The following is a 67,696-nucleotide window of genomic DNA, read 5'->3' on the forward strand; positions in this document are numbered from 1 at the left end:
CCGACCCGGCCACAAATCTGAACTAGACGTCTGACAAAGCTTTGACTGATACTGCGACGTCGAGGCCCATAAGTATTCTCGCATGGTGGTTAGTGCGTAAAGGCCAGAGGCCAACTCAGAACAAATACCCAAACCTGTTAGTGCATTGGGGGCTCACGGAAACAAGCAGAGACTCACGATAAGGTGACCCCGTCGCCCTGTCTCATGGACTTACGACAAGGGCCCACACCGCCCGGCCGTGCCACGTGGAAAACTCGTGGGGTGCTCAACGGGCCCGCCCAACTTTCACATCAACTAGCGGGTACCCCTCAGGGCCGACCCGACTTCAACAATGGTCTCAAGTAAGGTCAAGGTAACCGTGTGTCTAAATATCAAGGGGAAAACCCGAGGAATCACCCATGGAGGATTCCACTCAATGTAATCATCAAGGTGAACGTAAGAGGGACCACCCTCGAGGTTCACACTTGAGGTGTTGAACGACAGAGCCATATCGAGAATGGTGAAAGAGGAAATCACCCTCGATGACCACGACCGAATAGCTACACTACAGAATTATCATCAAGAGTGCGTTATGAGGGATCACCCTCGGCACTCGATGGTAGCTCTGCAGAGTCGAGCAACAAAAGGGGCATGATGTGATGTGAGGTGTCGGGCTCTGGTCATCGATCACATCGATCGAGGTGTCAATGATGAAACAGGGGCAACAAGGACAAGTGGGGGTCACTGATGGATCACTAGCCAACCTATACTAAGCAGTTTAGGCTAAGAAGGTAGGTAACAATAAGCAGGTACAAAAGCAGGCTATGCATCAGAATAGGAGCAAACAATAACAGTAGCAAAATCTAATGCAAGCATGAGAGTATAGAATGGGCGATTGTCAGGACCCCGACTCAATGCCACATCGATCTAGCATGTAACACCTCATATCACTTTGCGGCCTCACGCACGGTATCCCCACGGGTGTCGCCTTACCTTTGCCCGGGACCGTTTGCGCCTTTTGGCACACGTATATGATGGTGTCGCTAGCATCCATATGATAAAGAGCCCGGGCTGAAATGGCTAGTCGTAAACCCAAAGTGGCACTAACTTACAGGGACAGGCATCCATGACCCAGCATCGAACGTGTCGGTCATCAGCGAGTGAATCCAGGCTGTAGCACTGGGCTAACAGGACTCCGGTGAACCGGGCTGTAGCGGGCTAGCAGGACTCCGGTATTCATCGCGTGACATTTCCCCGAAGGGACAGACACATGATCGAAGAAGGACACATGCCGGCCAGCCTAAGTGTTCCGGAGCAGTAGCAAGCTACCAGGGCTCAGTGGAAGCACTAGGAGACATTTCCCGGTAAGAGAGACTACTAAGGATAAACAACTAGATAGTCAGATCCCACACATAGCAATACACATTACACGTACGCATAACATGCAAGTATGTGTTGTACAACATGGCATCACAGCATAACTCAACAACTCATATAGATAAGGGCTCAGAAGAGCCATCATAGCATTTATTACAAACAGGGGTCACATGACACAACATTCAGAGCAATCAAGCAACAAACGGAAGCATTACATGTCTGAGTACAGACATCTATAAATGAAAAAGGCTGAAAGCCTGACTATCTACAACGTCCGATCAAGATCGTAGCTGAGGTACAAGCTACTCGTCGAAGTCCACGAGAACACTAATAAGACCGAAGTCTCCGCTGCAAAAACATAAATAAAGCAACATGAGTACAAAGGTACTCAGCAAGACTTACATCAGATCCTATCATACATGCATTTGTATCAAGAGAGTAATGTGGGGTTTAGTTGCAGCAAGCCAGCTTTGACTCTGTGGCTATCCTGTTCTACGACTACCAGAGACTCTTGAGGTGACATGGCGCACACGAGTCCACTAATCACCACACAATACACTACTATGGATTCATCCCCGTCTCCCTACGAGAAGGCCATCCATAGCACTCACACTTGTCTTGAGCATTTTAGAGTATCCACTTCAAGTTGTCTATGTACCATGTAAGCATCCAAGAAGTCCATAACCGCGGACCCGGCTATTCGAATAGATCATGTTAACCCTGCAGGGGTGTACTTCTTCACACACGCTCTCGCCACTTACCGCCATGTACACGTCATGCATCTCGGCAACCTTCAAGCGGAAGCCTGGCGAGGGTGTCGGCCACGACCTGACTAACCACAGAAGACTCTAATCCAGGTTTATCGCCTATTCGGGTTCCATCCGCAAGGAGATCCGGCCGGGGTGTCGCTCATGGCCCCAAACGATGTGAGCAGGGTTCCCAAGCCCACCATCCGGGTGCCACTTGGTACACCGTGCCACCTGTGCCTAGTTTGTCCCAAGCCCACCCTGCCGGGTGCCACTTGGTAGAAAAATAGCACTACCTACAAACACCAGAAACTAGTTGCGACTCCTGGACAGAGATCAAGTTGGTTAATAAGCCGAGAGGGGTCGAGTTACCGGAACCCAATGTGTGGTAGTATCGAGTCATTGGACAACATACACCGAACTCAGTGCTTAAGGACGGTTCCAGTGAGACAACCCACCATGTACTCCTACATGGCCTCTCACCGCTACCTTTACCAAATCGTGTTCACACACTTCACTCTCAGCATCAGAACATATCGTAACACTCCAATTCATTCCCAATGAACCAGACCTGACACAACTCTAAGCAATAGCAGGCATAGCATGGTAGGAACACAACATGGCTCAATCAACTCCTACACATGCTAGTGGGTTTCAACTATTTACTGTGGCAATGACAGGTCATGCAGAGGAATGGGTTCAACTACCGCAGCACAAAGTAGCAGATGAATCGTTGTTGTCCTAATGCAATAACTGAGAGCAGGAGCGAGAGAGTAGGGTTTTATCGAAATGAACAAGGGGGTTTGCTTGCCTGGTAAATCAACAAGGGAGGCACTGCTTCATAGACAGGTACTCTGGAACAGCTCCGGAGCAGGACCTATCGAGAAGGAACGGTGCCGGCAATCAATACACAAACATATGCAACAATATGATGCATGAACATGGCATGAAGATGTGATGTTGTTTGAGCTAATGCAACTAGTAATCATTTGGTGTGAAGTCCATTTGAACCATAAGCTCAAATGCATCTCCAAAGTAAGCTCTTATATATGCCATAATGTGTTTTCTCATATTCAGCATGTATAAGTTGGTTTGTCATGCATGAAACTAGTACAGATGGATAGATTACATTTTTCTGATAATTTTTCATATATAAATTATTTTAATCTGAGCTACGGTTGAATTGATATGAATTTTTGAAGTTTAAATCAATTTCTGGAATTTCCTGATTTAATTTAAATCCAGAAATCATATTATTGCGCCAGCATGACGTCAGCACGACGTCAGCAGTCAACTGCGGCTGACTGGGGTCAAACCTGACGTGTGGGGTCCACACGTCAGTGACAGGGGGTTAAACAGGGTTAGATTAACTTAATTAAAGGATTAGGGGGGCACCGGGGCCCACATGTCAGTCTCAGGGGGGTTAATTAAGTGGTGATTAGCACTAAGCTAATCACCTGACGGGCCGGGCCCACATGGCGGGGCTCAGGCGACGGGGCTCGCCGCCGGCGACCTCTGGACGCGGCGGAGTCCGCGCCTCAGGCCACGGGGACGGCGTCTGAGAGCACCGGGGCGTAGCCCGGGCTCGTCCGCATCCAGGGGAGCAGACGGGAAGCCGCGGGGACGCCGGAGCTCGCCGGAGCAAAGCTCGCGGCGGCGGCCGGAGCTCGACTTCAAGCGGAAACGGGCTGCGGGGCACGGGGAGGCCACCTGAGGGGCTCGGCGGCACCCTCGTGGCACCGGGAGCACGATAGGGTGCTTGGTTTGGGCGGAGGCGGGCCGAGACGACGACGGCGACATGGACGGCGGCGAGAAGCTTCGGCCGTGGTGGGGAGGAGGGCTACGGCGAGCGGGCAGCGAAATGGAGAGAGGGGAACGGTGGCGGAGCTCACCGCGGTTGCAGCGGGCGTCGAAGCGGGCTCGGGGACGTCCTGCGTGCGGCGAATCGACGGCGGTGGTGGTCGGAGCCCGAGGTGGAAGACGACGGCGACGGCGGCTCCACAGGGCGTCCGGCGTCTTGTGGCTTGACGGAGAGCTTCAGGGCGAGGGGGCGGAGCTCCTGCGCGTGTCGGACAGGCGAGGGGGAGGCTGTGGCGGCGGCTATGGCGAACGGCGGCGACCGGCGCGTTCGGACACGAGAGAGAGAGAGAGCGAGGGAGAGGAGAGGAAGAATCGGGGGAGAGTGAGAGGGTACGGGGGGGGGGGGCGTGGAGACGTCCGGGCGTTCCAGGGCGACGAGCAGGGCGCCAGGCAGGCAGGGAGGCTGGTGGCGTGGAGCGGTGGCGCGCGCGCGCGCCGGGCACGCTCCCATCCCTCTGTCAAGGACGAAGACGACAGAGGAGGGCCAGTGGGCTGGGCCGGCGCTGGCTGCTGGGCCGGCCAGGCCGCACAGGAACTGGGCCGCAGGTAAGTTTCTCCTCTTTTTCTGTTTTCTAATTTTCTGACATATGTTTTGATTTAGTAATAATACTAAATCAATTTATTTCCTTATGCCCATTTTTGCAGGAGCTAACTATATTATTCCAAAGCTCCTCAGCAAATGGCATAATTTTTGGACCACATTTTATATACAACAATATATATCCAAGGCAAATAATTATCGGATTAATCCAAATGGCCAAAATTAAATATCCATGAGCTCCTAAAATATTTGTTTGAATTTTTTCCTCTGACCAATATTTTCAGAGAGCAACATGAACATTTCCTTAGACCCTTTTGGAGCAATTTTTATTTAGGTCAATTTCAGAGATGATTCTGAGGGTTCCACCAATCCTCATTTCAAATTTAAATGGAATATAAACATGATGCACAAATGACTAGCTAGTCTAGGTCATACCAGACTAGGGATGTGACAACTCGCCCCCACTTGAAAGAATCTCGTCCCGAGATTCAGGCGTCGACGGAAAGAAAGCGGGGTACTCCAGTCGAAGACGATCTTCTCGCTCCCAAGTAGCTTCTCTCTCGGAATGATGAGACCACTGAACTTTGAGAAACTTGATGTTCTGACGTCGGGTAACACGCTCTGCTTGATCAAGAATGCGAACCGGGTACTCTCGGTATGTGAGGTTATCTTGAAGATCAAGTGTTTCGTGGTCCACTCCGCGGATGGGATCCGAGAAGCAACGCCTGAGTTGAGAGACGTGGAAGACATCATGAACTCGAGAAAGATGTGGGGGTAGTTCCAATTGATAGGCAACCTCTCCTCGTTTAGCGAGAATACAAAAAGGACCAATGTAACGAGGAGCCAACTTGCCCTTGATACCGAAACGATGGGTACCCTTCAAAGGAGTAACTCGAAGGTAAGCCTTGTCGCCAATTTCATAAGTCATATCCTTATGATGACGATCATACTGACTCTTTTGACGAGAGTGGGCTGTTTTCAAATTCTCACGGATGATGCGAACTTGCTCTTCTGCCTCCTGGATCATGTCCGGTCCAAAGAATTGTCTTTCACCGGTTTCTGACCAGTTCAAAGGTGTTCGACATCTTCGTCCATAGAGAACTTCAAAAGGAGCTTTCTTGAGGCTGGATTGATAGCTATTGTTATAAGCAAACTCAGCAAAAGGAAGAGATTTCTCCCAATCCATACCGAATGAGATAACGCAAGCTCTGAGCATGTCTTCGAGAATTTGATTGACCCGTTCCACCTGACCACTCGACTGAGGGTGGAAAGCGGTACTAAAGGAAAGATGGGTTCCCATGGCAGTTTGGAAACTCTCCCAGAAATGAGAAGTGAAAAGACTGCCACGATCTGAATTGATCTCTAGTGGAACACCATGAAGTGATACTATTTGAGAAATATATAAGTCAGCGAGCTGACTAGCAGTGATACTCTCTCGAACAGGTAGGAAGTGAGCCACTTTGGAAAGACGATCAACGACTATGAAGATAGCGTTATTCCCCTTCTTGGTCCTGGGAAAACCGGTGATGAAGTCCATACCAACTTTATCCCATTTCCATTCAGGAATAGCTAAAGGCTGAAGGGTGCCAGCAGGTCTTTGATGCTCTGCCTTAACGCGACGACAAACGTCACAGTTAGCAATAAACTGAGCGATTTCTCTCTTCATCCTAGTCCACCAGAACCTCTGGCGTAGGTCCTGATACATCTTAGTACTACCGGGATGAATCATGAGAGGAGATTCATGCGCCTCCTTAAGAATCAATTGTCGCAGATGTTGCTTCTTGGGGACCACCAGGCGGTTCCCAAAGAAAACAACACCTCGATCATCTATAGAGAAACTACCAGCAATACCCTTGGCAATGTTTCTCTTGATCCGGGTAATCCCCGTATCATGCTTCTGGGCTTCTATGATAATATCCACAAGGGTAGGTTTCGCCACCAAGGTAGAAAGAAATCCGCGAGGAGCTATGTGAAGATTAAGCTTACAGAATTCCTCATGGAGAAGTGGTTGGCCTTGCTACAACACGAGATTGTTGCAATAGGATTTACGGCTTAACGCATCAGCCATGACATTGGCTTTGCCTGGGGTGTAGGTAATCCCTAGATCATAATCTGTGATTAACTCCAACCAACGTCGTTGCCTAAGGTTCAGATCCGGTTGGGTGAAGATATACTTGAGACTCTGGTGATCGGTGTAGATCTCGCAACGTTTACCAAGGAGGTAATGTCCCCAGGTCTTGAGTGCATAGACTACGGCTGCAAGCTCTAGATCATGTGTAGGATAATTCTCCTCATGTGGATGCAACTATCGAGATGCATAGGCAATCACATGACGATGCTGCATAAGAATGCAACCTAGTCCCTATCGTGAGGCGTCGCAGTAGATAATAAAGTCTTTAGTGAAATCCGGTGGCACAAGTATGGGAGCAGAAGTCAGGCGTCTTTCCAGTTCCTGAAAACTGTACTCACACTGTGGGGACCACTCGAACTTTTTATCCTTCTTGAGAAGTTCCGTGAGGGGTTTGGCTACTTTGGAGAAGTTTTCAACAAAGCGGCGACAATAGCTGGCTAGACCAAGGAAGCTCCTAACTTGTTTAACGGTTTCAGGTGGAGTCCAATCGAGAACGGCCTTAACTCTCTCGGGGTTGACAGCAATGCCCTTGCCAGAGATTACGTGGCCTAGGTAGGTCACTTCTGGCAACCAAAATTCACACTTGGAGAACTTGGCATAAAGGCGGTGCTCTCTGAGTTTTTCTAACACAAGTCTAAGATGTTCGGCATGCTCTTCCTCGTTCTTCGAGTAAATAAGAATATCATCGAGGTAAACCACGACGAACTTATCTAAGTACTCCATGAAGATTGAGTTCATCAAGCGGGAGAATGTAGCTAGAGCGTTGGTTAGACCAAAGGACATGACGGTGTACTCGTACTGACCATAACGAGTAACAAAGGCTGTCTTGGGAATGTCCCCGTTTCTGATCTTAATTTGGTGGTATCCTAACCTTAAATCCATCTTGGAGAAGACTGAGGATCCAGCGAGCTGATCATACAGATCGTTGATCCTGGGGAGCGGATATTTGTTCTTTATCGTGACCAAATTAACGGGACGATAATCTACAACCATCCGGTCCGTACCGTCTTTCTTCTTGACAAAGAGGACGGGGCAAGCCCAAGGAGAAGAACTAGGACGGATGAAACCTTTTTGCAAGGACTCATCGAGTTGTTTCTTAAGCTCGGCTAGTTCTAAGGGTGCCATCTTGTAAGGTCTCCTAGAGATTGGAGTTGTTCCTGGGATAAGATCTATGACAAACTCTACATCTCTGTCAGGTGGAACACCTGGTAGTTCCTCTGGAAAGACATCCGAAAAGTCACGGACTACCGGGATATCTTCAAGGTCTGGAAGAGGGCTGGCATTAAGAGAATAGAGCTGACCTTTGCAACTCTAGTGGAGACAGTGACTATCTTGCCAGATGGGTGGGTAAGCTGGACGGACCTGGTGTAACAATCAATCTTGGCATGATGAGCTATCATCCAGTCCATACCCAATATGATGTTAATATCTGAGGACTGGAGGGCTACAAGTGAGGCAAGGAATACAAGTCTGCCAACAAGGATTTCGTTACCATGGCTTACACTAGAGGTTTGCCATTTGGATCCAGGAGTTTGGATGACTAGCGGAGAGGGCATACCACAAAATGACATGTCATGCAAACGAGCATAGTCTTCAGAAATGAAGGAGTGAGATGCTCCAGTATCGAATAGAACTGATGTTGGGTGACAATTGACAAGGAGTGTACCAAGAACGACATCCGGATCATCATGAGCGTCTTTAGCTGAGACGTGATGCACACGTCCACGTTCAGTGGGGGCTGACTTGACACTGATCATCTTGCATGATGGCTTAACACAGCCAACAGTCTTCTCGGGCTGGGGTGGAGCATAACTAGTCTGAGAGCAGTCACGAGCATAGTGTCCTGGCTTCCCGCATGTGAAGCAAGTCCCTGAGGTTGGACGTGGACCCGCACTGACAAGCGGTCTACCAGTAGGCCTGGGTGGAACATATGGCTGAACTGGGGGAGGCACCACATGGGGAGGCCTCGGTGCATATCCGGAAGGAAGAGCGGAGTTTGGAACCCAAATCCGGCGCTTTTGAGAACTAGAACCGGAAGAAGATCCCAAGTCACGGGTGTGCTTACGAGACTCCTCGTAAGTGAGTTGAGCTGTCTCTGCATTGATGGCCTTGTTCACAAGGGCTTGGAATGTATCACAATGATGTAGGTGGAGATCACGATGCAACTTGGGGTTGAGACCCTTCCGGAACCTAGCCTGCTTCTTGGCGTCTGTGGACACTTCTTCTGTGGCATAGCGAGCGAGGTTCTCAAACTCTCTACTATAAGCATCAACAGCCATCTTACTCTGGGTGAAACTACAGAACTCTTCTCTCTTGCGATCGATGAGGGCTTCAGCAATGTGATGCTCGCGAAAAGCCTCAGTGAAATCTCTCCAGGTAGGAATCTGGCCAGCTGGAAGCATAGCCTCATAGTTATGCCACCAAAGACTAGCAGGACCTTCCAGGTGGTATGCAGCATAGGTGACCTTGTCACTTTCAGCTACGCTCGGGGAATGCAGCTTATGAGTGATGCTACGGAGCCAGTCATCTGCATCGAGTGGCTCGATGGAATGATGAAAGGTAGGTGGGTGCAAGCGAATGAAGTCATGAATGGTAGCAGATCGTTTGAACTGATGTGCGGTGTTCTCCTCGATGCGTGCCAACAAACGGTTAGACTCACGCTTGTTCCTCTCCATTTCTAACATGAACTCTGTCAACGAAGGCGGGTCGGGAGGATCCTCATCCCTACCATCTTCATGGTTCTGGCTACAAATAATAGAACTTGATGACATCCTGAGAAACGAAACCAGGGACGGAGTCAGCATCAACTATAGACTGTAGAATGTAGGACAAGGAATTGGTATCTCTCGAACTCCTAGGGAAATTCCGGCAGCATAACGGCAGTAAAATGCTCAGAATGAGACATCCTACTAAAAATGGGGTGGTAACATACTCATCAGCATTACTCAAGATTCTGAGATCATACTAAACAGACTACACCGGAAATACTCAAAACTGGGGTATGACTCTGATCAACCAATCCTATGGGACTACGGAGTAGTAACACGTGATCCTGATAGACAGAAGAGAAAGCCTGGTTCCTTAACCCCGTAGGAAAGATAGGATGACTCAGATCAGAAGGCCATGAGGTATAAGGAGTAAAAAGAGCCTTACGTTCCTTCCCACAATCAATTCCCTTACATAACTAAAGAATTTCTAGACTCAACTTCGACCAGTTTGGCTTGGTAATCCTACAGGCAGTCAGGCTCTGATACCAACGCTATCAGGACCCCGACTCAATGCCACATCGATCTAGCATGTAACACCTCATATCACTTTGCGGCCTCACGCACGGTATCCCCACGGGTGTCGCCTTACCTTTGCCTGGGACCGTTTGCGCCTTTTGGCACACGTATATGATGGTGTCGCTAGCATCCATATGATAAAGAGCCCGGGCTGACATGGCTAGTCGTAAACCCAAAGTGGCACTAACTTACAGGGACAGGCATCCATGACCCAGCATCGAACGTGTCGGTCATCAGCGAGTGAATCCAGGCTGTAGCACTGGGCTAACAGGACTCCGGTGAACCGGGCTGTAGCGGGCTAGCAGGACTCCGGTATTCATCGCGTGACATTTCCCCGAAGGGACAGACATAGGATCGAAGAAGGACACATGCCGGCCAGCCTAAGTGTTCCGGAGCAGTAGCAAGCTACCAGGGCTCAATGGAAGCACTAGGAGACATTTCTCGGTAAGAGAGACTACTAAGGATAAACAACTAGATAGTCAGATCCCACACATAGCAATACACATTACACGTACGCATAACATGCAAGTATGTGTTGTACAACATGGCATCACAGCATAACTCAACAACTCATATAGATAAGGGCTCAGAAGAGCCATCATAGCATTTATTACAAACAGGGGTCACATGACCCAACATTCAGAGCAATCAAGCAACAAACGGAAGCATTACATGTCCGAGTACAGAAGTCTATAAATGAAAAAGGCTGAAAGCCTGACTATCTACAACGTCCGATCAAGATCGTAGCTGAGGTACAAGCTACTCGTCGAAGTCCATGAGAACACTAATAAGACCGAAGTCTCCGCTGCAAAAACATAAATAAAGCAACATGAGTACAAAGGTACTCAGCAAGACTTACATCAGATCCTATCATACATGCATTTGTATCAAGAGAGTAATGTGGGTTTAGTTGCAGCAAGCCAGCTTTGACTCTGTGGCTATCCTGTTCTACGACTACCAGAGACTCTTGAGGTGATATGGCGCACACGAGTCCACTAATCACCACACAATACACTACTATGGATTCATCCCCGTCTCCCTACGAGAAGGCCATCCATAGCACTCACACTTGTCTTGAGCATTTTAGAGTATCCACTTCAAGTTGTCTATGTACCATGTAAGCATCCAAGAAGTCCATAACCGCGGACCCGGCTATTCGAATAGATCATGTTAACCCTGCAGGGGTGTACTTCTTCACACACGCTCTCGCCACTTACCGCCATGTACACGTCATGTATCTCGGCAACCTTCAAGCGGAAGCCTGGCGAGGGTGTCGGCCACGACCTGACTAACCACACAAGACTCTAATCCAGGTTTATCGCCTATTCGGGTTCCATCCGCAAGGAGATCCGGCCGGGGTGTCGCTCACGGCCCCAAACGATGTGAGCAGGGTTCCCAAGCCCACCATCCGGGTGCCACTTGGTACACCGTACCACCTGTGCCTAGTCTGTCCCAAGCCCACCCTGCCGGGTGCCACTTGGTAGAAAAATAGCACTACCTACAAACACCAGAAACTAGTTGCGACTCCTGGACAGAGATCAAGTTGGTTAATAAGCCGAGAGGGGTCGAGTTACCGGAACCCAATGTGTGGTAGTATCGAGTCATTGGACAACATACACCGAACTCAGTGCTTAAGGACGGTTCCAGTGAGACAACCCACCATGTACTCCTACATGGCCTCTCACCGCTACCTTTACCAAATCGTGTTCACACACTTCACTCTCAGCATCAGAACATATCGTAACACTCCAGTTCATTCCCAATGAACCAGACCTGACACAACTCTAAGCAATAGCAGGCATAGCATGGTAGGAACACAACAGTGGCTTCAATCAACTCCTACACATGCTAGTGGGTTTCAACTATTTACTGTGGCAATGACAGGTCATGCAGAGGAATGGGTTCAACTACCGCAGCACAAAGTAGCAGATGAATCGCTGTTGTCCTAATGCAATAACTGAGAGCAGGAGCGAGAGAGTAGGGTTTTATCGAAATGAACAAGGGGGTTTGCTTGCCTGGTAAATCAACAGAGGAGGCACTGCTTCACAGACAGGTACTCTGGAACAGACTCCGGAGCAGGACCTATCGAGAAGGAACAGTGTCGGCAATCAATACCAAACATATGCAACAATATGATGCATGAACATGGCATGAAGATGTGATGCTGTTTGAGCTAATGCAACTAGTAATCATTTGGTTTGAAGTCCATTTGAACCATAAGCTCATATGCATCTCCAAAGTAAGCTCTTATATATGCCATAATGTTTTTTCACCTATACAGCAAGTATAAGTTGGTTTGTCATGCATGAAACTAGTACAGATGGAAAGATTGCATTTTTCTGGTAATTTTTCATATATAAATTATTTTAATCTGAGCTACGGTTGAATTGATATGAATTTTTGAAGTTTAAATCAATTTCTGGAATTTCCTGAATTATTTTAATTCCAGAAAATATATATTGCGTCAGCATTGAGTAAGCATGACGTCAGCAAGTCAACTGCGGCTGACTGGGTCAAACCTGATGTGTGGGGTCCACACGTCAGTGACAGGGGGTTAAACAGGGGGTTAGATTAACTTAATTAAAAGATTAGGGGGCACCGGGGCCCACATGTCAGCCTCAGGGGGTTAATTTAAGCGGTGATTAGCACTAAGCTAATCACCTGACGGGCCGGGCCCACATGGCGGGGCTTAGGCGACGGGGCTCGCCGCCGGCGACCTCTGAATGCGGCGGAGTCCGCGCCACAGGCCACGGGGACGGCGTCTGAGAGCACCGGGGCGTAGCCCGGGCTCGTCCGCATCCAGGGGAGCAGACGGGAAGCCGCGGGGACGCCGGAGCTCGCCGGAGCAAAGCTCGCGGCGGCAGCCGGAGCTCGGCTTCGATCGGGAACGGGCTGCGGGGCACGGGGAGACCACCTGAGGGGCTCGGTGGCACCCTCATGGCACCGGGAGCACGATGGGGTGCTCGGTTGCAAGCTGCGGTGGCCAGGGTGACGGCGGCGACATGAACGGCGGGAGGAAGCTTCGGCCATGGTGGGGAGGAGGGCTACGGCGGGCGGGCAGCTAAATGGAGAGAGGGGAACGGTGGCGGAGCTCACCACGGTTGCAGCGGGCGTCGAAGCGGGCTCGGGGACGCACTGGAGACGGCGAATCGACGGTGATTGCGATCTGCGGCGGCCGGAGGTGATGAAGGCGACGGCGACGTTCCAGGGCGTCCAGCGCCTTGTGGCTTGACGGAGGAGACGAGGAAGTCGTGGCGGAGCTTCTGCGCGTGTCGGAGAGGCGAGGGGGAGGCTGTGGCGGCGGCTATGGCGAACTGCGGCGACCGGCGCGTTCGGACACGAGAGAGAGAGAGCGAGGGAGAGGAGAGGAAGAATCGGGGGAGAGTGAGAGGGTACGGGGGGGCGTGGAGACGTCCGGGCATTCCAGGGCGACGAGCAGGGCGCCAGGCAGGCAGGGAGGCTGGTGGCGTGCCGCGGTGGCGCGCGCGCGCGCCGGGCACGCTCCCATCCCTCTGTCGAGGACGAAGACGACAGAGGAGGGCCAGTGGGCTGGGCCGGCGCTGGCTGCTGGGCCGGCCAGGCCGCACAGGAGCTGGGCCGCAGGTAAGTTTCTCCTCTTTTTCTGTTTTCTAATTTTCTGACATATGTTTTGATTTAGTAATAATACTAAATCAATTTATTTCCTTATGCCCATTTTTGCAGGATCTAACTATATTATTCCAAAGCTCCTCAGCAAATGGCATAATTTTTGGACCACATTTTATATATAACAATATATATCCAAGGCAAATAATTATCGGATTAATCCAAATGGCCAAAATTAAATATCCATGAGCTCCTAAAATATTTGTTTGAATTTTTTCCTCTGACCAATATTTTCAGAGACATGAACATTTCCTTGGACCCTTTTGGAGCAATTTTTATTTAGGTCATTTTCAGAGATGATTCTGAGGGTTCCACCAATCCTTATTTCAAATTTAAATGGAATATAAACATGATGCACAAATGACTAGCTAGTCTAGGTCATACCAGACTAGGGATGTGACAGCGATACCGGGATGATCAAAGGGGGGGGCTTGCCTGGTTGCTCAGGCGAGAAGGAGGGGTCGTCGTCGACGTATTCGACCACAGGGGCATCAGTAGCGGTCTCGAGGTCTACCGAAGAAGAAGAGGGGGAAGAAATAGTAAATACACACAAACATACAGCATGACATGACACTAAGCGGGTCTAGAAGTGTTCTAACGCAGCGCTAGGCGATACTGGCGAAGGGGGGAACATCCGGGAAAGTTTTCCCAGTTTCGGACGTCTGTCAGACAGATGAACCAGAGGGAAAGGTTGCATGTTTTCTATGCTAGGGATGTGTGGCGGGCGAACAGACCGCGCATTTGAATTCGTCTCCTCGTTCTGAGCAACTTTCATGTAGAAAACCTTTTCATCTGAGTTACGGATTATTTTATATGATTTTCTAAAGTTGTAGTAATAATCTGGAATTAATGGATTTAATTAAAAGGAAAACATGGTTATGACATCAGCATGACATCATTATGACGTCAGCAGTCAACAGAGTTAACCAAAGTCAACCATGACGTGTGGGGCCGGTCAATGCCAGTCAGCAGTACAGTCGGCATTAACTGGGTCAAAGTTGATCAGTCAACAGGGTCAATGGGGCACATGTGTCAGTGTCACATATTTTAAAAGGGGTTTAAATTAAACTAACTAGTGGTGGGGACACATTGTCATAGAGTCCTCTGCCTAACTAATTAGTTAATTAGGCAAAATTAATTAAGTTAGTTAACTGTTTAACTAATCAATTAATTATTTATATTAATATATTTTTTAAAAAAACTTTTTTTATTATTACACAGGGGCGTGGGGCCCCAACATCAGTGGCCCAAGGGGTTAATCGGGCGACGGGTGAGCGCCCGTGCGAGGGCACGGGGCAACAAGGGCGCCGGCGAGGCCATGGCGCCGTCCGGGGAGGGGCGTGGCCAGGCCGGGCGGCGACGACCAGAGTGGGGCGACGGGTGTATGGGCACGGGCGCAGCAGCGAGCACACGGGCTCCGGGCGTGGCGGGGCGCACATGACGCGGGCAAGCACGAGCCGGGGCACGGGACCGCGAGGAGCACAGGCAGGGGAGCAGCGACTGATACGTCCATTTTGCATCATGCTTTTATATCGATATTTATTGCATTATGGGTTGTTATTACACATTATGTCTCACTACTTATGGCTATTCTCTCTTATTTTACAAGGTTTACCATGAAGAGGGGGGATGCCGGCAGCTAGAAATTCTGGCTGGAAAGGAGAAAATATTGGAAACCTATTCTGCACAGCTCCAAAAATCCTAAAACTCCACGAAAGCTATTTTTGGAATTAATAAGAATTACTGAGCGAAGAAAGCACCAGAGGGGGCCCACACCCTGGCCGGGAGGGTGGGGGCGCGCCCCCTGTCTCCTGGGCCCCCTGGTGGCCCTCCGGTGCCCATCTTTTGCTATATGAAGGCTTTTACCCTGGAAAAAATCAGAGGCAAGCTTACGGGTCGAAACTCCGCTGCCACGAGGCGGAACCTTGGCGGAATCAATCTAGGGCTCCGGCGGAGCTGTTCTGCTGAGGAAACTTCCCTTTGGGAGGGGAAAATCATCACTATCGTCATCACCAACGATCCTCTCATCGGGAGGGGGTCAATCTCCATCAACATGTTCACCAACACCATCTCCTCTCAAACCCTAGTTCATCTCTTGTATCCAATCTTGTATCCAAAACCACAAGTTGTTACCTGTGGGTTGCTAGTAGTGTTGATTACTCCTTGTAGTTGATGCTAATTGGTTTATTTGGTGGAAGATCATATGTTCAGATCCTTAATGCATATTATTACTCCTCTGATTATGAACATGAATATGATTTGTGAGTAGTTATGTTTGTTCCTGAGGACATGGGTGAAGTCTTGCTATTAGTAGTCATGTGAATTTGGTATTCGTTTGATATTTTGATGAGATGTATGTTGTATTTCCTCTAGTGGTGTTATGTGAACGTCGACTACATGACACTTCACCATTATTTGGGCCTAGAGGAAGGCATTGGGAAGTAATAAGTAGATGATGGGTTGCTAGAGTGACAGAAGCTTAAACCCTAGTTTATGTGTTGCTTCGTAAGGGGCTGATTTAGATCCATATGTCTAATGTTGTGGTTAGGTTTACCTTAATACTTCTTTTGTAGTTGCGGATGCTTTCACTAGGGGTTAATCATAAGTGGGTTGCTTGTCCAAGTAAGGGCAGTACCCAAGCACCGGTCCACCCACATATCAAATTTTCAAAGTACCGAACGCGAATCATAGGAGCGTGATGAAAACTAGCTTGACAATAATTCCCATGTGTCCTCGGGAGCTCTTTTCTCATTATAAGAAATTGTCCAGGCTTGTCCTTTACTACAAAAAGGATTGGGCCACCTTGCTGCACTTTATTTACTCTCATTGCTTATTACTCGTTACAATTTATCTTATCACAAAACTATCTGTTACTTACAATTTCAATGTTTGCAGAGAAAACCTTACTGAAAACCTCTTGGCATTTCCTTCTGCTCCTCGTTGGGTTCGACACTCTTACTTATCGAAAGGACTACGATAGATCCCGTCTTTTCTGGCGCCGTTGTCGGGGAATGAAGCGCCTTTGGTGAGTGGAACTTGGTAAGGAAACATTTATATAGTGTGCTGAAATTTTCTGTCACTTGTCACTATGGAAACTAATCCTTTGAGGGGCTTGTTCAGGGTATCTTCACCCCGACAAGAAGAGCAAAGAGTTGCTCCTCAACCTACTAAACCTACTGAAAATGTTTACTTTGAGATTCCTTCGGGTATGATAGAGAAACTGCTAGCTAATCCCTTTGCAGGAGATGGAACATTGCATCCCAATTTACACCTTATCTTTGTGGATGAAGTTTGTGGATTATTTAAGCTTGCAGGTTCCCGATGATGTTGTCAAAAGGAAGGTATTCCCTTTATATTTGAAGGGAGATGCATTGACATGGTATAGGCTATGTGATGATATTGGATCTTGGAATTATAAACGATTGAAGTTGGAATTTCACCAGAAGTTCTATCCTATGCATCTTGTTCATCGTGATCGTAATTACATATATAATTTCTGGCCTCGCGAAGGAGAAAGCATCGCTCAAGCTTGGGGGAGGCTTAAGTCAATGTTGTATTCATGCCCCAATCATGAGCTCTCCAGAGAAATGATTATTCAAAAAATTTATGCTCGGCTTTCTCCCAATGATCGCAACATGCTCGATACTTCCTGTGCTGGTTCTTATATGCTGAAGACTATTGAATTCAAATGGGATTTATTGGAAATAATTAAACGCAACTCCGAAGATTGGGGCTCCGACGATGGTAAGGAGTCAGGTATAACATCTAAGTTTGATTGTGTTAAATCTTTTATGGATACCGATGTTTTTCGTGGATTTAGCGCTAAGTATGGACTTGACTCTGAGATAGTAGCTGCTTTTTCTGAATCTTTTGCTACTCACGTTGATCTCCCTAAGGAGAAATGGTTTAAATATAATCCTCCGATTGAAGTAAAAGTAGTTGCACCTATTACAGTTGAAGAAAAGGCTGTCACTTATAATGATCCTATTGTTCCTACTACTTATGTTGAGAAACCTCCTTTTCCTGTTAGGATAAAGGATCATGCTAAAACTTCGACTGTTGTTCGTAAGAGTAATACTAGAACTTTTACACCTCCTGAGAAAATTAAAGTTTAACCTAGTATTTCTATGGTGAAAGATCTCTTGGATGATAATTTAGATGGGCATGTTATTTATTTCTGTGGTGAGACTGCTAATATTGTTAGACCAGATGCTAAGATACATAGACCTGTTGTAGGCATGCCTGTTATTTCTGTTAAAATAGGAGATCATTGTTATCATGGCTTATGTGATATGGGTGCTAGTGCTAGTGCAATACCCTATGACTTATATAAAGAAATTATGCATGATATTGCTCCTGCTGAATTGGAAGGTATTGATGTTACTATCAAGCTTGCCAATAGAGATACTATTTCACCAGTTGGGATTGTTAGAGATGTTGAAGTCTTGTGTGGGAAGGTTAAATATCCTGCTGATTTTCTTATTCTTAGTTCCCCACAAGATGATTTTTGTCCCATTATTTTTGGTAGACCCTTCTTGAATACTGTTAATGCTAGGATTGATTGCGAAAAGGATATTGTTGAAATTGGCTTAGGGGATATGTCTCATGAGTTTAATTTTGCTAAGTTTCATAGACAACCCCATGATAAAGAATCACGTAGTATAGATGAGATTATTGGTCTTGCTTCTATTGCCACGCCTCCTACTGATTCGTTAGAACAATATTTGCTAGACCATGAAAATGATATGTTTATGAATGAAAGAAGGGAAATAGATGAAGTGTTCCTTCAACAGGGTCCTATTCTGAAACACAACTTACCTATTGAAATCCTAGGGGATCCCCCTCCACCCAAGGGTGATCCTGTGTTTGAACTCAAACCATTACCTGATAATCTTAAGTATGCTTATCTTGATGAAAAGAAAATATATCATGTTATTATTAGTTCTAACCTTTCAGAGCAAGAAGAAGAAAGAATATTGAAAACTATGAAGAAGCATCGTGCTGCTATTGGATATACTCTGGATGATCTTAAGGGCATTAGTCCCACTCTATGCCAACACAAAATAAATGTGGAGAAAGACGCCAAACTAGTTAGAGATCCTCAATGACGGTTGAATCCTAAGATGAAAGAAGTGGTAAGAAAGGAGATACTAAAGCTCCTTGAGGCAGGTATAATTTATCCCGTTGCTGATAGTGATTGGTAAGTCATGTCCATTGTGTTCCTAAAAAGGGAGGTATTACTGTTGTTCCTAATGATAAAGATGAATTGATCCCGCAAAGAATCATTACAGGTTATAGGATGGTAATTGATTTTCATAAATTAAATAAAGCTACTAAGAAAGATCATTACCCTTTACCTTTTATTGATCAAATGCTAGAAAGACTATCCAAACACACACATTTATGCTTTCTAGATGGTTATTCTGGTTTCTCTCAAATACCTGTGTCAGCGGAGGATCAATCAAAAACTACTTTTACTTGCCCTTTTGGTACTTTTGCTTATAGATGTATGCCTTTTGGTTTATGTAATGCACCTTCTACCTTTCAAAGATGCATGATGGCTATATTCTCTAACTTTTGTGAAAAGATTTGTGAGGTATTCATGGATGATTTCTCCGTTTATGGATCCTATTTTGATGATTGCTTGAGCAACCTTGATCAAGTTTTGCAGAGATGTGAAGACACTAGTCTCGTGTTGAATTGGGAAAAGTGCCACTTTATGGTTAATGAAGGCATTGTCTTGGGGCATAAGATTTCCGAGAGAGGTATTGAAGTTGATAAAGCTAAAGTTGATGCTATTGAAAAGAAGCCATGTCCCAAGGACATAAAAGGTATAAGAAGTTTCCTTGGTCATGTCGGTTTTTATAGGAGGTTCATTAAGGACTTTTCTAAAATCTCTAGGCCTTTGACTAATTTATTGCAAAAAGATATTCCTTTTGTCTTTGATGATGATTGTGTAGAAGCATTTGAAATACTCAAGAAAGCTTTGAACACTGCACCTATTGTTCAGCCACCTGATTGGAATTTACCTTTTGAAATTATGTGTGATGCTAATGATTATGTTGTAGGTGTTGTTCTAGGGCAAAGAGTTGATAAGAAATTGAATGATCCAGTATGCTAGTAAAACTCTTGATACTGCCCAAAGAAATTATGCCACTACTGAAAAATAGTTCTTAGCATTTGTATTTGCTTGTGATAAGTTTAGACCTTATATTGTTGATTCTAAAGTTACTATTCACACTGATCATGCTGCTTCTTATGGAAAAGAAAGATGCTAAGCCTAGACTTATTAGATGGGTTCTCTTGCTCCAAGAATTTTATTTGCATATTATTGATAGAAAGGGAGCTGAGAACCCCGTTGCAGACAACTTGTCTAGGTTAGAGAATGTTCTTGATGACCCACTACCTATTGATGATAGCTTTCCTGATGAACAATTAGCGGTCATTAATGCTTCTCGTACTACTCCATGGTATGCTGATTATGCTAATTACATTGTTGCTAAATTTATACCACCTAGTTTCACATACCAACAAAAGAAAAAGTTCTTTTATGATTTAAGACATTACTTCTGGGATGACCCACACCTTTATAAAGAAGGAGTAGATGGTGTTATTAGACGTTGTGTACCTGAGCATGAACAGGAACAAATCCTACGCAAGTGTCATTCTGAATCATATGGAGGACACCACGCTGGAGATAGAACTGCACATAAGGTATTGCAATCCGGTTTTTATTGGCCTACTCTCTTCAAAGATGCTCGTAATTTTGTCTTGTCTTGTGATGAATGTCAAAGAATTGGTAATATTAGTAGACGTCAAGAAATTCCTATGAATTATTCTCTTGTTATTGAACCGTTTGATGTTTGGGGATTTGATTATATGGGACCTTTTACTGCCTCTAATGGTTATACACATATTTTAGTTGTTGTTGATTACGTTACTAAGTGGGTAGAAGCTATTCCAACTAGTAGTGATGATCATAACACTTCTATTAAAATGCTTAAAGAAGTTATTTTTCCTGAGGTTTGGAGTCCCTAGATATCTTATGACTGATGGTGGTTCACATTTTATTCCTGGTGCTTTCCGTAAGATGCTTGCTAAGTATGATGTTAATCATAGAATCACATCTCCTTATCACCCGCAGTCTAGTGGTCAAGTAGAGTTGAGCAATAGAGAGCTCAAATTAATTTTGCAAAAGACTGTGAATAGATCTAGAAAGAACTGGTCCAAAAAACTTGATGATGCATTATGTATAGAACTGCATATAAAAATCCTATGGGTATGTCTCCGTATAAGATGGTTTATGGAAAAGCATGTCACTTACCTCTTGAACTTGAACATAAAGCATACTGGGCTATTAAAGAGCTCAATTATGACTTCAAACTTGCCGGTGAGAAGAGGTTATTTGATATTAGCTCACTTGATGAATGGAGAAACCAAGCCTATGAGAATGCCAAGCTATTCAAAGAAAAAGTCAAACACTAGCATGACAAAAGGATACAAAAGAGTGAGTTTAACGTAGGTGATTATGTGTTACTATTCAACTCTCATTTAAGATTTTTTGCAGGAAAACTTCTCTCTAAATGGGAAGGTCCTTATGTTATCGAGGAGGTCTATCGTTTCGGTGCCATAAAAATCAACAACTTCGAAGGCACAAGTCCGAGGGTGGTGAATGGTCAAAGAATTAAACATTATATCTCAGGTAATCCTATCAATGTTGAAACTAATATTATTGAGACCGTAACCCCGGAGGAATACATAAGGGACACTTTCCAGAACGTTTCAGACTCCGAAAAGGAATAGGTATGTGGTACGGTAAGTAAACCGACTCCAAAGCAGTTCTAATGGCAATTTTCCTCCGTTTTTGAATATTTAAGAATTTTGGAAAGAAATAAGTAGTCCGGGAAGGACACGAGGCCTCCACGAGGGTGGAGGGTGCGCCCACCCTTACTAGGCGCTCCCCCCTGTCTCGTGGCCACCTCGTGTGCCTCCCGGACTCCATTTTCTTGCATGTTACGTATTTTTGTCGGTAAAAATTCATTATATAATCTCCTGAAGGTTTTGACTACTGTATCACGCATATATCCTCTGTTTTCGTTTCGAGCTGTTTTTCTGACAGATCTAGAGCACCATGATGTTGCCCCCCTTCAACAATGAAGACAAGGATGCTTGGCTATTGAAGATAGAGCTGAAAACAGAAGAACCTAAAGAGATCAACAAGGATGAAGGGATTAAGAAGGCCATGGAGGTTCAAGCTCCGGCGGTGGAAGAAGAAGACATCCCCCAACCTTTACCTAACATCTTTACTCCAACTGAGATTGAAGCTTTCAAGATGATTGAGTTAGCTCGCATACAGAATAAGTATCTCACACGGGAGAATATTTTGTTGAAGGATCATATCGCCGGACTCAAGGGCATTATCCGCAAGTTGGAGGAGCTTTTACGCTCGATGTGCGATTATCCACCATCATCATCACCACCTCCATCACCTCCGAGGACATAATTACATGGGTATGGGCACTCCCCTTGGCAACTGCCAAGCTTGGGGGAGGTGCCCCGGTATCGTATCACCATCACACTCCTATCTTTACCGTTTTACTTAGTTTGATTATTTTAGTAGTATCTTGATCTAGTAGATTGAAGTTTTGGTGTGAATTAGTTTTAAGTTTTGCTTTGTGATCTCTTTCTGTAATCAAGTCCGTGAGCTATCTATAATAAAGATTAGTGTTGAGTCAAGGGCTTCGCTATCTTGCTATGATCTTGAGAAAGTAGAAAGAACAAAAAGAATAAAAGAGTTCATATTGATCTCATGGATAGTAATGACTTCACACATAAAGAGTATGAGGCATAAAAGTTGTTGAGAGTTGACAAACATAGCTTTGGTCATCGTTGCAATTAATAGGAAGTAATAAGGAAAGAGAGGTTTTCACATATAAATATACTATCTTCGACATCTTTTATGATTGTGAGCACTCATTAAGTATGACATGCTAAAAGAGTTGATGTTGGACAAGGAAGACAACGTAATGGTTTATGTTTCCTCACATCTCATTTAAAGTATATTGTCATTGATCTTCCCAACATGTTGAGCTTGCCTTTCCCCCTCATGCTAGCCAAATTCCTTGCACCAAGTAGAGATACTACTTGTGCTTCCAAATATCCTTATACCCAGTTTTTGCCAGGAGAGTCCACCATACCTACCTATGGATTGAGAAGAGCCTTCAAGTAAGTTGTCATCGGTGCAAGCAATAAAAATTCCTCTCTAAATATGTATGATCTATTAGTGTGAAAAAATAAGCTTTATACGATCTTGTTATGGAAGCAATAAAAGCGACGGACTGCATAATAAAGGTCCATATACAAGTGGCAATATAAAGTGATGTTCTTTTGCATTAAGATTTTGTGCATCCAACCCTAAAAGCGCATGACAGCCTCTGCTTCCCTCTGCGAAGGGCTTGTCTTTTACTTTATGTTTTTACTTTATGCTTGAGTCAAGGTGATCTCCACCTTTCCCTTCTATTTTTATCCTTTGGCAAACTCCTCGTGTTTGAAAGATCCTGGAATATATATCCAATTGGATGTAAGTTAGCATGAACTATTATTGTTGACATCACCCAAAGGTGAATACGTTGGGAGGCAACACAATAAGCCCCTATCTTTCTCAGTGTCCGATTAAAACTCCATAACCACAAGTATTGCGTGAGTGTTAGCAATTGTAGAAGACTATATGATAGTTGAGTATGTGGACCTGCTGAAAAGCTCTATTCTTGACTCTTTCTGATGTTATGATAAATTGCAATTGCTTCAATGACTGAGATTATAGTTTGTTAGTTCTCAATGAAGTTTTTTGAACCATACTTGACATTGTGAATTGATTGTTACTTGAGCATAAGAAATCATATGACAAAATCTATATATGTTGCTATTATAAGAATGATCATGATGCCCTCATGTCCGTATTTTATTTTTATCGACACCTCTATCTCTAAACATGTGGACATATTTTTCGATTTTAGCTTCCGCTTGAGGACAAGCAAGGTCTAAGCTTGGGGGAGTTGATACGTCCATTTTGCATCATGCTTTTATATCGATATTTATTGAATTATGGGCTGTTATTACACATTATGTCTCAATACTTATGGCTATTCTCTCTTATTTTACAAGGTTTACCATGAAGAGGGGGGGTGCCGGCAGCTAGAATTCTGGCTGGAAAAGGAGCAAATACTGGAAACTTATTCTGCACAACTCCAAAAATCCTCAAACTCCACGAAAGCTATTTTTGGAATTAATAAGAATTATTGAGCGAAGAAAGCACCAGAGGGGGCCCACACCCTGGCCAGGAGGGTGGGGGGCGCGCCCACCCCTACTGGGCACGCCCCCTATCTCCTGGCCCCCCTGGTGGCCCTCCGGTGCCCATCTTCTGCTATATGAAGGCTTTTACCCTGGAAAAAAATCAGAGGCAAGCTTACAGGACGAAACTCCGCCGCCACGAGGCAGAACCTTGGTGGAATCAATCTAGGGCTCTGGCGGAGCTGTTCTGTTGGGGAAACTTCCATTTGGGAGGGGGAAATCATCACCATCGTCATCACCAACGATCCTCTCATCGGGAGGGGGTCAATATCCATCAACATCTTCACCAGCACCATCTCCTCTCAAACCCTAGTTCATCTCTTGTATCCAATCTTGTATCCAAAACCATAGATTGGTACATGTGGGTTGCTAGTAGTGTTGATTACTCCTTGTAGTTGATGCTAATTGGTTTATTTGGTGGAAGATCATATGTTCAGATCCTTAATGCATATTAGTACTCCTCTGATCATGAACATGAATATGCTTTGTGAGTAGTTACGTTTGTTCTTGAGGACATGGGTGAAGTCTTGCTATTAGTAGTCATGTGAATTTGATATTCGTTCGATATTTTGATGAGATGTGTGTTGTCTTTCCTCTAGTGGTGTTATGTGAACGTCGACTACATGACACTTCACCATTATTTGGGCCTAGATGAAGGCATTGGGAAGTAATAAGTAGATGATGGGTTGCTAGAGTGACAGAAGCTTAAACCCTAGTTTATGCGTGTCTTCGTAAGGGGCTGATTTGGATCCATATGTCTAATGTTGTGGTTAGGTTTACCTTAATACTTCTTTTGTAGTTGCGGATGCTTGCAATAGGGGTTAATCATAAGTGGGTTGCTTGTCCAAGTAAGGGAAGTACCCAAGCACCGGTCCACCCACATATCAAATTATCAAAGTATTGAACGCAAATCATATGAGCGTGATGAAAACTAGCATGACGATAATTCCCATGTGTCCTCGGGAGCTCTTTTCTCATTATAAGAAATTGTCGAGGATTGTCCTTTGCTACAAAAAGGATTGGGCCACCTTGCTGCACTTTATTTACTTTCATTGCTTGTTACTCGTTACAATTTATCTTATCACAAAACTATGTGTTACTTACAATTTCAGTGCTTGCAGAGAAAACCTTACTGAAAACCGCTTGTCATTTCCTTCTGCTCCTCGTTGGGTTCGACACTCTTACTTATCGAAAGGACTATGATAGATCCCCTATACTTGTGGGTCATCGGCGACACGGGGCTGGATGCGGTCACGGTCATGGTGACCGCCACCACTTGACGAAGACCAGGCAGCGCGAACGACGGCCTACGGCAGCAAAACAAGGAGAGGGAAGAGGACGACGGATGGCCGCTCACATCGGAGCCGTAGGGGAGCGGCAATGGGCTCTGTTCTTTGTGAACTTAATACTCTAGATGTAGGCAGGAGTCTGTCGATGTGTGGAGTAATAGTAGTAGATGCAGGTAGCAGTCGGTCTACTTGTTGCGGACGTGATACCTATATACATGATCATGCCTAGATAATCTCATAATTATTCACTTTTCTATCAATTGCTCGACAGTAATTTGTTCACCCACCGTAATACTTATGCTATCTCGAGAGAAGCCTCTAGTGAAACTTATGGCCCCTGGGTCTATCTCTTATCATATTTGCTTCAAATCTACTTTTATTTGTATTTTTACTTTTTGCATCTATATTATAAAATACCAAAAATATACTTATCTTATCGTACTATCTCTATCAGATCTCACTTTTGCAAGTGGCCATGAAGGGATTGACAACTCCTTTATTGCGTTGGTTGCGAGTTCTTTGTTTGTTTGTGTAGGTGCGTGGGACTTGTTGAGAAGCCTCCTACTGTATTGATACCTTGGTTCTCAAAAACTAAGGTAAATACTTACGCTACTCTGCTGCATCACCCTTTCCTCTTCAAGGAAAACCAACGCAAGCTCAAGACGTAGCAAGAAGGATTTCTAGCACCGTTGCCAGGGAGGTCTTCACTCAAGTCAAGACATACCAAGTACCCATCACAAACTCATCTCCCTCGCATTTACATTATTTGCCATTTGCCTCTCGTTTTCCTCTCCCCCACTTCACCCTTGCCATTTTATTCGCCCTCTCTTTCCCAATCTCCTCTCTTTTCCGTTTTCCATTTTCTGTTTGCTTGTGTGTTGGATTACTTGTTGCCATGGCGCAAGATAATACCAAATTGTGTGATTTCTCGAATACCTATAATAATGATTTCCTTAGTACTCCGATTGCTCCTCTTAATGATGTTGAGTCTTGTGAAATCAATACTGCTTTGCTGAATCTTGTTATGAAAGATCAATTCGCCGGCCTTCCTAGTGAAGATGCCGCTACTCATCTAAACAATTTTGTTGATTTGTGTGATATGCAAAAGAAGAAAGATACGGATAACAATATTGTTAAATTGAAGTTATTTCCGTTTTCACTTAGCGATCGTGCTAAAGTTTGGTTTTCGTCTTTGCCTAAAAATAGTATTGATTATTGGAACAAGTGCAAAGATGCTTTTATCTCTAAGTATTTTCCTCCCGCTAAGATTATCACTCTTAGGAACGATATTATGAATTTTAAACAACTTGATCATGAGCATGTTGCCCAATCTTGGGAAAGAATGAAATTGATGATTCGCAATTGCCCTACTCATGGTTTGAATTTATGGATGATCATACAAAAATTTTATGTCAGTTTGAACTTTGCTTCTATAAATCTCTTAGATTCGGCCGCGGGAGGCACATTTATGGAAATCACGTTAGGAGATGCTACAAAACTTCTTGATAATATTATGGCTAATTATTCTCAATGGCACACCGAAAGATCTTCTAGTAAAAAAGTGCATGCTATAGAAGAAATCAATGTTTTGAGTGGAAAGATGGATGAACTTATGAAGTTGTTTGCTACTAAAAATACTCCTCTTGATCCCAATGATATGCCTTTGTCTACTTTGATTGAGAGTAATAATAAATCTATGGATGTGAATTTTGTTGGTAGGAATAGTTTTGGAAACAATGCTTATAGAGGAAACTTTAATGCTAGACCGTTCCCTAGTAATTCCTCTAATAATTATGGAAATTCCTACGATAATTCTTATGGTAATTATAATCATATGCCCTCTGATTTTGAGAATAGTGTGAAAGAATTTATGATTTCTCAAAATAATTTTAATGCCTTGCTTGAAGAAAAATTGCTCAAAGTTGATGATTTGGCTAGGAACGTTGATAGACTTTCGCTTGATGTTGATTCTCTTAAAATTAGATCTTCTTATCCTAAGCATGATATCAATGAGTCTCTCAAAGCAATGAGAATTTCCATTGATGAGTGTAAGGAAAGAACCGCTAGATTGCATGCTAAAAAAGATAGCTTTATAAAGGCGTGTTCTTCTAATTTCCATGAAAATAATGATGAAGATCTTAAAGTTATTGATGCATCTCCTATTAGATCTATGTTTTGCAATATGAATCTTGATAATTATGGGACTGATGATGAGTCAACTTTACCTAGAAGGTGTCCCAAGAATTTGGAGTCTTTAGATCTTGATGCTAAATTTGGTAACAGTGAGATTGGAGAGGTCATGACTTTAAATAGTATTGAACCCACTATCTCGGATTTCAAGGAATTTGATTATGATAATTGTTCTTTAGAAGGTTGTATTTCCTTGTTGCAATCCGTTGTTAATTCTCCTCATGCTTATAGCCAAAATAAAGCTTTTACCAAACATATTGTTGATGCCTTGATGCAATCTTATGATGAAAAACTTAATTTGGAAGTTTCTATACCTAGAAAACTTAACGATGAGTGGGAACCTACTATAAAGATTAGAATTAAAGATCATGAGTGTTTTGCTTTGTGTGATTTGGGTGCTAGTGTTTCCATGATTCCGAAAAGTTTATGTGATATTCTAGGTTTCCACGATCTTGATGATTGCTCTTTAAATTTACACCTTGTGGATTCCACCATTAAAAAGCCAATGGGAAGGATCAATCATGTTCTCATTGTTGCAAATAGAAATTTGGTGCCCGTGGATTTTATCGTTCTTGATATAGATTGCAATCTTTCTTGCCCTATTATTCTTGGTAGACTTTTCCTTAGAATGATTGTCGCGATTATTGATATGAAGGAAGGGAATATTAGATTCCAATTTCCATTAAAGAAAGGCATGTAGCACTTTCCAAGAAACAAAGTCAAATTACCTTATGAATCTATCATGCGTGCTACTTATGAATCAAGTGCCAAAGATGGCACTACTTAGATCTATCTTCGCATTTATGCCTAGCTAGGGGCGTTAAACGATAGCGCTAGTTGGGAGGCAACCCAATTTTCTTTATGTTTTTTGTTTTTGATCCTGTTTAGTAATAAATTTTGCATCTACTTTCTGTTTAGATGTGTTTTTACCTTTTAATTAGTGTTTGTGCCAAATAGAACCATAGGATAAACTATGATGATAGTTGATTTGATTCTGCTGAAAAACAAAAACATTGTGCTCATGAGAAAAAATTCAATAAATCACAAAAACGTTCTTTTGCATTGATTCTTATTTCTGCTGATCAATAAACAAATTGTCCAGTACGTCCTATTTTGGTAGGATTTTTATAGTTCCAGAACTTTGCATTAGTTACAGATTGCTATAGACTGTTCTGTTTTTGACAGATTCTGTTTTTCATGTATTGTTTGCTTATTTTGATGCATCTATGGCTAGTAAAATAGTTTATAAACCATAGAGAAGTTGGAATACAGTAGGTTTAACACCAAAATAAATAAAGAATGAGTTCATTACAGTACCTTATATGGTGGTTTTGTTTTCTTTCACTAACGGAGCTTATAAGATTTCCTGTTGAGTTTTGTGTTGTGAAGTTTTCCAGTTTTGGGTAAAGCTTTTTATGGACTATGGAATAAGGAGTGGCAAAAGCCTAAGCTTGGGGATGCCCAAGGCACCCCAAGATATTCAAGGATAGCCAAAAGCCTAAGCTTGGGGACGCCCCGGGAAGGCATCCCCTCTTTCGTCTTCGTTCATTGGTAACTTTACTTGGAGCTATATTTTTATTCGCCACATGATATGTGTTTTGCTTGGAGCGTCGTGTATTATATTAGTATTTGCTTTTTAGTTTAACACAATCATCCTTGCTATACACACCTTTTTGGAGAAGCCTATTTGATTAGAATTTGCTAGAATACCCTATGTGCTTCACTTATATTTTTTAGAGCACGGCGGTGGCTTGATTTTATAGAAATTATTAGTCTCTCATGCTTCACTTATATTATTTTGAGAGTCTCTTAGAACAGCATGTATTTGCTATGGTTACAAAGTTGGTCCTAGAATGGTAGGCATCCAAGTTGGGTATAATAAAAACTATCACAGAAAAAGAATTGGATGCTATGATCAATATGATGCTTGATAATTGTTTTGAGATATGGAGGTAGTGATATTAGAGTCATGCTAGTTTAGGTGATTATGAAAAATACTTGTGTTGAGGGTTGTGATTCCCGTAGCATGCACGTATGGTGAACCGCTTTGTGATGAAGTTGGAGCACAATTTTATTTATTGAGTGTCTTCCTTATGAGTGGCGGTCGGGGACGAGTGATGGTCTTTTCCTACCAATCTATCCCCCTAGGAGCATGCGCGTAGTGCTTTGGTTTTTGATGACTTCTAGATTTTTGCAGCAAGTACATGAGTTCTTTTGATTAATGTTGAGTCCATGGATTATACACACCTCATCCTTCCATTATTGCTAGCCTCTCTTGTGTCGCGCAACTTTCGCCGGTACTATACACCCACCATATACCTTCCTCAAAACAGCCACCATACCTACCTATTATGGCATTTCCATAGCCATTCCGAGATATATTGCCATGCAACTTTCCACCGTTCTGTTCATATGACACGCATTACTTTTTGTCATATTGCTCTTTGCATGATCATGTAGTTGACATCGTATTTGTGGCAAGGCCACTTTCATAATTTTCATACATGTCACTAATGATTCATTGCATATCCCGGTACACCGCCGGAGGTATTCATATAGAGTCATATCTTGTTCTAGCTTTGAGTTGTAACTCTTGAGTTGTAAATCCATAAAAGTGTGATGATCTTCATTATTAGAGCATTGTCCTAGTGAGGAAAGGATGATGAAGACTATGATTCCCCCACAAGTCAGGATGAGACTTCGGACTTAAAAAAAGGAGAAAGAAAAAAAGGGGATAAATGCCAAAAAGAAAAAAACGGCCAAAGAAAAAAGAAAACAAAAAGAAAACAAAAAAATATATAATGAGAGAAAAAGAGAGAAGGGACAATGCTACTATCTCTTTTTCCACACTTGTGCTTCAAAGTAGCACCATGATCTTCATGATAGAGAGTCTCTTATGTTGTCACTTTCATATACTAGTGGGAATTTTTCATTACAGAACTTGGCTTGTATATTCCAATGATGGGCTTCCTCAAAAGTGCCCTAGGTCTTCATGAGCAAGCAAGCTGGATGCACACCCACTTAGTTTCTTTTGTTGAGCTTTCATATATTTATAGCTCTAGTGCATCCGTTGCATGGCAATACCTACTCACTCACATTGATATCTATTAATGGGCATCTCCATAGCCCGTTGATACGCCTAGTTGATGTGAGACTATCTTCTCTTTCTTTCTGTCTTCTCCACAACCACCATTCTATTCCACATATAGTGCTATGTCCATGGCTCACGCTCATGTATTGCGTGAAAGTTGAAAGAGTTTGAGATTATTAAAGTATGAAACAATTGCTTGGCTTGTCATCGGGGTTGTGCATGATTAAATACTTTGTGTGATGAAGATAGAGCAACATCCAGACTATATGATTTTGTAGGGATAACTTTCTTTGGCCATGTTATTTTGAGAAGACATGATTACTTTGATTAGTATGCTTGAAGTATCACCATTTTCATGTTAATATGAACTTTCATTTTGTATCATTTGGATCTGAACATTCATGCCACAATAAAGAAAATTACGTTAAGAATTATGCTAGGTAGCATTCTACATCAAAAATTCTCTTTTTATCATTTACCTACTCGAGGACGAGCAGGAATTAAGCTTGGGGATGCCTGATACGTCTCCAACGTATCTATAATTTTTATTGTTCCATGCTATTATATTACCCCTTTTGGATGTTTATGGGCTTTATTTTACACATTTATATCATTTTTGGGACTAACCTACTAACCGGAGGCCTAACCCGTATTGCTGTTTTTTTGCCTATTTCAATATTTCGAAGAAAAGGAATATCAAACGGAGTCCAAACGGAATGAAACCTTTGGGAGCATGATTTTTGGAACGAACGTGATCCAGAGGACTTGGAGTGCAAGTCAAGAAGCAGCCGAAGCTTCCACGAGATAGGAGGCCCCCCCCCTATAGGGTGCGCCCCCCTTTCTCGTGGGCCCCTCGGGCGTCCACCAACGTACTTCTTCCTCCTATATAAGCCTATGTACCCCGAAAACATCCAGGGAACAGGCGAAACACAATTTCCACCACCGTAACCTTCTGTATCCGCGAGATCCCATCTTGGAGCCTTTGCCGGCGTTCTGCCGGAGGGGGAATCGACCATGGAGGGCTTCTACATCAACACCCTTGCCCCTCCGATGAGTTGTGAGTAGTTTACCATAGACCTACGGGTCCATAGTTATTAGCTAGATGGCTTCTTCTCTCTTTTTGGATCTCAATACAATGTTCTCCTCCTCTCTTGTGGAGATCTATTTGATGTAGTCATGTGAATTTGGTATTCGTTCGATATTTTGATGAGATGTGTGTTGTCTTTCCTCTAGTGGTGTTATGTGAACGTCGACTACATGACACTTCACCATTATTTGGGCCTAGAGGAAGGCATTGGGAAGTAATAAGTAGATGATGGGTTGCTAGAGTGACAGAAGCTTAAACCCTAGTTTATGCGTGTCTTCGTAAGGGGCTGATTTGGATCCATATGTCTAATGTTGTGGTTAGGTTTACCTTAATACTTCTTTTGTAGTTGCGAAAGCTTGCAATAGGGGTTAATCATAAGTGGGTTGCTTGTCCAAGTAAGGGCAGTACCCAAGCACCGGTCCACCCACATATCAAATTATCAAAGTATTGAACGCGAATCATATGAGCGTGATGAAAACTAGCATGACGATAATTCCCATGTGTCCTCGGGAGCTCTTTTCTCATTATAAGAAATTGTCCAGGCTTGTCCTTTGCTACAAAAAGGATTGGGCCACCTTGCTGCACTTTATTTACTTTCATTGCTTGTTACTCGTTACAATTTATCTTATCACAAAACTATCTGTTACTTACAATTTCAGTGCTTGCAGAGAAAACCTTACTGAAAACCTCTTGTCATTTCCTTCTGCTCCTCGTTGGGTTCGACACTCTTACTTATCTAAAGGACTATGATAGATCCCCTATACTTGTGGGTCATCAGCGACACGGGGCTGGATGCGGTCACGGTCGCGGTGACCGCAGCCACTTGACAAAGACCAGGCAGCGCGAACGATAGCCTACGGCAGCGAAACGAGGAGAGAGAAGAGGAGGATGGACGGCCACTCACATTGGAGCCGTAGGGGAGCGGCAATGGGCTCGGGGAGGTACGACGAGGTAGGGGCGACGGCGGTGAGGTCCTGTGGTGACGTCGGGGCGGCGGTGTCTGATACATCTCCAACGTATCTATAACTTTTGATTGTTCCGTGCTATTATATTACCCCTTTTGGATGTTTATGGGCTTTATTTTACACATTTATATCATTTTTGGGACTAACCTACTAACCGGAGGCCCAGCCCGTATTGCTGTTTTTTTGCCTATTTCAGTATCTCGAAGAAAAGGAATATCAAACGGACTCCAAACGGAATGAAACCTTCGGGAGCGTGATTTTTGGAACGAACGTGATCCAGAGGACTTGGAGTGCAAGTCAAGAAGCAGCCGAAGCTTCCACGAGATAGGAGGGCGCCCCCCCCCCCCCTATAGGGCGCGCCCCCTGTCTCATGGGCCCCTCGGGCGTCCACCGACGTACTTCTTCCTCCTATATAAGCTTACATACCCCGAAAACATCAAGGGAGCAGGCGAAACACAATTTCCACCACCGTAACCTTCTGTATCCGCGAGATCCCATCTTGGAGCCTTCGCCGGTGTTCTGCCAGAGGGGGAATCGACCATGGAGGGCTTCTACATCAACACCCTTGCCCCTCCGATGAGTTGTGAGTAGTTTACCACAGACCTACAGGTCCATAGTTATTAGCTAGATGGCTTCTTCTCTCTTTTTGGATCTCAATACAATGTTCTCCCCCTCTCTTGTGGAGATCTATTTGATGTAATCTCTTTTTGCGGTGTGTTTGTCGAGATCCGATGAATTGTGGGTTTATGATCAAGTTTATCTATGAATAATATTTGAATCTTCTCTGAATTATTTTATGTATGATTGAGTTATCTTTGCAAGTCTCTTCGAATTATCAGTTTCGTTTGGCCTACTAGATTGATCTTTCTTGCCATGGGAGAAGTGCTTAGCTTTGGGTTCAATCTTGCGGTGTCCTTACCTAGTGACAGAACGGGTTGCAAGGCACGTATTGTATTGTTGCCATCGAGGATAAAAAGATGGGGTTTATATCATATTGCTTGAGTTTATCCCTCTACATCATGTCATCTTGCTTAATGTGTTACTCTGTTCTTTGTGAACTTAATACTCTAGATGCAGGCAGGAGTCGGTCGATGTGTGGAGTAATAGTAGTAGATGCAGGCAGCAGTCGGTCTACTTATTGTGGACGTGATACCTATATACATGATCATGCCTAGATAATCTCATAATTATTCGCTTTTCTATCAATTGCTCGACAGTAATTTGTTCACCCACCGTAATACTTATGCTATCTCGAGAGAAGCCTCTAGTGAAACCTATGGCCCCCGGGTCTATCTCTTATCATATTTGCTTCCAATCCACTTTTATTTGCATCTTTACTTTTTGCATCTATATTATAAAATACCAAAAATATACTTATCTTATCGTACTATCTCTATCAGATCTCACTTTCATAAGTGGCCGTGAAGGGATTGACAACCCCTTTATTGTGTTGGTTGCGAGTTCTTGTTTGTTTATGTAGGTGTGTGGGACTTGTTGAGAAGCCTCCTACTGGATTGATACCTTGGTTCTCAAAAACTGAGGGAAATACTTACGCTACTCTGCTGCATCACCCTTTCCTCTTCAAGGAAAACCAACACAAGCTCAAGACATAGCAGTGTCCAGGCGGCGGGGCGTGACTCGATCCGGCGGCTTCGGAGTCGGTGACGGGGCGAGACGGTGGCAAGTACGGGCGCCGATGTCGAGGAGTGGGACAGCGCGGTCGCCGGGGAGAGGCGGCAGGGTCGGCACGAGGCCGAGGGGGTGATGGGATCGGGGCGCTGAGCGCTGGGGCGCTCCCGATCCAGATCGCGCGATGGGGGGAATGGGGATCGTGGGGAGAGGGGTTAGGGTTTCGGTGCAAGTGCGGGGGGTTATGCGGGGAGAGGTGGGCCGACCGGGGTGGGCTGGCCGACTGGGCCGGCCAGTTGGCTAGCTGGGCCGGTCGGCTCAGTTGGCCAAGGGGGGTCTCTTTTGCATTTTAATTTTTTTTGTAAAACTCTGCTACTGTTTTCTAATAAACTGTAAATCTAAACAAGTTTTGTTAGATATGAGACTTACCTCATAAATCAAGCACTTTATTTCTACGAGTCACAAACTGTTGGAGGCCAAAAGGAGTTGTCTAATTAATTTTAGAAATTGGAAAGACCAATTTTAAATGCTGCTGGACCATGAAATAATTTCCAGGGGCACTTTGGGAATCCAAAAGGGGTTGTTTCCAACATGACAAATATCCAAGGATTATTTGCCACACATTGAACATTTTTATTTGCATGTTTGAGAATTTTGAATTTTGACTTCAATTTCAATTTGGAATTTGAACTGTGTTTGAATGCAAAGGGGGATTAGTAACAGTAAGAGTGATGACATGGCACCATTAACATGGGATTACTATAGCTTAATTATCCGAGCGTCACAACGTATGTACCAGAAGAGGGGCACCGAAGGTGGGCCGAGGGGAGCACAATCCACCAGGGTGCGCTTGGGCTCCCTGGCGCCCATGTGGGTTGTGCCCACCTGGTGGGCCCCCTATGGTATTTATTTGCTCCAATAATTCTCATTTATTCAATAAAAATTCCTCGTGAAGTTTCAGCTCATTTGGAGTTGTGCAGAATAGGTAGCCTGACGTAGCTTTTTTAGGTCCAGTTTTCCAGCTGCCGGAATTCTCCCTCTTTGTGTGTACCTTGCATATTATGAGAGAAAAGGCATTAGAATTACTCCAAAAAGCATTATTATGCAATAAAACATTATAAATAACAGTACATGATGCAAAATGGACGTATCAAGCTGTCCGGCCCTTCTCTTCCTACCCCTGTATGTTCCCCATCCTTTCCCCATCCATGATATCAAGCACCGGCACTGGCAGAGGCAACTGATCCAGCCATGATCACGAATGGGACACCTTCATCCGTGAGGCGGTGGACGACGAAGAGCTTGCCCTATGCATCGCGCTGCAGCGCTCGCGGTGGACACGGGCGTCAACTCCGGCTTTGCTCCGTCCCCTGTCGCCCGCCACCACGGCGTGGACGCCGTGGCCGGCCCGTTCCGCACCGCACACAGCTCCGCACGACCGACCTACCACGCATTGCTGGCCCGCCGCCCTCCTAACCGTCCAACAAATGTTCCTCAAGGGCATCGGTGGGTGCTCATGTCAGACCCGTCGGCACCACAGACGCGGACCTTTTAATCTAAGGTGCTTGCCGTCCGTTGCGAGACGCATCAGGCTAGGTAGAGGGCGGTGATGTCAGAGGCGATGGTCGTATAGTCCTCCCGACGCCGTCACGGATTGCCGGCGGTGCTTGATGAGAGGAGAAACTCCTCGCAATTGTCTACTGTCGCTCAGCTATGACAGCGGAGATGGACGCCCACCGGCTCCATTGGAAGAACCCTGAAGGCAGTCCGGCTCGGTCTGGAGCAGTCGACACGCGAGGCGGCGGAGGGGGCGATGGCGGATGCGAGAGTGGCAAAGCTCGTGAGGTAGCAGAACCGCGTCGTCTAGAGGACTGCCAACTACATCGACTCCTCCTACTACTACTATGGCTCCGACAACCCTCACGTGCCGCTGGTGCCTACACGAACATCTAGCCACGCTGGTGACCGGAAGTGCAAAGGACCGGCGAGGAAGTGGTGAAGAAGCTCAGCCCTTTTCCGTCTTTATTGCTGGTTTTAGTAATTTTACTTTAGAACTATGCTCGTCAGTAAACCGTGGTGGTTGTTTGCTCTATGTTCGGATTACATGGATTTCTATGTCCGAGTTATGTCAATTTCTATGTTTGTTTGTTCGGTGTCTATTTGTTTTGTTGATGATCTCCGTTGTTTTGTTTCATGTTGGATGTGTAGTATGAATTTAGGGTACTGGATATGTGGTACACGGTTGTGGACGCGGCGATTTGAGAATTGACCAGTCACTGTCCGCGGACATTCCCGAGCGCATCCTTACGCATATATGTTGCCGGATTTGGATGCCTAGTTGTCGATGATCTTAGCCATCAGATGATCGGGGTTCTTTGCATGGCATTTAAGTGGGTTATAGACATCGTGTACGACCAATGCTAAAACACGTGGTATCTTCTGCATCCATGGCCATGGATGCGACGATTGGATGTTTGAACACTGGACTTTTCTATAGAACGGAGACAATTGCCCAGCCTTAAGAATGAGACGTTCATTTGTAAAAGGTTCGAAACAAACAACAAATAATATGCAAACGAAACAAATGTTCGATACATGACCAGAAGGCCTACATAGTGAAGCTTTTTTGCGGGTCAAAATGGAATTTTATTTCATAATAATGGGGTTACAATTTCGAGACAATAGTTCCTCACACCAAGGAGTACCCGAATGCGTTCATACCGCAATACAAGCTTCGATACGGCTATAATTGCCAATTGATGTGCTACCCTATTTTTATTTATGTAAAATTTCCGAGGAACAAATTCCCTAGCTTTCATGATAGATGTAATCTCAACAGCTAGATGACCATAGGCCGGCCAGTAAAGAGCCTGGCCCAAGAGGATAAACAACAGAGTCAGTGAATCTGCTTGAACAATTACTGGTTTGTCTGTATGCTGAATGGCAAGTGGCATACCATGCATAAGTGCATGAATATCTGCTTCCAGGGCTTTAGTACAATGAAAGATGTACCTATATGCCGCCAAGATCACCGGTCCGTCCTCCCTGCATAGCACCATGCCAATTGATGCCCGGCCGTCCTAGCCCAAGAAAGAGTCATTGACAAACAACGCCACCCAACCCAGTGGTGGTGGTGGCCAAGGCGAGGGAGGCTGAGTAGTGAACGTAGGTTTGAACATTGGACTGCATAACTCTATAAACTGCAAAACTAGATATTCTATCGTCTATAAGTTCTTTAAGGAGGGTAACCTCAGCCTTTGCACGTTTGTGATGCACATAACCATTTTTATTAGAAAGGTCTTAGTTATCCAATACACTAACAAAATTTAAAAAGTAACCACACCCAATCGAAACAAATATACATGTCAACATACATAACTCCGAGATAAAAAAGGAAGACGATAATCGGCAAGGAGCATAATTATATGCCTACACACTCGCCAACCAAATTGGTTGAACAAAATTTGTGTGACCATCTCCGACCAGCTGCACCCAAACGCAACATGTTCCTGAGTGTCCACACGCTAAAATAATGACCCTGTACGGATTATCGTATCAACCTGAAAATGGCCTGCAATTTCTTTAAGTATTGTACCGTTGAAATGATATCATTAGGAGCATGCGAGGGAGCCAACGGTAAGGCACATATTTCAACACGGATATGTCCCTTAAGATTGGGTTGAATGCCTACCAATCATTCCCCAATTTTTTTAGTATACTAGTTGGCGGTGGTAAATTAAATGCTATATGAAGAGTTTGCCAAATCAAATATGCAAAAGGACATAGAAGGAAAAATATTTTGAATTGTCTCCTCTTGATCAAAGAAACAACATTTTTGCATTCGTGCCAATTGCACTTGCCCTAAGTTGTCATTGGCGAGAATGACCCCACACTGCAAAAGTCAAATGCAAAACTTATTTTTTTATCGGAACTTCGATCTTCCAAATATGTTTTGCGCGAAAGCTTTGCCATGTGTTCATTAGATCCGCATAGATGGACTTGACCGTGAAGGCGCCATTAGTATTCAACCTCCATTGAGAACCATCTAGTGCATGTGTTAGGTTCACTGACATCAACCTTCGCACTAACTGTAGCCACGATGTCTATTTCCCCACGATCAAAACCCTATAAGGTGAATATTAAGATGACTCGCCCCAAAAACATGCAACACATGCATTCTTTCTCTGCAGAAAGTCTTTATCCTTTGATTGCGTAAGTGTTAAAGAAATGAGAAAGTATCCTATAGAGACCATTTTTAGGAAATGGTATCAAGATGGACCATGAGATCATCATCTCACTATGAGACATGACAACGCATCACATAAGAATCATGGGCTAATCCCTTCCATCCAACAGGAACATAGATAAATCTTAGGTCAAAATCAATAGCCGCTAGCACATTTTGTGTGGGAATAGACATTCTACACCTGAACATATCATGCATGTGGATAGGTACACATGCCGTTTTATGAATACCATCTAGGACACATATGCATCCGTGCGAAAAAGAGAGAACTAGTTTTTAACAGGCTGAATGGAACCTATAAATGTTGCAAAGGTTAGTGAATAATTTTGGATGTGCCTCTTTGGGGCAAGGGGTGAGTTTAGATTGAATGAAATAGAGTCACTTCCTTCTTGGCACATGCCCTATCCCTACGAGCACCTTCGACAAATCATGAGATTGACGAAGTTGGCACATGCACCTCGTAGTCGATGAAAATGTCTCTTCCCACTAAATGCACATAATCGAAATTCATGAATGAAATAAATTCAGAAAAATACAAGCATCCATACCAAGTCCATGGATTTGAACACGGTTGGGATGCTTTCACCATAAGAAACATAACCATGCTCAGTTTGTACTATGACAACAATTTTAATCACCTGACCTTAGATAGTGTGGTGAAAAAAGATGGCAAAATTAGTATATGAACCAAACATGCCCGTAGAATGGACAGTATATTTCTCATTTCCCTCACAAAAATTATATTTCTCACTTCTAATATGACAACAGAAAGTAAAATAGTACTTCCTCCGTCCGGAAATACTTGTCATCAAAATGGACAAAAAAGGATGTATCTAGAACTAAAATACATCTAGATACATCCCTTTTTATTCATTTTGAGGACAAGTATTTCCGGATGGAGAGAGTACTATATACACAACGTAAGATAAATATATTAAGTACTGTATACTACTCCCTCCGTTCCTAAATATTTGTCTTTGTATAGATTTTAACAAGTGACTACATATGGAGCAAAATGAGTGAATCTACACTTTAAAATATGTCTATATATATCCGTATGTGGTGTCCATTTGAAATCTCTAAAAAGACAAATATTTAGGAACGGAGGGAGTATGATTCTTGCATGCCGTGCACGTAATGGCGGTCAAAGTTTGAAAATACAGTACTGATAGCACGCATAATAATGTGTCATATTCATGGACAGATCAAGTCTCTTGAGTTGGTCACCAAACAACACGACCCCGTATTTAGAGGGCATTTAGACCTGGCTAAGGTCTCGCTGACTTGACCACTGACAACTGGCTGGTCGACCCATGGCCGTCACCACCAGGCCGGGCCCCACCAGATGAGGACGCGTTGACCAGTCAGCGTCCGGTCATCAGGGGGCAAGGGCAGCCGTCCACGTGCCCTGCGCGCCAAATCTGACGGTAGGTCGTCGCCACTGTCTTTTAATGGAATCCCTCCCGACTGCCAGCTGCCGGCCCAGGAGAAGCACCGATGGAAAAGCTTCGCTTTGGAGCACCCCACTAACAATAGCGAGGAAAAACAGGGTGGCAAAGGATTGGACTGATCCATCGGTTTGGGTTGTTGTTTGGTGGAAAGAAGCGAGCGAATTCGCGCGGTTTTGGATGGCGCCGAGGTGAAAGCTTCGGCCGTGCGGAGAAATTTCATCAAATTTTGGTGGCGGTGGAGGAGGAAGCTGCGATCTTGGCGAGAAATTTCGGAGGCTGCGACTACCGACTATATCGGCGAGGAAGTCCGGGTAAGGAAGGGGGGAGGAGGGGGAGGTGAGGCGCGCGATGCTGCGGTGGCTGGCGCGGCCGGCTGAGCGGTGCCTGGGGCGCGGCGGCTGCGGTTGCGGTAGCGGGGCAGGCGGGGGAGGGGACGGGTTGCTGTGGCACGCGGAGCTGAAGCCGCACGCGTCCGGGGAGTACTCCTTCGCCGTGGCGCAGGCCAACGAGAGGCTGGAAGACCAGGGCCAGGTGGTGACCTCGCAGGCGTCCACATTCGTCGGGGTGTACGACGGCCACGGCGGGCCCGAGGCCTCGCGCTTCCTCTCCTCCCGCCTCTTCCCGAACCTCCACAGTGAGTGCGCCGCTGTATAAACTCCATTTACGAGCGCTTTTCTTTTTAGATTTAGCTTAGACTTCCTGTAAGTAATTTGCTGAAATGGACTAGATGACTAAATTCTTGATGTTCTACACATGTTTCTCAAAGTAGTACTGTGAGTTTGAACCAAATGTCATGGTGGTTTGTTTATATAATTCTGTTACGATACTTCATTTTGCATGCTTTATTAGCCACGTCCTCATTTTTTTTGGGGGGGGGGGGGGGGATTAGCCACGTCCTCATGTAGATTTTGTTTTCTTTTGTTTCACTTTGATTGCCCCAAATGGCCTAATGATGGATGCTGTTAGCTCTATCTGATCACACTGTTATGTGGTTAATTTACACACTTTTTGCTGAATATGTTCTCTAGTTAAACCGAGTTTGCACATTCATTTAGCTAAACAGTCTTGTGGTCTGAACCATGACAGAGTTTGCATCAGAGCAAGGAGGCATGTCCATAGACGCTATCAAGAAGGCATTCCATGCTACAGAAGAGGAGTTCTTGCACCTAGTCAAGGGGACATGGCTCAAACGGCCAAAGATCGCCTCAGTCGGCTCATGCTGCCTTGTTGGAGCAATTGCCAATAATAAACTGTATGTCGCCAATTTAGGCGACTCGAGAGCCGTCCTTGGTCATAGAGGACCCAATGGCCGGGGAGTAGTGGCCGAGAGGCTGTCTAATGATCACAATGTTGCCGACGAGGCGGTAAGAAAGGAGCTCATTCAGCAGCATCCTGATGATTCGCAAATAGTCGTCTACAGCAGGGGCGTTTGGCGGATTAAGGGCATCATTCAGGTACCAATCAGCAAATCATGTTAGTTTGGATCCTTTTCAGGTGCATCCGTGCATGGCATTCTATTTGCAATCATGTTTTACAAACATTATGTGACAGTTGGCTGCTATTAGAAAATCTAGTAGGCAAGGTGGTCTCCAGAATTTGTTAGTAGTTAATTAACATGTCAAGAACAATCATAGCATGCCCGCAAGACGGATAAATGGCGTACTGCAAAACAGAATTACATCTCAGCATAGGTGACCTGGTCCTAGTCTCTTGTAATTCAGAAGTGTTTGCAGATAATGCAAGTGAAGTCTGATGTTATTCTAGAAAATCTAGAACGCCGAGTCCATGAGCGCATGCCTTATTCAGTTTAGATTTTGGGAGGATTTTACTACTCTTCATGAACCTCACTTGATGAAAACATTAAACTCCATCCTGAAATTGATATCGCATGTACTAGATCTATGTCATGATGCCCTAAATTATTTACTCAGATAAAGGCAACAGTCTAATTCTGATTGGACGTTGCCTTGGTTTCATGTTCAGTATACATGGACACATCTGTTCTCGATGTCATAACATAGATTCCAATGCTCTTTTGCAAAGCACTCCTCGATCCAATACCACCATAGGAATATATTCTTATGTTCCAAAAAGTCAGCAACTTAAATTGCTTACGCAGTGTGGCAAACCCATATTCTAAAGCCATTGTCTCCTTTTTGTATTTTTCTAAAGCCTACAGTTAGTCGATCTCATCTGGGCAAATACTACATGATCTAAGAAAAGATGCCACCGGTTGCCTGCATTAGTTATCATCACTATGCTTTGTAATGTTCCTTAAAACTATAAAAGCAGTTCAAGACGACAAACCTGCTTTCACAGTGACAGTCATGATCCACACTCGACATTATTATTTCTTTGATGCTTTCAGATTTCCAGATCATTTGGGGATGCCTACCTGAAGAAACCTGAATTTGCCAGAGACCCTGTATTCCAGCAATATGTGTGTCCTGTACCGTTGAAGCGGGCCGTCATAACAGCTGTGCCATCGATCAAAGTACGCCAGATAGGGCAGCAAGACCTCTTTGTAATATTTGCATCGGACGGTCTGTGGGAGCAGTTGACCGACGAAGCGGCGGTGGAGATCGTCTTTAAGAACCCGAGAGCGGTAAGCCAAGCTCATTTAACCTCGTCACGGGGAACAGCTATACGCTGTTCCATTGATGCAGAATATGATGTGTTGTTGTGTGGAAAATGCATGTGCTTAGGGAATAGCGAGGCGACTGGTGAGAGCGGCGATCTCTGAAGCCGCGAGGAAAAGAGAGATGAGGTACGCCGACATGCAACACATCGAAAGAGGGATCAAGCGGCATTTCCACGACGATATCACGGTTGTGGTGCTCTACCTTGATAGTCACAAACAAGACGCGCAAACAAAGTTCGGTGGCCTGGACAGTTTCAGGTTCACCAATGCACCGGTGGACATATTCTCGCCCTCAGGCCGAACCGTGGAACCGACGGTGCTGTGAGCTAGTGTTGTGTCTTCAGAAGGGATAATAGATGATAGTGAAAGGAAAAGGAACAAACCAGACGAAATTTGAAGTCACCTAGACCGAGCCAAGCACATCTTTTTGTGCATATACTGTGTGTGTGTAATCAAAGCCACTCTAGGTAAGCTGATGTCTCTAGACAAGAATTCCATTGCAGTTGGAGACACTTTGTGTATCGGTTATGCAAGATCAGATTCCCCAAGAAAAGAGAAAAGGAAGGGGAAATCTAAAGATTGTTCTCAGGATCCTTTGCATGCATCGCAAGCTAGGGACTGTTTGATCATGAAGCTTTGTTCGCCACTGTGATTCGTGGGTCCAGGATTCCAGGGGGGAAAATAACACAAGATTGCTTAGATTTGTGTGGGCGCTAGTACTAGTGTAGCATCGCCGTATGGGCAGCCTACTGACTGTCAGCTGCCGCAAAAGAAGAGCCTTCCCAGCTTTTGCTCCTTTTCTTTAGCTGGCATTGGTGTCTTCTCCTTGTTGCATCATGGCCTTGCTTGAGTAGAGTGTTATTCTTTACTTTTTCAAGTCAAGTAGAGTGCCGCTGATATTGTAGTCTTTTGTGTGAAATCCCAATATCCCATGTCCCAATGGTGGTTTCATATTGCGGCCTGTGTGTAATTGTTCATTGTCTTTCATATAGCTTACCACTTGCCAAGTGGTGGCCTGTGTGTAATCTGGTTTCACAAATTTGTGATTGCAATAGGGTGAAATTGCTCAGCCTCCCAAGGCACAGCCATGAGTCATGAACAGCTGTGATGGTGGTTTCGTAGTGGGCATCGTTTTAGGTACACACTCCTAGTAGGTCTACTTTTCCGTCTAGAAAATCTTTGCAAACATCCCAATCAAATCCTAACGAAGTATCAACAGTTTTGGAGGATCAAGCAGGCAACACACTACAACATTTGCCTAGCGTAATGCGTGATCACATTTGGTTTTGGATTTAGCACCCTGCAGAGCAATGCGTGTCACAAGATCTGAAGACGCTCAACAAAACTGTAATTTGAATGAAACAGCACCAACCAAACAATCTGTAAATTCATAACGATAGAAAACAACCATGCTTCGAGATTGACTCATAATAATCATGCGCACTATATAACACACATCAAAAGTATCCATTGCAAAGCAACAGTATCAACCTAGTGACGATTTAGAGAGCATGGTAACAAGATGATAATAATCATGGGAAGGAAGATAGCAAGCAACAGTGTGCTGCGGATCAGATGCAGCTCACAGGGTCCAAGCAAAAATTAGTGGAGTAGGCCTAGTAGTTGGAACAGTGGCGCCGACGGTAACAGTGGTAATAACAGTGGCAGCGGTAGTAACAGCGGACGGTGGACAGCCTGACGAGTGACCCCACCCTCCATCCTCAGGTCGCTCAGGCAAACGCCGGGCCCAGCGTCAGCGAAACAAGAACCAGCATCAGCAGCGCCGTTCCTCCCGTGGCCTTGTGGTGGTCTCGCGCCGCGTCACTCTGCAAGTAGGGCCCAGAACGCAGTCAGACAGTGAGCAAGCTAAAAAATATTGGCGTAATGAAAATGGACACCACTTGGATGGCTCCGCGTGTCCAGAGCAGGAGGGCAATTAATCGCGCTGGGCCCAGGAGGCATCGAGTGGGTACCAACCATCTCCCATGCGTGCAGGGTGGGTCCGGTGATCTTGTTGACCGGACGTCCACTCCTGACGCGCGGGCCCGGTAGGCGGACGCGAGGCGGAGGCCATCAAATCCGGTTTAGCGCGCTTGGTTTGGAATCCGCCGGCCAGGATCCGTCTAGCGCGTGTACGTGGAGCGTGTAGCAGTGCGGTAGTAAATGGGTGTAGGGATACGTACCGACATGTCGGCGGCGGACGGGCCGGGACCGGGGGCGAGGCCGCGGCCGGTGGTCGGCGACGAGGCGGCGGAGAAGGGGGACGCGGCAGGGGACACGTGCTTCTTGGTCTTGGGCTTCTTGCTCGGCGCGGGAGCGGGGGCGGCGAGGACGACGGGCGCCGGCGCGAGGGCCGGAGGAGACGTCGACAATGCCGGCGCGGGGGCGAGCGCTGGGGGCGAGAGAGCCGGTGCGGCCATCGGTGGAGGCAATGTGGGCGCGGCGGTGACCGGGGCCGGCGCCGGGGGAGACGTCGGCGGCGCGGTGGCCGGGGCCGGCAATGTGGGCGGCGGGGAGCTGACGGGGGAGGGCGTGGGGGGAGGCAATGTGGGTGGAGCGGTGGCCTGGACGGGGGCAGCTGCCGGGGAGGTGAGCTTGGTGCTGGAGTGGGAAGGGGAGGCGGCGGGGGAAGTGGAGATGGGGTTTTGGGACGATGAAGGGACTGGGGTGCCTGTGGTGGTCGGAGAGGCGGCAGTGGGGGACTGGGCGACGGCGCCGGAGTGGGAGGAAGACGAGGGCGCGGCGGCCGGAGACTGGGAGTGGGCGGTGGAGGCGGCGAGGAGGAAGAGGGCGAGAAGGAGAGGGAGAGGGCGAGGGCGAGCCATGGCAGCACGCAGGACAAGCTGAGAGCAAACTTGGGGTTTGTGTTGTGTGGGAGTAGCAGAGAGCAAGCTGGGTAGCACTAGTGGTAAAAAGAGATGCACACTGCCTACTGGGCACTGGCCAGCTACCAGCCTTTGCGTGTGCGCCTGTGTGGTAGAGTCACTTCTTTTCTTCGCCAGATTCTTCTTTAACTTTTTTTCACCGAGTGACTCTGCATCTCTATGTGAGCATTAAAATGATAAAATTTACTGCATGTGGTGAGGTATTTATCCAAAATCATCAAACTTGGCTAGAGTGTAAGACAATAAGTTTTGGGGAACCAGCACAACCCTCTAGGGGTGGCTTATCTCATTATATATAATGGTTGTGTTACAATATGTACCATATACGTACATAGGTACAGAAGCTATACATAGCCTAACACCCTCCCTCAATCTTAGCCACTTTCTAAAGAACTGAGAAGGGTAAGATTGCGCCTACAAGCCTCAAACTGTGGCAGCGGTAAAGGCTTAGTGAAGATGTCTGCAAGTTGATCCTTAGATGAGATAAACTTGATCTGGAGTTGCTTATCTCATTATATATAATGGTTGTGTTACAATATATACCATATACGTACATAGGTACAGAAGCTATACATAGTCTAACATAGAGCAAGAGCATCTTCGGCGGGGCACCATAAACCCAAACGTCCCGACGGCCGCCCGGTCACTAAGAGCAACTCTAATGGGCCGACCCAAAAAAACGGCGATTTCGTTCGCTTTTTGTCCGTTTGGGTCGGCTGTCCGCCCGATTTTAGATATGGGTCGGCAGCGTCTTCAACATGCCGACCGATATGTACCGACGTGGCCACCCTATTTTGCATGAATTTGCATAGTTTGAATCAAATAACATAGTTTGGATCGAATAAAATAGCATAGTTATTACAAGCCGAATAAAAATAAAAATGTCTCACATAGTTCTCATATAGTTTTGCAAACGAATAAAAGAAGATACATCTATTGGTTGCCAGCATGAGCTCACATATGCTCAACCAAATCATTTTGCAGTTGCACATGAGTTTCCCAATCACGCATGTCTTGATGAAATTGGATGAACTGTTCAAACGTTGCCGCTTCTCCATGCTCATGAATAACATTCTTACCCTGAAACTGAAACCCTTGATCGTACAGACGTTTCGGGCGCTCGTCTTCTACGATCATATTATGCATGATCACACAAGCAGTCATCACCTTCCGTAGTTTCCGCGTGCTCCAGGTATTAGTAGGATACCGAACGATGCCCCATCGAGATTGCAAAACACCAAAAACATGCTCGACATCCTTCCCAGCACTCTCTTGCTCTTGGGCAAATCTTTTCCTCTTCTCTCCGACAGGGTTGGGTATTGTCTTGACAATAATGGTCCATTGAGGATAGATATCGTCACCCAGGTAGTATCCTTTGTCGTAGTTGTGACCGTTGACAATAAAGTTCATTGGTGGGCTGTTGCCTTCGGCAAGCCTAGCAAACACCGGCGAGCGTTGAAGCATGTTGATATCATTGTGTGATCCGGCCATGTCAAAGAAAGAGTGCCAGATCCAGATATCTTGAGACGCCACGACCTCTAGTATGACAGTGCAAGCCCTGACATGGTCCTTATACTGCCTTGCCAAGTAGAACGGCAGTTCTTCCACTCCCAGTGCATGCAGTCTATGCTACCAAGCATCCCTGGGAAGCCCCTGCTGGCATTCATCGCCAACAAACGGGTTGTATCTTCAGCAGTCGGCTCTCTCAAGTACTCACGGCCAAACACAGCAATAACAGTTTTGTAGAACTTATACAGGGACTCTAGGCATGTAGACTCGCTCATACGGACGTACTCGTCAATGAGATCACCGGGCACTCCGTATGCAAGCATTCGGATGGCGACAGTGCATTTCTGATAAGAGGAAAAACCAATCTTGCCAATGGCATCCTCTTTGTACTCAAAATAGTCATCATAGCCAACCACCCCCTCTCTAATACGGTTGAAAAGATGCCTACTAATACAGAAACAGCGGCGGAATTTTTGATGTTTGAACAATCGGTTTGTTGTATCAAAGTAGTCCTTCCAAAGAAGGAAATGCCCGCTCTCTCGGTTGCGATTCAATGCCGGGAGGTGGCCCGGAATGGAGCCACGGAACAACGGCCGCTGGCTGTTGAGGTGGTGATGGACCAACATGGAGCCAATATCTCCTCCTCGTCATCGGACGACGAATCGTCGGAGTCGCAAAGGAAATTGTGGAAAAAGAACTCGTCGGCGGAGTCCATTTTGTACCTTGGCAAACTATCGAACAGCTTGCGGGCGTCGATGAAGGAGATGGCCGGCAAAGGGAGTCGCGGCACGCACGAACCAACTAGCTGCCCTGCCGGCATACGACGAGTGGGCCGGCGTACGACGAGTGTGCCGGTGAGGATCTGGCTGGGCGGCGAGGCGACTTCTTGGTCGGGGCGGCTGTGTGGTGGGGGTGGGGGTGGGAAGCAGTCGGCTCCCGGCGGCAAGACGAGGTGGCGGGCGACGTGGGAGTGGGCGGTGTTGCTGGGCGGATGTGGAGGCGCCGGCAGCTGGCAGAGTCGCCGGCAAAAAGGGGCGGTAGCGTCGGCGACGAAGGAGGCGGGTGAGGGTTGCTGTTGGATGGGGGAAGGCCAATGTGCCACCGACCAGCGGGCCTCGGGGAGGAGAAGGCGAGCATGCGCGCATCCGTCGCGTGTCTGCGTCGGTGCAAATCCGGCTCAAAAATGGGCCGGGAATGGGTCGCCCGCGGATGAAAATCGGACGCGCGTTTGTTTGGGTTGGCGCGTTGGGCCGCCTTTTGTATCCGCGCCGACCCAAACGGATGGGGGCAGACGAAATGGGTCGCCTGTTGGGGAACGTAGCAATAATTCAAAATTTTCTACGCATCACCAAGATCAATCTATGGAGAGACTAGCAACGAGAGAGAGAGGGAGTGCATCTTCATACCCTTGAAGATCGCTAAGAGGAAGCGTTACAAGAACGCGGTCGGTGGACTCGTTCACGAAGCGATTCAGATCGCGGCCGAATCCGATCTAAGCACCGAACAACGGTGCCTCCGCGTTCAACACACGTACAACCCGGGGACGTCTCCTCCTTCTTGATCCAGCAAGGGGAGAGGAGAAGTTGAGGGAGAACTCCGACAGCACGATGGCATGGTGGTGATGGAGCTCGTGGTTCTCCGGCAGGGCTTCGCCAAGCGTGGTTCTCCGACAGGGCTTCGCCAAGCTCTACAGAGGAGGAAGAGGTGTTGGAGGAGGGAGAGGGTTGCGCCAGGGGAAGGGTGCGGCTGCCCTCTCTCTCCCTCACTATATATAGGGGGAAGGGAGGAGGGGGAGGCACCCTAGGGTTCCCTAGGGGAGGGGCGGCGACCACAGGGGAAACCCTGGATGGGTTTGGGCGCCCCCACCCCCTAGGAAACTTGCCCCCCAAACCGAGAGGGGCGGCTGCCCTAGGGGTGGCACCCCCACATCTCCTGGTTACTTGAGATGGGGTGGGAAGGGCGCTCAGCCCCTTAGTGGGCTGATGTGTCCTCTCCCCTAGGCCCATAAGGCCCCCCAACGCTTGCCGGGGCCTCCGAAACCCCTTTCGGACACGCTGGTCATCACCTGGTACCCCCGGAACAATTCTGGACTCCAATACCCTTTGTCCAATATACCGATCTTCACCTCCGGACCATTCCGGAGCTCCTCGTCATGTCCGGGATCTCATCCGGGACTCCGAACAACCTTCGGTAACCACATACTATTTCCCATAACAACTCTAGCGTCACCGAATCTTAAGTGTGTAGACCCTACGGGTTCGGGAACCATGCAGACATGACCGAGACGTTCTCCGGTCAATAACCAACAGCGGGATCTGGATACCCATGTTGGCTCCCACATGTTCCACGATGATCTCATCGGATGAACCACGATGTCAAGGATTCAAGCAATCCCGTATGCAATTCCCTTTGTCAATCGGTATGGTACTTGCCCAAGATTCGATCGCCGGTATCCCAATACCTCGTTCAATCTCGTTACCGGCAAGTCACTTTACTCGTTCCGTAATGCATGATCCCATGACTAACTACTTAGTCACATTGAGCTCATTATGATGATGCATTACCGAGTCGGCCCAGAGATACCTCTCCGTCTCACGGAGTGACAAATCCCAGTCTTGATTCGTGCCAACCCAACAGACACTTTCGGAAATACCCGTAGTGCACCTTTATAGCCACCCAATTGAAGGAAATATGCCCTAGAGGCAATAATAAAGTTATTATTTATTTCCTTATAATCATGATAAATGTTTATTATTCATGCTAGAATTGTATTTACCGGAAACATAATACATGTGTGAATACATAGACAAATAAATTGTCACTAGTATGCCTCTACTTGACTAGCTCGTTAATCAAAGATGGTTATGTTTCCTAACCATAAACAATGAGTTGTTATTTGATTAACGAGGTCACATCATTAGTAGAATGATCTGATTGACATGACCCATTCCATTAGCTTAGCACCCGATCGTTTAGTATGTTGCTATTGCTTTCTTCATGACTTATACATGTTCCTATGACTATGAGATTATGCAACTCCCGTTTACCGGAGGAACACTTTGGGTACTACCAAACGTCACAACGTAACTGGGTGATTATAAAGAAGTACTACAGGTGTCTCCAATGGTCGATGTTGGGTTGGCGTATTTCGAGATTAGGATTTGTCACCCCGATTGTCGGAGAGGTATCTCTGGGCCCTCTCGGTAATACACATCACATAAGCCTTGCAAGCATTACAACTAATATGTTAGTTGTGAGATGATGTATTACGGAACGAGTAAAGAGACTTGCCGGTAACGAGATTGAACTAGGTATTGGATACCGACGATCGAATCTCGGGCAAGTAACATACCGATGACAAAGGGAACAACGTATGTTGTTATGCGGTCTGACCGATAAAGATCTTCGTAGAATATGTAGGAGCCAATATGGGCATCCAGGTCCCGCTATTGGTTATTGACCGGAGACGTGTCTCGGTCATGTCTACATTGTTCTCGAACCCGTAGGGTCCGCACGCTTAAGGTTACAATGACAATTATATTATGAGTTTATGCATTTTGATGTACCGAAGGTTGTTCGGAGTCCCGGATGTGATCACGGACATGACGAGGAGTCTCGAAATGGTCGAGACGTAAAGATTGATATATTGGATGACTATATTCGGACACCGGAAGGGTTCCGGAAGAGTATCGGATAAAACCGGAGCACCGGGGGGTTACCGGAACCCCCCGGGGGGTTAATGGGCCTTATGGGCCTAATGTGGAGAAGAGGAAGGGGCTGCCACAGCAGGCCGCGCGCCCCCTCTCCCCCTAGTCCGAATTGGACAAGGAGGGAGGGGCGGCGCCCCCCCTTTCCTTCTCTCCCTCCACCTCTCCTAGTTGGACAAGGAACGGGAGGGGAGTCCTACTCCCGGTAGGAATAGGACTCCTCCTGCGCGCCTCCTCTAGGGCCGGCCGCACCCCCCCCCCTTGGATCCTTTATATACGGAGGCAAGGGGACACCCAAGACACACAAGTTGATCCACGTGATCTGTTCCTTAGCCGTGTGCGCGCCCCCTGCCACCATATTCCTCGATAGTACTGTAGCGGAGTTTAGGCGAAGCCCTGCTGCTGTAGTTCATCAAGATCGTCACCACGTCGTCGTGCTGACGGAACTCTTCCCCGACACTTTGCTGGATCGGAGTCCAGGGATCGTCATCGAGCTGAACGTGTGCTCGAACTCGGAGGTGTCGTAGTTTCGGTGCTTGATCGGTTGGATCGTGAAGACGTACGACTACTTCCTCTACGTCGTGTCATCGCTTCCGCAGTCGGTCTGCGTAGGGTACGTAGACAATACTCTCCCCCTCGTTGCTATGCATCACATGATCTTGCGTGTGCGTAGGAAATTTTTTGAAATTACTACGAAACCCAACAGTGGTATCCGAGCCTAGGTTATTTATGTTGATGTTATATGCACGAGTAGAACACAAGTGAGTTGTGGACGATACAAGTCATACTGCCTACCAGCATGTCATATTTTGGTTCGGCGGTATTGTTGGACGAGACGACCCGGACCAACCTTACGCGTACGCTTACGCGAGACCGGTTCCCTCGACGTGCTTTGCACAGAGATGGCTTGCGGGCGACTGCCTCTCCAACTTTAGTTGAACCAAATATGGCTACGCCCGGTCCTTGCGAAGGTTAAAATGGAGTCTATTTGACAAACTATCGTTGTGGTTTTGATGCGTAGGTGAGATTGGTTCTTACTTAAGCCCGTAGCAGCCACGTAAAACATGCAACAACAAAGTAGAGGACGTCTAACTTGTTTTTGCAGGGCATGTTGTGATGTGATATGGTCAAGGCATGATGCTGAATTTTATTGTATGAGATGATCATGTTTTGTAACCGAGTTATCGGCAACTGGCAGGAGCCATATGGTTGTCGCTTTATTGTATGCAATGCAATCGCGATGTAATGCTTTACTTTATTACTAAACGGTAGTGATAGTCGTGGAAGCATAAGATTGGCGAGACGACAACGATGCTACGATGGAGATCAAGGTGTCGCGCCGGTGACGATGGTGATCATGACGGTGCTTCGGAGATGGAGATCACATGCACAAGATGATGATGGCCATATCATATCACTTATATTGATTGCATGTGATGTTTATCTTTTTATGCATCTTATCTTGCTTTGATTGACGGTAGCATTATAAGATGATCTCTCACTAAATTATCAAGAAGTGTTCTCCCTGAGTATGCACCGTTGCCAAAGTTCGTCGTGCCCAGACACCACGTGATGATCGGGTGTGATAAGCTCTACGTCCATCTACAACGGGTGCAAGCCAGTTTTTGCACACGCAGAATACTCAGGTTAAACTTGATGAGCCTAGCATATGCAGATATGGCCTCGGAACACGGAGACCGAAAGGTCGAGCGTGAATCATATAGTAGATATGATCAACATAACGATGTTCACCATTGAAAACTACTCCATCTCACGTGATGATCGGTTATGGTTTAGTTGATTTGGATCACGTGATCACTTAGAGGATTAGAGGGATGTCTATCTAAGTGGGAGTTCTTTAGAAATATGATTAATTGAACTTAAAATTTATCATGATCTTAGTCCCTGATAGTATCTTGCTTGTTTATGTTGATTGTAGATAGATGGCTCGTGTTGTTGTTCCGTTAAATTTTAATGCGTTCCTTGAGAAAGCAAAGTTGAAAGATGATGGTAGCAATTACACGGACTGGGTCCGTAACTTGAGGATTATCCTCATTGCTGCACAGAAGAATTACGTCCTGGAAGCACCGCTGGGTGCCAGGCCTGCTGCTGGAGCAACGCCAGATGTTATGAACGTCTGGCAGAGCAAAGCTGATGACTACTCAATAGTTCAGTGTGCCATGCTTTACGGCTTAGAATCGGGACTTCAACGACGTTTTGAACGTCATGGAGCATATGAGATGTTCCAGGAGTTGAAGTTAATATTTCAAGCAAATGCCCGGATTGAGAGATATGAAGTCTCCAATAAGTTCTATAGCTGCAAGATGGAGGAGAACAGTTCTGTCAGTGAGCATATACTCAAAATGTCTGGGTATAATAATCACTTGATTCAATTGGGAGTTAATCTTCCGGATGATTGCGTCATCGACAGAATTCTCCAATCACTGCCACCAAGCTACAAGAGCTTCGTGATGAACTATAATATGCAAGGGATGAACAAGACTATTCCCGAGCTCTTCGCAATGCTGAAAGCTACGGAGGTAGAAATCAAAAAGGAGCATCAAGTGTTGATGGTTAACAAGACCACTAGTTTCAAGAAAAAGGGCAAAGGGAAGAAGAAGGGGAACTTCAAGAAGAACGGCAAGCAAGTTGCTGTTCAAGAGAAGAAACCCAAGTCTGGACCTAAGCCTGAAACTGAGTGCTTCTACTGCAAGCAGACTGGTCACTGGAAGCGGAACTGCCCCAAGTATTTGGCGGATAAGAAGGATGGCAAGGTGAACAAAGGTATATATGATATACATGTTATTGATGTGTACCTTACTAGAGCTCGCAGTAGCACCTGGGTATTTGATACTGGTTCTGTTGCTAATATTTGCAACTCGAAACAGGGACTACAGAATAAGCGGGCACTGGCAAAGGACAAGGTGACGATGCGCGTGGGAAACGGTTCCAAAGTCGATGTGATCGCGGTCGGCACGCTACCTCTACATCTACCTTCGGGATTAATATTAGACCTAAATAATTGTTATTTGGTGCCAGCGTTGAGCATGAACATTATATCTGGATCTTGTTTAATGCGAGACGGTTATTCATTTAAATTAGAGAATAATGGTTGTTCTATTTATATGAGTAATATCTTTTATGGTCATGCACCCTTGAAGAGTGGTCTATTCTTATTGAATCTCGATAGTAGTAATACACATATTCATAATGTTGAAACCAAAAGATGCAGAGTTGATAATGAAAGTGCAACTTATTTGTGGCACTGTCGTTTGGGTCATATCGGTGTAAAACGCATGAAGAAACTCCATACTGATGGACTTTTGGAACCACTTGATTATGAATCACTTGGTACTTGCGAACCGTGCCTCATGGGCAAGATGACTAAAACACCGTTCTCCGGTACTGTGGAGAGAGCAACAGATTTGTTGGAAATCATACATACCGATGTATGTGATCCGATGAATATTGAGGCTCGAGGCGGATATCGTTATTTTCTCACCTTCACAGATGATTTGAGCAGATATGGATATATCTACTTAATGAAGCATAAGTCTGAAACATTTGAAAAGTTCAAAGAATTTCAGAGTGAAGTTGAAAATCATCGTAACAAGAAAATAAAGTTTCTACGATCTGATCGTGGAGGAGAATATTTGAGTTACGAGTTTTGTGTACATTTGAAAAACTGTGGAATAGTTTCACAACTCACGCCACCCGGAACACCACAGCGCAATGGTGTGTCCGAACGTCGTAATCGTACTTTACTAGATATGGTGCGATCTATGATGTCTCTTACAGATTTACCGCTATCATTTTGGGGTTATGCTTTAGAGACGACCGCATTCACGTTAAATAGGGCACCATCAAAATCCGTTGAGACGACGCCTTATGAACTATGGTTTGGCAAGAAACCAAAGTTGTCGTTTCTTAAAGTTTGGGGCTGCGATGCTTATGTGAAAAAACTTCAACCTGATAAGCTCGAACCCAAATCGGAGAAATGTGTCTTCATAGGATACCCAAAGGAAACTGTTGGGTACACCTTCTATCACAGATCCGAAGGCAAAACATTTGTTGCTAAGAATGGATCATTTCTAGAGAAGGAGTTTCTCTCGAAAGAAGTGAGTGGGAGGAAAATAGAACTTGACGAGGTAACTGTACCTGCTCCCTTACTGGAGAGTAGTTCATCACAGAAAACTGTTTCAGTGACACCTACACCGGTTAGTGAGGAAGTCAATGATAATGATCATGAAACTTCAGATCAAGATACTACTGAACCACGTAGATCAACCAGAGTAAGATCCGCGCCAGAGTGGTACGGAAATCCTGTTCTGGAAGTCATGCTACTAGATCATGATGAACCTACGAACTATGAAGAAGCGATGGTAAGCCCAGATTCCGCAAAGTGGCTTGAAGCCATGAAATCTGAGATGGGATCCATGTATGAGAACAAAGTATGGACTTTGGTTGACTTGCCTGATGATCGGCAAGCAATTGAGAATAAATGGATCTTTAAGAAGAAGACTGACGCTGATGGTAATGTTACTGTCTACAAAGCTCGACTTGTCGCAAAAGGTTTTCGACAAGTTCAAGGGATTGACTACGATGAGACCTTCTCACCCGTAGCGATGCTTAAGTCCGTCCGAATCATGTTAGCAATTGCCGCATTTTATGATTATGAAATTTGGCAGATGGATGTCAAAACTGCATTCCTGAATGGATTTCTGGAAGAAGAGTTGTATATGATGCAACCGGAAGGTTTTGTCGATCCAAAGGGAGCTAACAAAGTGTGCAAGCTCCAGCGATCCATTTATGGACTGGTGCAAGCCTCTCGGAGTTGGAATAAACGTTTTGATAGTGTGATCAAAGCATTTGGTTTTATACAGACTTTCGGAGAAGCCTGTATTTACAAGAAAGTGAGTGGGAGCTCTGTAGCATTTCTGATATTATATGTGGATGACATATTACTGATTGGAAATGATATAGAATTTCTGGATAGCATAAAGGGATACTTGAATAAAAGTTTTTCAATGAAAGACCTCGGTGAAGCTGCTTACATATTAGGCATTAAGATCTATAGAGATAGATCAAAACGCTTAATTGGACTTTCACAAAGCACATACCTTGACAAAATTTTGAAGAAGTTCAAAATGGATCAAGCGAAGAAAGGGTTCTTGCCTGTGTTACAAGGTGTGAAATTGAGTAAGACTCAATGCCCGACCACTGCAGAAGATAGAAAGAATATGAAAGATGTTCCCTATGCATCAGCCATAGGATCTATCATGTATGCAATGCTGTGTACCAGACCTGATGTGTGCCTTGCTATAAGTTTAGCAGGGAGGTACCAAAGTAATCCAGGAGTGGATCACTGGACAGCGGTCAAGAACATCCTGAAATACCTGAAAAGGACTAAGGATATGTTTCTCGTATATGGAGGTGACAAAGAGCTCATCATAAAAGGTTACGTTGATGCAAGCTTTGACACTGATCCGGACGATTCTAAATCGCAAACCGGATACGTGTTTACATTAAACGGTGGAGCTGTCAGTTGGTGCAGTTCTAAACAAAGCGTCGTAGCGGGATCTACATGTGAAGCGGAATACATAGCTGCTTCGGAAGCAGCAAATGAAGGAGTCTGGATGAAGGAGTTCATATCCGATCTAGGTGTCATACCTAGTGCATCGGGTCCAATGAAAATCTTTTGTGACAATACTGGTGCAATTGCCTTGGCAAAGGAATCCAGATTTCACAAAAGGACCAAACACATCAAGAGACGCTTCAACTCCATCCGGGATCTAGTCCAGGTGGGAGACATAGAGATTTGCAAGATACATACGGATCTGAATGTTGTAGACCCGTTGACTAAGCCTCTTCCACGAGCAAAACATGATCAGCACCAAAGCTCCATGGGTGTTAGATTCATTACAGTGTAATCTAGATTATTGACTCTAGTGCAAGTGGGAGACTGAAGGAAATATGCCCTAGAGGCAATAATAAAGTTATTATTTATTTCCTTATTATCATGATAAATGTTTATTATTCATGCTAGAATTGTATTTACCGGAAACATAATACATGTGTGAATACATAGACAAACAGAGTGTCACTAGTATGCCTCTACTTGACTAGCTTGTTAATCAAAGATGGTTATGTTTCCTAACCATGAACAATGAGTTGTTATTTGATTAACGAGGTCACATCATTAGTAGAATGATCTGATTGACATGACCCATTCCATTAGCTTAGCACCCGATCGTTTAGTATGTTGCTATTGCTTTCTTCATGACTTATACATGTTCCTATGACTATGAGATTATGCAACTCCCGTTTACCGGAGGAACACTTTGGGTACTACCAAACGTCACAACGTAACTGGGTGATTATAAAGGAGTACTACAGGTGTCTCCAATGGTCGATGTTGGGTTGGCGTATTTCGAGATTAGGATTTGTCACTCCGATTGTCGGAGAGGTATCTCTGGGCCCTCTCGGTAATACACATCACATAAACCTTGCAAGCATTACAACTAATATGTTAGTTGTGAGATGATGTATTACGGAACGAGTAAAGAGACTTGCCGGTAACGAGATTGAACTAGGTATTGGATACCGACGATCGAATCTCGGGCAAGTAACATACCGATGACAAAGGGAACAACGTATGTTGTTATGCGGTCTGACCGATAAAGATCTTCGTAGAATATGTAGGAGCCAATATGGGCGTCCAGGTCCCGCTATTGGTTATTGACCAGAGACATGTCTCGGTCATGTCTACATTGTTCTCGAACCCGTAGGGTCCGCACGCTTAAGGTTACGATGACAGTTATATTATGAGTTTATGCATTTTGATGTACCGAAGGTTGTTCGGAGTCCCGGATGTGATCACGGACATGACGAGGAGTCTCGAAATGGTCGAGACATAAAGATTGATATATTGGAAGCCTATGTTTGGACATCGGAAGTGTTCCGGGTGAAATCGGGATTTTACCGGGTTACCGGGAGGTTACCGGAACCCCCCGGGAACCACATGGGCCTTCATGGGCCTTAGTGGAAAGGAGAAAAGGGCAGCCCAAGGGGGCTGCGCGCCTCCCCCCTTCCCCTAGTCCTATTAGGACTAGGAGAGGTGGCCGGCCACCCCTCTCCCTCTTTCCCCCTTGGGAATCCTAATTGGAATAGGATTGGAGGGGAGTCCTACTCCCGGTAGGAGTAGGACTCCTCCTGCGCCTCCTCCTCCTGGCCGGCGCACCCTCCCCCCTTGGCTCCTTTATATACTGAGGCAGGGGCACCTCTAAACACACAAGTTGACACAAGTTGATCCACGTGATCAATTCCTTAGCCGTGTGCGGTGCCCCCTGCCACCATATTCCTCGATAATACTGTAGCGGAGTTTAGGCGAAGCCCTGCTGCTGTAGTTCATCAAGATCGTCACCACACCGTCGTGCTGACGGAACTCTTCCCCGACACTTTGCTGGATCGGAGTCCGGGGATCGTCATCGAGTTGAACGTGTGCTCGAACTCGGAGGTGCCGTAGTTTTGGTGCTTGATCGGTTGGATCGTGAAGACATACGACTACTTCCTCTACGTCGTGTCATCGCTTCCGCAGTCGGTCTGCGTAGGGTACGTAGACAATACTCTCCCCCTCGTTGCTATGCATCACATGATCTTGCGTGTGCGTAGGAATTTTTTTGAAATTACTACGAAACCCAACACCAATTACGTTGTGACGTTTGGCACACCCAAAGCATTCCTACGGTATCCGGGAGTTGCACAATCTCATGGTCTAAGGAAATGATACTTGACATTAGAAAAGCTTTTAGCAAACGAACTACACAATCTTGTGCTATGCTTAGGATTGGGTCTTATCCATCACATCATTCTCCTAATGATGTGATCCCGTTATCAATGACATCCAATGTCCATGGTCAGGAAACCATAACCATCTATTGATCAACGAGCTAGTCGACTAGAGGCTCACTAGGGACATGTTGTGGTCTATGTATACACACATGTATTACGGTTTCCAGTTAATACAATTATAGCATGAACAATAGACAATTATCATGAACAAGGAAATATAATAATAACCATTTTATTATTGCCTCTAGGGCATATTTCCAACAGTCTCCCACTTGCACTAGAGTCAATAATCTAGTTCACATCACTATGTGATTATAATGAGTCCAACACCCATGGGATTTGATCATATCTCACTTGTGAGAGAGGTTATTAGTCAATGGGTCTGAACCTTTCAGATCCGTTAGTGCTTTACAAATCTCTATGTCATCTTCTAGATGCAGTTACCACATGCTATTTGGAACTATTCCAAATAACTGCTCTACTATACGAATCCGGTTTACTACTCAGAATAATCCGGATTAGTGTCAAAGTTTTCATCAGTGTAACCCTTTACGACGAACTCTTTTACCACCTCCATAATCGAGAAAATTCCTTAGTCCACTAGTTACTAAGGATAAGTTTGACCGCTATCCCGTGATCTATTCCTGGATCACTCTTGTACCCCTTGACTGACTCATGGCAAGGCACACTTTAGGTGCGGTACACAGCATAGCATACTATAGAGCCTACGTCTGAAGCATAGGGGACGACCTTCGTCCTTTCTCTCTCTTCTGCCGTTGTCATGTCTTGAGTCTTACTCAATATTCACACCTTATAACACAACCAAGAACTCCTTGTTTGCCGATCTATTTTGAACTCCTTCAAAATCTTGTCACGGTATGTATTTATTTGAAAGTACTATTAAGTGTTTTGATCTATCCTTATAGATCTTGATGCTTAATGTTCAAGTAGCTTAATCTAGATCAAACCTAAACGAGGGATTCATTCCCCCCCCGCGCCGCCTCCTCTAAGGCGACTCGGGGGCGAACCCTAGCTCCCCATCTCATTTCGCCTTCGTTTCCCCCCCTCTCTGCCGCTGCCAGAGGTGCTCACCGGCGCGGCCGCGTGGCACCGGTGAAGGTGGCGGCGGGGATCCGGGCGACTCCATCGCGGGTGGAGCGCCTTGGTCTCCAGGGCGGCGGCCCTGGTTGGTGGCACGCGGCGCGGCCTGTGCGGCGGGCAGCGCCGGCGGGTGCTAGTGGGCCTCCTCCCCAGCCGTGCGGGCGGCGTGGAGGCGGTGGGCGTCAGCTGTCGCGGCAGCCCCCCCGCGGGCTGCTGGTCCGCCATGGTGAAGCTCGTCTCCGACCCCGATCTATTCCGATCTACTCTGGATCCGGTTCCTGGTGGCTCCGGCCGCCGCCCTCGGGTGCCAGTGCTGCGGATCTGGTGGCTGGAGGCGGATCCGGGGGAATCCCTTGGCCGGCGCGGCGGCCACACCGAAGGCTACGCCTTTGGGTGCTGTTCCCTTGCTGAAGGCTTCGGCGAGGATCCCCTCCTCCCATCCCTCCCTGGAGCTCAGGTGAAAGCCTCAGAACACCCTGTTCCATGCGATGACGACACCGTGGTGGCGTGCTCCTTCTTGAAGGCATCGCTTGGGGGCTGCTCGAGCGGTGGTGGTGTTGGCGGCGGTTCGGGGGCGGCGTCTGGTGGCCAAGCTTCATCGTCGGCAGCCAGTTTGTGCTGCCATTCTTGGCCTTCTCCGTGGTTCGGCGCCTTCATTCAACATCTCTCGTCCAGCGTTCTGCCTTGCCTCTGCCGTCGATGGTGCTTGGGTGGTACGGTCCTTGTTGCGTGTGGGTCTGCTCCTGATGTCTCCCCTTGGGCAGCTTGGGCGCCTTGATTTGGGTTCTTGGGGAACCACTCTGCTGGTCGCCGGTGCGGCACCCATCGAGCCTGGGTGAAAGGGTAGTGGCCCTTTGCGATGGCAGAGACAAATCTTTGTTGCCCATGTTTGGTCCTTCGGTGGCATTCTGCGATCACAATACTTGCACGGTGGTGCCCTCCTCCCGTGGCCTTAGTTGGTTGTTTGTGTAGGTGTAGCGACGGGTGTTGGCAACGGCGGGTTGGTCTTGCCCGCTAGTTGTTGCCTTAGAGTTGTTCTTCTTTGCACCTTGTATCACCTGTTTCCGCTTTTGTCCTTTTTGTTTGTTTGTTCCCTGTAATCCTGGCCGGTTGATGGCTTTGTTAATTCAAAGCCGGGTTAGGTTCGAGCTCCCCTCGGGCTCGGCCGGCGCCTTTTCTCTAAAAAAAGTAGCTTAATCTAGGTTTTCCATTTAAAAACACTTTCAAATAACCCTATATGCTGTCTAGAAATTCTACATCATTTCTGATCAACAATATGTCAACAACATATACTCATCAGAAATTCTATAGTGCTCCCACTCACTTCTTTGGAAATACACGTTTCTCATAAACTTTGTATAAAACCAAAATCTTTGATCATCTCATCAAAGTGTATATTCCAACTCCGAGATGCTTACTCCAGTCCTTAGAAGGATTGCTGGAGCTTTGCATACTTCTTAGCATCTTTTAGGATTGACAAAACCTTCTGGTTGTATCACATACAACCTTTCCTCAAGAAAATCGTTGAGGAAACAATGTTTTGACATCCTATCTTCAAGATTTCATAAATAATGCAGGAACTGCTAATATAATTTCAACAGACTCTTAGCATCGCTACGAGTGAGAAAGTTTCATCATAGTCAACTCCTTGAACTTGTCGGAAAACATCTTAACGACAAGTCGAGCTTTCTTAATGGTGACACTTACCATCATTGTCCGTCTTCCTTTTAAAATCCATATGTACTCAACAGCCTTACGACCATCGAGTAGTTCTGCCAAAGTCTACACTTTGTTTTCATACATGGATCCTCTCTCGGATTTTATGGCCTCGAGCCATTCATCGGAATCCGGTCCCACCATCACTTCTCCATAACTCATAGGTTCATTGTTGTCTAGCAACATGACCTCCAAGACAGGATTACGTACCACTCTGAAGCAGTACGCATCCTTGTTGACCTACGAGGTTTGGTAGTGACTTGATCCGAAGTTTCATGATCACTATCATAAGCTTCTACTTCAATTGGTGTAGGTGCCACAGGAACAACTTCCTGTGCCCTGCTACACACTAGTTGAAGTGATGGTTTAACAACCTCATCAAGTCTCCACCATCCTCCCACTCAATTATTTCAAGAGAAACCTTTCCTCGAGAAAGGACCCGTTTCTAGAAATAATCACTTTTGCTTCCGGATTTGAAATAGGAGGTATACCCAACTGTTTTGGGTGTCCTATGAAGATGTATTTATCCGCTTTGGGTTCGATCTTATCAGGATGAAACTTTTTCACATAAGCGTCGCAGCCCCAAACTTTCAAGAAACAACAGCTTAGGTTTCTCTAAACCATAGTTCATACGGTGTCGTCTCAACAGAATTGCGTGGTACCCTATTTAAAGTGAATGCGGTTGTCTCGAATGCCTAACCCATAAATGATAGTGGTAATTCAATAAGAGACATCAAGGTATGCCCCATATCCAACAGGGTGCATCTATGATGTTTGGACACACCATCACACTATGGTGTTCCAGGCGGTGTTAGTTGTGAAACAATTTCCACAATGTCTCAATTGTGTACCAAACTCGCAACTCAGATAATCATCTCTATGATCATAGCATAGACATTTTATCCTCTTGTCACGAAGATCTTCAACTTCACTCTGAAATTACTTGAACCTTTCAATAATTCAGACTTGTGTTTCATCAAGTAAATATACTGAACATCTACTCAAATCATCTGTTAAGTAAGAACATAATGATATCCACTGCATGCCTCAGCACTCATTGGACTGCACACATCAAAATGTGTTACTTCCAACATGTTGCTTTCTTGTTCCATCTTACTGAAAACGAGGATTTTCAGTCATCTTGCCCATGTGGTATGATTTGCATGTCTCAAGTGATTCAAAATCAAGTGAGTCCAAATGATCCATCTGCATGGAGTTTCTTCATGCGTACATACCAATAGACATGGTTCGCATGTCTCAAACTTTTCAAAAACGAGTGAGTCCAAAGATCCATCAACATGGAGCTTCTTCATACGTTTTATACCAATATGACTCAAATAGCAGTGCCACAAGTATGTGGTACTATCATTACTATCTTATATCTTTTGGCATGAACATGTGTATCACTACGATCGAGATTCAGTAAACCATTCATTTTAGGTGCAAGACCATTGAAGGTATTATTCAAATAAACAGAGTAACCATTATTCTCCTTAAATGAATAACCGTATTGCGATAGACATAATCCAATCATGTCTATGCTCAACACAAACACCAAATAACAATTATTTAGGTTTAACACCGATCCCGATGGTAGAGGGAGCGTGCGATGTTTGATCACATCAACCTTGGAAATAGTTCCAACACATATCGTCACCTCACCTTTAGCTAGTCTCCGTTTATTTCGTAGCTCTTTTATTTCGAGTTACTAACACTTAGCAACCAAACCGGTATATATTACCATGGTGCTACTAGGAGTACTAGTAGAGTACACATTAATATAATGTATATCCAATATACTTCTGTCGACCTTACCTGCCTTCTTATCTACCAAGTATCTAGGGTAATTCTGCTCCAGTGACCGTTCCCCTTATTACAGAAGCACTTAGTCTCGGGTTTGGGTTCAACCTTGGGTTTCTTCACTAGAGCAGCAGCTGATTTGCCGTTTTATGAAGTATCCCTTCTTGCCCTTGCCCTTCTTGAAACTAGTGGTTTCACTAACCATCAACAATTGATGCTCCTTCTTGATTTCTACTTTCGCGGTGTCAAACATCGCGAATATTTCAAGGATCATCATATCTATCCTTGATAGGTTATAGTTCATCACAAAGCTCTAGTAGCTTGGTGGCAATGACTTTGGAGAAACATCACTATCTCATCTGGAAGATTAACTCCCACTCGATTCAAGTGGTTGTTGTACCCAGACAATCTGAGTACAAGCTCAACGATTGAGCTTTTCTCCCTTAGTTTGTAGGATAAGAAACTCGTCGGAGGTCTCATACCTCTTGACGTGGGCACGAGCCTGAAATCCCAATTTCAGCCCTTGGAACATCTCATATGTTCCGTGACGTTTCAAAAAACGTCTTCGACGCCACAATTCTAAACCGTTTAACATTACTGAACTATCATGTAGTCATCAAAACATGTATGTCAGATGTTCGCAACATCCACAGACGACGCACGAGGTTCAGCACACCGAGCGGTGTATTAAGGACATAAGCCTTCTGCGCAGCAATGAGGACAATCCTTAGTTTATGGACCCAGTCCGCATAATTGCTACTATCAACTTTCAACTATATTTTCTCTAGGAACATATCTAAATAGTAGAACTAAAGCGCGAGCTTACGACATAATTTGTAAAGACCTTTTTGACTATGTTCATGATAATTAAGTTCATCTAATCACATTATTTGATGAACTCCGACTCAGGTAGACATCCCTCTAGTCATCTAAGTGATACATGATCTGAGTCAACTAGGCCGTGTCCGATCATCACGTGAGCGGACTAGTCATCATCGGTGAACATCTTCATGCTGATCATATCTACTATATGACTCAAGTTCGACCTTTCGCTCTCTTGTGTTCCGAGGCCATGTCTGTACATTCTAGGCTCGTCAAGTCAACCTAAGTGTTTCGCGTGTGTAAATCTGGCTTACACCAGTTGTATGTGAACGTTAGAATCTATCACACCCGATCATCACGTGGTGCTTCAAAACAACGAACTTTCACAATGGTGCACAGTTAGGGGGAACACTTTCTTGAAATTATTATGAGGGATCATCTTATTTACTACCTTCGTTCTAAGCAAATAAGATGCATAAACATGATAAACATCACATGCAATCAAATAGTGACATGATATGGCCAATATCATTTTGCTCCTTTTGATCTCCATCTTTGGGGCTCCATGATCATCATCGTCACCGGCATGACACCATGATCTCCATCATCGTGTCTCCATGAAGTTGTCTCGCCAACTATTACTTCTACTACTATGGCTAACGGTTTAGCAATGAAGTAAAGTAATTACATGGCGTTATTCAGTGACACGCAGGTCATACAATAAATAAAGACAACTCCTATGGCTCCTGCCAGTTGTCATACTCATCGACATGCAAGTCGTGATTCCTATTACAAGAATATGATCAATCTCATACATCACATATATTTCATTCATCACATCCTTCTTGGCCATATCACATCACACGACATATGCTGCAAAAACAAGTTAGACGCCCTCTAATTGTTGTTGCAAGTTTTTTACGTGGCTGCTATAGGTTTCTAGCAAGAACGTTTCTTACCTATGCCAAAACCACAACATGATATGCCAATTGCTATTTACCCTTCATAAGGACCCTTTTCATCGAATCCGATCCAACTAAAGTGGGAGAGACTGGCACCCGCTAGCCACCTTATGCAACAGGTGCATGTCAGTCGGTGGAACCTGTCTCACGTAAGTGTACGTGTAAGGTCGGTCCGGGCCGCTTCATCCCACAATACCGTCGAAACAAGATAGGACTAGTAATGTAAGCATATTGAACAAAATTAGCGCCCACAACAACTTGTGTTCTACTCGTGCATAGAATCTACGCAATAGACCTAGCTCTGATGCCACTGTTGGGGAACGTAGCAATAATTCAAAATTTTCTACGCATCACCAAGATCAATCTATGGAGAGACTAGCAACGAGAGAGAGAGAGGGAGTGCATCTTCATACCCTTGAAGATCGCTAAGCAGAAGCGTTACAAGAACGCGGTCGGTGGAGTCGTTCACGAAGCGATTAAGATCGCGGCCGAGTCCGATCTAAGCACCGAGCAATGGTGCCTCCGCGTTCAACACACGTACAGCCCGGGGACGTATCCTCCTTCTTGATCGAGCAAGGGGAGAGGAGAAGTTGAGGGAGAACTCCGACAACGCGACGGCATGGTGGTGATGGAGCTCGTGGTTCTCCGGCAGGGCTTCGCCAAGCTCTACGGAGGAGGAGGAGGTGTTGGAGGAGGGAGAGGGCTGCGCCAGGGGAAGGGTGCGGCTGCCCTCTCTCTCCCTCACTATATATAGGGGGAAGGGAGGAGGGGGAGGCGCCCTAGGTTTCCCTAGGGGAGGGGCGGCGGCCACAGGGGAAACCCTGGATGGGTTTGGGCGCCCCCACCCCCTAGGAAACTTGCCCCCCAAGCCGGGAGGGGCGGCTGCCCTAGGGGTGGCGCCCCCACATCTCCTCGTTATGTAAGATGGGGTGGGAGGGGCGCTCAACCCCTTAGTGGGCTGATTTGCCCTCTCCCCTTGGCCCATAAGGCCCCACAACGCTTGCCGGGGCCTCCGAAAGCCCTTTCGGACAAGCTGGTCATCACCTGGTACCCCCGGAACAATTCCAGACTCCATTACCCTTGATCCAATATACCGATCTTCACCTTCGGACCATTCTGGAGCTCCTCGTCATGTCCGGGATCTCATCCGGGACTCCGAACAACCTTCGGTAACCACATACTATTTCCCAAAACAACTCTAGCATCAGCAAACCTTAAGTGTGTAGACCTTATGGGTTCGAGAACCATGCAGACATGACCGAGACGTTCTCCGATCAATAACCAACAGCGGGATCTGGATACCCATGTTGGCTCCCACATGTTCCACGATGATCTCATCGGATGAACCACGATGTCAAGGATTCAAGCAATCCCGTATGCAATTCCCTTTTGTCAATCGGTATGTTACTTGCCCGAGATTCGATCGTCGGTATCCCAATACCTCGTTCAATCTCGTTACCGACAAGTCACTTTACTCGTTCCGTAATGCATGATCCCGTGACTAACTACTTAGTCACATTGAGCTCATTATGATGATGCATTACCGAGTAGGCCCAGAGATACCTCTCCATCTCACGGAGTGACAAATCCCAGTCTCGATTCGTGCCAACCCAACAGACACTTTCGGAAATACCCGTAGTGCACCTTTATAGCCACCCAGTTACGTTGTGACGTTTGGCACACCCAAAGCATTCCTACGGTATCCAGGAGTTGCACAATCTCATGGTCTAAGGAAATGATACTTGACATTAGAAAAGCTTTTAGCAAACGAACTACACGATCTTGTGCTATGCTTAGAATTGGGTCTTGTCCATCACATCATTCTCCTAATGATGTGATCCCGTTATCAATGACATCCAATGTCCATAGTCAGGAAACCATAACCATCTATTGATCAACGAGCTAGTCAACTAGAGGCTCACTAGGGACATGTTGTGGTCTATGTATTCACACATGTATTACGGTTTCCAGTTAATACAATTATAGCATGAACAATAGACAATTATCATGAACAAGGAAATATAATAATAACCATTTTATTATTGCCTCTAGGGCATATTTCCAACATCGCCCCATTGGAGTTGCTCTAACTGGTCATGAAATTTCGACCCAGCCAGGCGCCTCAAACGAGCCACAAACTCCGGGACTGACCGACAACCCTCGTATCCAACCCAAATATTGCGTGCCCTAGCGCGCCCACCACGTCGGACCCAGCCCATGCTGATTCATCGACCCCACATATATTCCTCCACATTTGCTCGTCAGACCAAACCCTAGCCTCTTCACTCCACTCCCCTCTGCTACCCAAGCTCGTCTCCGTCATGGCGGGCAGCAGATCCGAGTTCTTCACCTCCAGATCCGTCGACCTTGAGCTCATCCCACGCGGCCCCGAGGAGGAGATGATCGTCCGGCTTGCGCTGTGTCGTTCCCGGGAGGATGCCCGTGTAGGGCAGTGCTCGGACTCCTTTCGTCGGGAATGTATTCCGTCCGCCCAAATGGCACATGGATCCGGCGCTAGGTCAGCCGTCGTTGCCTCACCGAAGGCGGTGCAGTCCATCTGGCGTCCAAACTCGGTGGTGGATGCACACCCCTCTATTGGCACGTCGAGGCCATGGACGCATCATGGGCGTCGTCCAATGCAAACATGGCCAGTCGTGGGCGGAGGTGGCGGTGGCCCTCACAGCGGTGGACGTTGGCGAGGCGGAGTCGCATTCTCGGGGTCCCGTATGGTGCACCAGTCTGGGTGCCGCAACCGTGTCGTGGTTGTCGGCCTAGTGGAAAACATGATACCACGGGCCATCTGCCTACTGCCCAGAAAGGGCCCTTTGGCCCAACTCATGA

General features: G+C 45.7%; 1 protein-coding gene and 1 pseudogene across 1 annotated transcript; one reads left to right on the plus strand and one right to left on the minus strand.

The window, feature by feature from the left end:
- Positions 1–39,878: 39,878 nt before the first annotated feature.
- On the plus strand, positions 39,879–43,453 carry LOC123110595 (probable protein phosphatase 2C 78). Its single transcript, XM_044531152.1, has 4 exons — positions 39,879–40,495; positions 40,948–41,315; positions 42,230–42,466; positions 42,567–43,453. The coding sequence occupies exons 1-4, from the start codon at positions 40,210–40,212 to the stop codon at positions 42,825–42,827; spliced, it is 1,152 nt and encodes a 383-aa protein (XP_044387087.1). The 5' UTR covers positions 39,879–40,209; the 3' UTR covers positions 42,828–43,453.
- A 448-nt stretch (positions 43,454–43,901) lies between these two features.
- On the minus strand, positions 43,902–59,780 carry LOC123114681 (splicing factor 1-like; annotated as a pseudogene).
- Positions 59,781–67,696: the final 7,916 nt, after the last annotated feature.

The sequence above is a fragment of the Triticum aestivum genome, chromosome 5B, assembly GCF_018294505.1.
Source record: "Triticum aestivum cultivar Chinese Spring chromosome 5B, IWGSC CS RefSeq v2.1, whole genome shotgun sequence".
Lineage (NCBI taxonomy): Eukaryota > Viridiplantae > Streptophyta > Magnoliopsida > Poales > Poaceae > Triticum > Triticum aestivum.

Bases quoted from the DNA above. Each gene is read 5' to 3' on its own strand.
- LOC123110595 (XM_044531152.1), top strand. From the start codon at position 40,210: ATGCTGCGGTGGCTGGCGCGGCCGGCTGAGCGGTGCCTGGGGCGCGGC. The intron at 40,496-40,947 runs GTGAGTGCGCCG...GAACCATGACAG, and splicing joins CCTCTTCCCGAACCTCCACA to AGTTTGCATCAGAGCAAGGA. The intron at 41,316-42,229 runs GTACCAATCAGC...TGATGCTTTCAG, and splicing joins GGATTAAGGGCATCATTCAG to ATTTCCAGATCATTTGGGGA.